We start from the raw sequence: 72,089 nt of genomic DNA on the forward strand, positions 1-72,089 counted from the left end.
TTTAATTTTTCTCCTTGCACACGCCGAATGAAACACGCATAACATTTAGCCCTTTATACATTCAAACTATGTTGGAGGCGTGAGTTCCCTTCGTAATGAGACGCAGCACAGCTGACAAAAATGCCACCTTGGTGCTTTGCGCGGCCTCCTGAGCTTCGTTATTTGTTGCACAGGAGTCTGCGCTGTCGTGTTATCCCTTGGCCTTGCGCTGTTAGCGCTGCCCGTCCTCTGACAACATTTGATGTCGGCCGGTGCGGTTCGCGATGACCATGAATCCCAGCCCCGCAGTGTCTTAACATTGTTAAAACACTGCGGGGCTGGGATTCATGGCCTGGCGCAGTACATATGTTCGCCTCTCGCTTGGGTTCTTACACCTGCTTCAGACTATGCGGCGTCAGCTGATCCCTTATCGCATGCCACGGCCATGAAGCCGCACAGTCCGAAGAAGGCGGAAGGAGATGAGGGATAGGCGAAGAAATGCACCGTTCATGCCCGTCAATCACACCCTCGCAGTCAAAATAAATAAGATGCCGAGGGGCGTTGTGTGGGGCAAGGCGGCGGCAGAGGCGCAGCCAGCCAAACAATGAGGCCAGAAGACGGGCAGCGCTACCAAGGAGCTTGTTGCGTGTCAATACAAAGGAAAATCACACCTGAGGGACGTTTTAATGGTCTCAGAGGACTCATTTTAGACGTGTTCAGTTCCCCATGGGCAAGGAGAATAAGTTTCCGAGCCACCTTGCACACATGCAGCATTACTGCTGTACAAGGTGGCTGTAAAACATAGAAACACCTGGGGGAGGGGGGACAGGTTCCCTTCAATTTCAGTTCTTGTGTCTGCGTGGCTGTCGCAGGACACGTTGCCGGCTACACAGCAGGGGAACAGCTGGCGGTGCTGGACCCCACTGACACATTGGCTGGTGTTTTTCTCTGTGCAGCTAGCACATCTGGGCCCCAACTGGCGGTGTTAGAGCCCAGGGTCAGCAGGAGGAGGAGGAGCAGGAGGAGGAGCAGGGGGAGGGGAGTGTAGGCCGAAGCCTGCACTGGCGGCAGCTTTGGGTCTGTTGTGTCTGCGTGGCGGTCGCAGGACACGTTGCCGGCTACACAGCAGGGGAACAGCTGGCGGTGCTGAACCCCACTAACACAATGGCGAGGTGTTTGGCTCTGTGCAGCCAGCTCTTCCGGACAGCAACTAGCGGTGTTGGAGCCCGGGCTCTGCAGGTGGAGCAGAGTGTAGGCCGAAGCCTAATTGAACCGATTTTAAAAGTAACCTTTAACCCCCCCTCAGGGGTTACAAACTAGAAGAGCCACAGCTTATGCAGCAGTAGTGCTGCACAAGTCAAAGGTTGCTCTTTTCATTTTTCTCCTTGCACACGCTGAAAGGAACACGTATAACATTTAGGCCCTTACACAGTCAAACTGTGTTGGAGGCGAGAGTTCCCTTCGTAATGAGACGCAGCACAGATGTGAAGAATCCCACCTTGGTGCTGGGCGCAGCCTCCTGAGCGTTGTTATTTGCTGTACAGGAGTCTGCGCTGTCGTGTTATCCCTTGGCCTTGCGCTGTTAGCGCTGCCCATCTTCTGATATCATTTCATGTCGACTGGTGCGGTTCGCGATGCCCATGAATCCCAGCCCCGCAGTGTCTTTACAGTGTTTCACACTGCGGGGCTGGGATTCATGGCCTGGCGCAGTACATATGTTCGCCTCTCGCTCGTGTCCTTACACCTGCTACAGACTGTGCGGCGTCAGCTGATCCCTTATCGCATGCCACGGCCATGAAGCCGCACAGTCTGAAGAAGGCGGAAGGAGATGAGTGACAGCCTGGCGAAGATATGCACTGCTCATGCCCGTCAATCACACCCTCGCAGTCAAAATAAATAAGACACCGAGGGGCATTGTGTCGGGCAGGGCGGCCGCAGAGGCGCAGCCAGCCAAACAATGATGTCAGAAGAAGGGCTGTGCTACCAAGGGGGTCGTTGCGTGTCATTACAAAGGAAAGTCACACCTCAGGGACGTTTTAATGGTCTCAGGGGACACACTGTAGACGTGTTCTGTTCCACGGGTGCAAGGAGAATAAGTTTATGAGCCACCTTGCACACATGCAGCATTACTGCTGTACAAGGTGGCTGTGAAACATACAAACGCCTGGGGGAGGGGGGACAAGTTCCCTTCAATTTCAGTTCTTGTGTCTGCGTGGCTGTTGCAGGACACGATGCCGGCTACACAGCAGGGGAACAGCTGGCGGTGCTGAACCCCACTGACACATTGGCTGGTGTTTTTCTCTGTGCAGCTAGCAGTACCGGGCACCAACTGGCGGTGTTAGAGCCCAGGGTCAGCAGGAGGAGAGGGAGCAGAGTGTAGGTCGAAGCCTGCACTGGCGGCAGCTTTGGGTCTGTTGTGCCTGCGTGGCTGTTGCAGGACACGTTGCCGGCTGCACAGCAGGGGAACAGCTGGCGTTGCTGAACCCCACTGACACTTTGGCTGGTGTTTTTCTCTGTGCAGCTAGCAGTACCGGGCACCAACTGGCGGTGTTAGAGCCCAGGCTCTGCGGGGGGAGCAGAGTGTAGGCCGAAGCCTAATTGAACCAATTTTAAAGGTAACCTTTAACCCCCCCTCAGGTGTTACAAACTAGAAGAGCCACGCCTTATGCAGCAGTAGTGCTGCACAAGTCAAAGGTTGCTCTTTTAATTTTTCTCCTTGCACACGCTGTAATGGACACGTATAACATTTAGGCCCTTACACAGTCAAACTGATTTTGAGGCGTGAGTTCCCTTCGTAAAGAGACACAGTACAGCTGGCAAAAATGCCACCTTGGTGCTTGGCGCGGCCTCCTGAGCATCGTTATTTGTTGCACAGGAGTCTGCGCTGTCGTGTTATCCCTTGGCCTTGCGCTGTTAGCGCTGCCCATCCTCTGACATCATGTAATGTCGGCCGTTGCGGTTTGCGATGACCATGAATCCCAGCCCCGCAGTGTCTTAACATTGTTAAAACACTGCGGGGCTGGGATTCATGGCCTGGCGCAGTACATATGTTCGCCTCTCGCTTGGGTTCTTACACCCGCTTCAGACTATGCGGCGTCAGCTGATCCCTTATCGCATGCCACGGCCATGAAGCCGCACAGTCCGAAGAAGGCGGAAGGAGATGAGGGACAGGCGAAGAAATGCACCGTTCATGCCCATCAATCACACCCTCGCAGTCCAAATAAATAAGACACCGAGGGGCGTTGTGTGGGGCAAGGCGGCCGCAGAGGCGCAGGCAGCCAAACAATGATGCCAGAAGACGGGCAGCGCTACCAAGGAGCTTGTTGCGTGTCAATACAAAGGAAAATCACACCTGAGGGACGTTTTAATGGTCACAGAGGACACATTTTTGACGTGTTCAGTTCCACATGTGCGAGGAGAATACGTTTCTGAGCCACCTTGCACACATGCAGCATTACTGTCGTACAAGGTGGCTGTAAAACGTAGAAACACCTGGGGGAGGGGGGACAGGTTTCCTTCAATTTCAGTTCTTGTGTCTGCGTGGCTGTTGCAGGACACGTTGCTGGCTGCACAGCAGGGGAACACCTGGCGGTGCTGAACCCCACTGACACATTGGCTGGTGTTTTTCTCTGTGCAGCTAGCATTACCGGGCCCCAACTGGCGGTGTTAGAGCCCAGGGTGAGCAGGAGGAGAGGGAGCAGAGTGTAGGCCGAAGCCTGCACTGGAGCAAGTTGAAAGGGAACCTTTAACCCCCCCAGGCGTTTGTAGCTGAAAGAGCCATCGTGTACAGCACTAATGCTGGAAAAGGTAAACTTAGCTCTTTTAATTATGGTCCTTGCACATGCTGAACCTAACACTTATGAAAAGTGTCCCCTCCTACCGTGATACCGTCCGGTTGGTGGAACTTTCCTTTGTGATGTGACGCAGCACAGCCGTCATTCTTACCCCCTTGGCGCCGTGCGCCGCCTCCTCAGCGTTGTTTGAATCAGTCCCGGAGCCTGCGCTGTTAGGTTAGCCCTTGGCCATGCACACATTTTGCGCTGCCCGTCTTCTGACATCATTTGGTGTCAGGCTGGCTGAGCCTGTGCGGCCGCGCTGGACGAGATCCCGCCTCGCAGTGTCGTCTAATGTAATCCCAACGCGGGCCTAGGGTTCCGTGGCCATGCGCAGTGCATATCCTCACCTCTCACTCCCCTCCCTACGGCTTCTTCAGACTGTGCGGTGTCACGGCCGTGGCATGCTATTAGGGATCAGCTGACACCGCACAGTCTGAAGAAGCCGTAGGGAGATGAGTGAGAGGTGCAGGTTTAGATATGCACTGCGCATGTCCATGGATCTCAGGCCCCCAGTGGGATTAAATCAGAAGACACTACGAGGCGGGATCTCGTCCAGCGCGGCCGCACAGGCTCAGCCAGCCTGACACCAAATGATGTCAGAAGACGGGCAGCGCAAAATGTGTGCATGGCCAAGGGCTAACCTAACAGCGCAGGCTCCGGGACTGATTCAAACAACGCTGAGGAGGCGGCGCACGGTGCCAAGGGGGTAAGAATGATGGCTGTGCTGCGTCACATCACAAAGGAAAGTTCCACCAACCGGACGGTATCACGGTAGGAGGGGACACTTTTCATAAGTGTTAGGTTCAGCATGTGCAAGGAGCACCACGAAAAGAGGCACTTTTTCCCTTTGCATCATTACTGCTGCACAAGGTGGCTCCTTCAGTAACAAACGCCTGGGGGGGGGGGGGGACAGGTTCCCTTAAATTTAACTTGTTGTGCCTGCGTGGCGGTCGCAGTACACGTTGCCGTATACACAGCAGGGGAACAGCTGGCGGTGCTGAACCCCACTAACACATTGGCGAGGTGTTTGGCTCTGTGCGTACAGCACTACCGGGCAACAACTAGCGGTGTTGGAGCCCAGGGACAGGAGGGGGAGGTGGAGGAGATAGGAGGGATTGCCACACACACAGCAGGGGAACAGCTGACGTTACTGAACCCCAATAACAGAGGAGGGACTGTGCGTACAGCACTACCGGGCAACAACTAGCGGTGTTGGAGCCCAGGGACAGGAGGGGGAGGTGGAGGAGATAGGAGGGATTGCCACACACACAGCAGGGGAACAGCTGACGTTACTGAACCCCAATAACAGAGGAGGGACTGTCGGGACTGTGCGTACAGCACTTCTGGACGGCAACTAGCGGTGTTGGAGCCCAGGGACAGGAGGGGGAGGTGGAGGAGATAGGAGGGATTGCCACACACACAGCAGGGGAACAGCTGACGTTACTGAACCCCAATAACAGAGGAGGGACTGTCGGGACTGTGCGTACAGCACTTCTGGACGGCAACTAGCGGTGTTGGAGCCCAGGGACAGGAGGGGGAGGTGGAGGAGATAGGAGGGATTGCCACACACACAGCAGGGGAACAGCTGACGTTACTGAACCCCAATAACAGAGGAGGGACTGTCGGGACTGTGCATACAGCACTACCGGGCAACAACTAGCGGTGTTGGAGCCCAGGGACAGGAGGGGGAGGTGGAGGAGATAGGAGGGATTGCCACACACACAGCAGGGGAACAGCTGACGTTACTGAACCCCAATAACAGAGGAGGGACTGTCGGGACTGTGCGTACAGCACTTCTGGACGGCAACTAGCGGTGTTGGAGCCCAGGGACAGGAGGGGGAGGTGGAGGAGATAGGAGGGATTGCCACACACACAGCAGGGGAACAGCTGACGTTACTGAACCCCAATAACAGAGGAGGGACTGTCGGGACTGTGCGTACAGCACTACCGGGCAACAACTAGCGGTGTTGGAGCCCAGGGACAGGAGGGGGAGGTGGAGGAGATAGGAGGGATTGCCACACACACAGCAGGGGAACAGCTGACGTTACTGAACCCCAATAACAGAGGAGGGACTGTCGGGACTGTGCGTACAGCACTTCTGGACGGCAACTAGCGGTGTTGGAGCCCAGGGACAGGAGGGGGAGGTGGAGGAGATAGGAGGGATTGCCACACACACAGCAGGGGAACAGCTGACGTTACTGAACCCCAATAACAGAGGAGGGACTGTCGGGACTGTGCGTACAGCACTTCTGGACGGCAACTAGCGGTGTTGGAGCCCAGGGACAGGAGGGGGAGGTGGAGGAGATAGGAGGGATTGCCACACACACAGCAGGGGAACAGCTGACGTTACTGAACCCCAATAACAGAGGAGGGACTGTCGGGACTGTGCGTACAGCACTACCGGGCAACAACTAGCGGTGTTGGAGCCCAGGGACAGGAGGGGGAGGTGGAGGAGATAGGAGGGATTGCCACACACACAGCAGGGGAACAGCTGACGTTACTGAACCCCAATAACAGAGGAGGGACTGTCGGGACTGTGCGTACAGCACTTCTGGACGGCAACTAGCGGTGTTGGAGCCCAGGGACAGGAGGGGGAGGTGGAGGAGATAGGAGGGATTGCCACACACACAGCAGGGGAACAGCTGACGTTACTGAACCCCAATAACAGAGGAGGGACTGTCGGGACTGTGCGTACAGCACTACCGGGCAACAACTAGCGGTGTTGGAGCCCAGGGACAGGAGGGGGAGGTGGAGGAGATAGGAGGGATTGCCATACACACAGCAGGGGAACAGCTGACGTTACTGAACCCCAATAACAGAGGAGGGACTGTCGGGACTGTGCGTACAGCACTTCTGGACGGCAACTAGCGGTGTTGGAGCCCAGGGACAGGAGGGGGAGGTGGAGGAGATAGGAGGGATTGTCACACACACAGCAGGGGAACAGCTGACGTTACTGAACCCCAATAACAGAGGAGGGACTGTCGGGACTGTGCGTACAGCACTACCGGGCAACAACTAGCGGTGTTGGAGCCCAGGGACAGGAGGGGGAGGTGGAGGAGATAGGAGGGATTGCCACACACACAGCAGGGGAACAGCTGACGTTACTGAACCCCAATAACAGAGGAGGGACTGTCGGGACTGTGCGTACAGCACTTCTGGACGGCAACTAGCGGTGTTGGAGCCCAGGGACAGGAGGGGGAGGTGGAGGAGATAGGAGGGATTGCCACACACACAGCAGGGGAACAGCTGACGTTACTGAACCCCAATAACAGAGGAGGGACTGTCGGGACTGTGCATACAGCACTACCGGGCAACAACTAGCGGTGTTGGAGCCCAGGGACAGGAGGGGGAGGTGGAGGAGATAGGAGGGATTGCCACACACACAGCAGGGGAACAGCTGACGTTACTGAACCCCAATAACAGAGGAGGGACTGTCGGGACTGTGCGTACAGCACTTCTGGATGGCAACTAGCGGTGTTGGAGCCCAGGGACAGGAGGGGGAGGTGGAGGAGATAGGAGGGATTGCCACACACACAGCAGGGGAACAGCTGACGTTACTGAACCCCAATAACAGAGGAGGGACTGTCGGGACTGTGCATACAGCACTACCGGGCAACAACTAGCGGTGTTGGAGCCCAGGGACAGGAGGGGGAGGTGGAGGAGATAGGAGGGATTGCCACACACACAGCAGGGGAACAGCTGACGTTACTGAACCCCAATAACAGAGGAGGGACTGTCGGGACTGTGCATACAGCACTACCGGGCAACAACTAGCGGTGTTGGAGCCCAGGGACAGGAGGGGGAGGTGGAGGAGATAGGAGGGATTGCCACACACACAGCAGGGGAACAGCTGACGTTACTGAACCCCAATAACAGAGGAGGGACTGTCGGGACTGTGCGTACAGCACTTCTGGACGGCAACTAGCAGTGTTGGAGCCCAGGGACAGGAGGGGGAGGTGGAGGAGATAGGAGGGATTGCCACACACACAGCAGGGGAACAGCTGACGTTACTGAACCCCAATAACAGAGGAGGGACTGTCGGGACTGTGCGTACAGCACTACCGGGCAACAACTAGCGGTGTTGGAGCCCAGGGACAGGAGGGGGAGGTGGAGGAGATAGGAGGGATTGCCACACACACAGCAGGGGAACAGCTGACGTTACTGAACCCCAATAACAGAGGAGGGACTGTCGGGACTGTGCGTACAGCACTTCTGGACGGCAACTAGCGGTGTTGGAGCCCAGGGACAGGAGGGGGAGGTGGAGGAGATAGGAGGGATTGCCACACACACAGCAGGGGAACAGCTGACGTTACTGAACCCCAATAACAGAGGAGGGACTGTCGGGACTGTGCGTACAGCACTTCTGGACGGCAACTAGCGGTGTTGGAGCCCAGGGACAGGAGGGGGAGGTGGAGGAGATAGGAGGGATTGCCACACACACAGCAGGGGAACAGCTGACATTACTGAACCCCAATAACAGAGGAGGGACTGTCGGGACTGTGCGTACAGCACTACCGGGCAACAACTAGCGGTGTTGGAGCCCAGGGACAGGAGGGGGAGGTGGAGGAGATAGGAGGGATTGCCACACACACAGCAGGGGAACAGCTGACGTTACTGAACCCCAATAACAGAGGAGGGACTGTCGGGACTGTGCGTACAGCACTTCTGGACGGCAACTAGCGGTGTTGGAGCCCAGGGACAGGAGGGGGAGGTGGAGGAGATAGGAGGGATTGCCACACGCACAGCAGGGGAACAGCTGACGTTACTGAACCCCAATAACAGAGGAGGGACTGTCGGGACTGTGCGTACAGCACTACCGGGCAACAACTAGCGGTGTTGGGGCCCAGGGACAGGAGGGGGAGGTGGAGGAGATAGGAGGGATTGTCACACACACAGCAGGGGAACAGCTGACGTTACTGAACCCCAATAACAGAGGAGGGACTGTCGGGACTGTGCGTACAGCACTACCGGGCAACAACTAGCGGTGTTGGAGCCCAGGGACAGGAGGGGGAGGTGGAGGAGATAGGAGGGATTGCCACACACACAGCAGGGGAACAGCTGACGTTACTGAACCCCAATAACAGAGGAGGGACTGTCGGGACTGTGCGTACAGCACTTCTGGACGGCAACTAGCGGTGTTGGAGCCCAGGGACAGGAGGGGGAGGTGGAGGAGATAGGAGGGATTGCCACACACACAGCAGGGGAACAGCTGACGTTACTGAACCCCAATAACAGAGGAGGGACTGTCGGGACTGTGCATACAGCACTACCGGGCAACAACTAGCGGTGTTGGAGCCCAGGGACAGGAGGGGGAGGTGGAGGAGATAGGAGGGATTGCCACACACACAGCAGGGGAACAGCTGACGTTACTGAACCCCAATAACAGAGGAGGGACTGTCGGGACTGTGCGTACAGCACTTCTGGACGGCAACTAGCGGTGTTGGAGCCCAGGGACAGGAGGGGGAGGTGGAGGAGATAGGAGGGATTGCCACACACACAGCAGGGGAACAGCTGACGTTACTGAACCCCAATAACAGAGGAGGGACTGTCGGGACTGTGCGTACAGCACTTCTGGACGGCAACTAGCAGTGTTGGAGCCCAGGGACAGGAGGGGGAGGTGGAGGAGATAGGAGGGATTTCCACACACACAGCAGGGGAACAGCTGACGTTACTGAACCCCAATAACAGAGGAGGGACTGTCGGGACTGTGCGTACAGCACTACCGGGCAACAACTAGCGGTGTTGGAGCCCAGGGACAGGAGGGGGAGGTGGAGGAGATAGGAGGGATTGCCACACACACAGCAGGGGAACAGCTGACGTTACTGAACCCCAATAACAGAGGAGGGACTGTTGGGACTGTGCGTACAGCACTACCAGGCAACAACTAGCTGTGTTGGAGCCCAGGGACAGGAGGAGGAGGAGGAGGTGGAGGAGACAGGAGGGATTGCCACACACACAGCAGGGGAACAGCTGACATTACTGTACCCCCAATAACAGAGGAGCGACTGTTGACTGTGCGTACAGCACTACCAGGCAACAACTAGCGGTGTTGGAGCCCAGGGACAGCAGGAGAAGCAGAGGAACACAATGTAGGCCGAAGCCTGATTGGAGAAAGGGAACCTTTAAACCCCCCCCCCAAGGCGTTTGTAGCTGAAAGAGCCAGCTTGTGCAGCACAAAAGATGCAAAAGGAAAAGGTGGCTCTTTTCATTATGCTCCTTGCAAACACAGAACTTAACACACTTATAAAATGTGTCCACTGATACCGTAAAACCGTCCCGGAGGTGGGACTTTCCTTCGTAATATGACGCAGCACAGCTGTCATTCCTACCCCCTTGGCGCCGTGCCCCGGCTCCTCAGCGTTGTTTAAATCTGTCCCGGAGCCTGCGCTGTTATGTTATCCCTTGGCCAGGCACACTTAGCGCTGCCCATCTTCTGACATCATTTGGTGTCAGGCTGGCTGCGCCTGTGCGGCCGCGCTGGCCGAGAGCCCGCCTCGCAGTGTCGTCTAATGTAATCCCACCGCGGACCTGGGATCCGTGGCCATGCGCAGTGCATATCCTCGTCTCTCACTCCCCTCCCTACGGCTTCTTCAGACTGTGCGGCGTCACGGCCGTGGCATGCTATTAGGGATCAGCTGACGGCGCACAGTCTGAAGAAGGCGTAGTGAGATGAGTGAGAGGCGGAGGTTCAGATATGCACTGCGCATGTCCATGGATCTCAGGCCCCCAGTGGGATGAAATCAGAAGACAATGCGAGGCGGGCTCTCGGCCAGCGCAGCCGCACAGGCGCAGCCAGCCTGACACCAAATGATGTCAGAAGATGGGCAGCGCTAAGTGTGCCTGGCCAAGGGATAACATAACAGCGCAGGCTCCGGGACAGATTTAAACAACGCTGAGGAGTCGGGGCACGGCGCCAAGGGGGTAGGAATGACAGCTGTGCTGCGTCATACTACGAAGGAAAGTCCCACCTCCGGGACGGTTTTACGGTATCAGTGGACACATTTTATAAGTGTGTTAAGTTCTGCGTGTGCAAGGAGCTAAACAAAAATAGCTACCTTTTCCTTGTGCAGCATTACTGCTGCACAAGGTGGCTCTTTCAATAACAAACGCCTTGGGGGGGGGGGGACAGGTTCCCTTACATTTCAGTTGTTGTGTCTGCGTGGCGGTCGCAGGACACATTGCCGGCTGCACAGCTGGGGATCAGCTGACGTTACTGAAACCCAATAACACTGGGTCGTATGTTTTGACTGTGCAGACGGCACTTCTGAGCCTCAACTGGCGGTGTTGGAGCCCAGGAATTTAAGTTCAGGTGGTAGAAAGATGAACACAACAGGAGACCTGGATAACGTAGACAGTCACCTAATTATTTAATCAGGAAGAGGAGTGGCAAATTCCTGCGAGATCCAGGCCTTGTTCATTTTCAGGAAAGTAAGCTGGTCAACGTTATCGGAGGATAGTCGCATGCGACGGTCAGTTAGTACACCACCTGCAGCACTAAAGACGCGTTCCGATAATACACTAGCCGCAGGGCAAGCCAGCACCTCCAATGCATACTGGCTTAGCTCTGGCCATGTATCCAGCTTTGAGACCCAAAATTTGAAAGGTGAAGAGCCGTCTGGGAGTACAGCAAGAGGGCAAGACATGTAGTCTGTCACCATCTGACGGAACCGTTGCCTCCTGCTGACTGGAGCCGTCTGTGATGGTGTTGACTTTTGTGGCGGGCACAGAAAAGTGTGCCACAGTTGGGCCATACTGCTCTTGCCTTGGGCAGAGGCACTGCTTCTGCTCCCTCTTTGTGCAGAGCCTCCACCACTGCCTGGACGCACTGAGCTGCTTTGTAATGCACTAGCAGCACTTCTCTCACTTGGAATGGAGAAGATGATGGAATTCACCAGTGTGTCTTGGTACTCCCGCATTTTTCGCTCCCGGTTCAACGGTGTGATGAGGCTTTCTACGTTGTCCCGGTAGCGAGGATCGAGGAGGGTGAACACCCAATATTCAGACATGTTGAGAATGTGGGCGATGCGGCGGTCATTTCTCAGGCACTGCAGCATGTAATCCACCATGTGCTGCAGACTGCCAACTGCCCAAGAAACGCTGTCCCCTGCTGGAGGCGTGATCTCTGCCTGCTCGTCATCACCCCACCCTCGCTGTACACACTGAGTACTGGACAATTCTGTAACTCCCTCCTCTGGACGGATGTCTTCCTCCTCCATTGACTCCTCCTCATCCTCCTCACAAACTGTCCCCTGCCTACGCGTTTGTGAGGAACCACGTGGCGCTGACTGTCCAGAAGATGATGGAGATGGTGAATCCTCATCCTCCACCTCTTCCACAACATCATCCCTTAGCGCTTGCAGTGATTTTTCAAGCAGGCAGATAAGGGGGACAGTCATGCTGACTAGTGCATCATCTGCACTCGCCATCCACGTGGAATAATCAAAGGGACGCAAAACCTGGCAGACGTCATTCATAGTGGCCCACTCTGTGGTTGTGAAGTCTGTACGGCGCTGAGTGCGACTTCTTTGCGCCTGAAGCAGCTGGTACTCCATTACAGCTTGCTGCTGCTCACACAACCGCTCCAACATATGTAACGTGGAATTCCACCTGGTAGGTAGGTCACATATGATGCGATGTTCCGGCAGGCGGTGTCGGCGCTGCAGAGCCGCAATGCGCGCTTTTGCCGTGGTGGAACGCCGCAAGTGAGCACACTCTAGGCGGACCTTGTGCAGCAGTGCATCAAGATCCGGATAGTCCCTCAAAAAACTCTGCACGACCAAATTGAGCACATGTGCCAGACAAGGGATGTGAGTGAGGTTGCCGAGGCCCAGAGCTGCCACCAGATTTCGGCCATTATCACACACTACCATGCCTGGCTGGAGATTCGCTGGCACAAACCACACATCGCTCTCCTGCTTGATGACATTCCAGAGCTCCTGCGCTGTGTGGCTTCGATTCCCCAAAGAAATTAATTTCAAGACGGCCTGTTGACGTTTGGCCACGGCTGTGCTCATGTCGGTCGTAACAGGTAAACGTTCATCACGGGTCCATGTGGAGGTGGACTGTGACGGCTCCTGCAGCGATGATTCTGAGGAACTGGTGTAAGAGGAGGAGTCAATGCGTACAGAATGGATTCCTGCAATCCTTGGAGTGGGCAGGACACGTCCTGCGCCACTCGCACGGTCTGTACCCGGCTCAACGACATTAACCCAATGGGCAGTGAGGGAAAGGTATCGCCCCTGTCCATGTTGACTGGTCCACGCATCGGTGGTGAGGTGGACCTTGCTACTGACGGCGTTCAGTAGCGCGTGTTTTATGTGTCCCTCCACATGCTTGTGCAGGGCAGGGACGGCTTGCCTGCTGAAATAAAAGCGGCTGGGCACATTGTACTGTGGGACTGCCAATGACATCAAGTCACGGAAGCTGTCAGTCTCCACCAGCCTGAATGACAGCATTTCCAGTGACAGAAGTTTGGCAATGCCTGCAGTCAGAGCCTGTGCTCGCGGGTGGTTTGCCGAGAAAGGCCGCCTTTTCTCCCATGCCTGTACTACCGATGGCTGTACACTGGGCTGGGAGTGTGTGGATGACTGGGAAAGTGGTGCTGCGGGTGGAATTACAGCGGGTCTCTGGACAACAGGGCCAGAGGTTCTTCCACGGCGATCCTGGGAGGAAGCCGAACCAGCTGCGTGTGAGCTGGAGGAAGAGGCAACACGAGCTGAAGAGGTGGTAGCTGCCGCTGTTGGTTGGCCTAGCTCTTCAGTGTGTTTTTCTAACAACGCCGCGTGCCTGTTGCGCACATGTTTCCACATGTTGGAGGTATTGAGGCTGCTGACATTTCGACCTCTTTTGACTTTCTGATGACACACCTTGCATTTGACATAGCAAATGTCATCTGCAACTGTGTCAAAAAAGGCCCAGGCACTGCAAGTCTTGGGAGCGCCCTTTTTGGCTTTTGGAAGAGACATGCTCCTAACGGGTGCCAAAGCGGAGGCTGCAGGATCCGCAGTCTTCCCCCTCCCTCTCCCTCTTTGGGCCGTACGGGGAATCTCTTCCTCAGAGCTGCTCCCACCACCTTCCTGTCCCTCACGCCAAGATGGGTCAAGGACCTCATCATCTACACTACCCTCTGCCCCCAAATTCTCCTCCTGGGTAGTCTCAGTAGCAGAGCAGGCACCAGTAAGTGGCACCTGAGTGTCATCATCAGCGGATGCGGCCTGCGATGTGGTGACCGGAGGCACTGGCCCACCCGCCTCTTCAGACTCAGAGAGAAAAAGCTGTTGGGCATCACTGCACCCTGCCTCTTCTTCCATTTCTCCAATGCTGCTTGGCTGGCCCCCTGTTTCCGAGCCAAGAGATTCAGAGAACAGAAGTAGAGACGGCTCCTGTCCTGGGCTCTCTGTCTGCCTGGGCAATTTGGCAGGTGGTGAAGAGACAGATGGCTGCTCTCCAGTGCTCTGTGTCTGAGAGGATGTGGCACTAATTGAAGTTGATGCATTAGCTGCCATCCATCCGACAACGGCTTTAATTTGGTCTTCACGCAGCAGCGGTGTACGGCGCTCTGCGACAAAGCTACGCATGAATGACTGTTCCCTGGTGAAAGTGGGTGCTGATGAGTCACCGGTGCCCGCAGCAGGCACAGAATCCCCACGTCCCCTCCCTGCTCCGTGCCCACGCCCACGTGCCTTACTCACTGCCTTCTTCATCTTGGTTGACTGATAAAGATAAGCAGAAAAGTACTAACAGCTTTGTGTGCTTATTCCTGAACAACTCCTAACAGGTATAAGAAACACTAATTTTCTAAAGTGTGGACTATACTTTAATATGAGCTAATGTGGCCTACACAAATGTAAAGTGGTGTCACTGGTGTGTTTGGTGAACTTTATTATTTTTTTTATTTTTTGGGGGCTGAACTGACAACAGAGAGAGCTGCAGTCACACGGAGACCGTGCAGACAGCCGTAAACGGCGCTGCAAGGCCCAAAAACCCTCCTCTACGTTATCCTATGTAGTGTTTTTCCACAAATTAGCTGGAGACGGGTGGAAAGACACTAATAGGATTTTTTTGAAAAAATTAGCAGCAGACTACACTACTTAAAAGAAAAGGAAAATTGATTTTACGGTATGACGCAGTGAAGAACCCTGGGCTGGAGACAACCAGGCTATGGCTGCTCACAGACTACAGGGCGAGCTGCAGTCACACGGAGACCGTGCAGACAGCCGTAAACGGCGCTGCAAGGCCCAAAAACCCTCCTCTACGTTATCCTATGTAGTGTTTTTCCACAAATTAGCTGGAGACGGGTGGAAAGACACTAATAGACACTAATCTCACAAGATCTCCTTCTCTACTCCCCTCTTATCTCCTCTTCCCACAATCGCATACAAGATTTCTCTCGCGTATCACCCCTACTCTGGAACCCTCTACCACAACACATCAGACTCTCGCCCACCATCGAAACCTTCAAAAAGAATCTGAAGACCCACCTCTTCCGACAAGCCTACAACCTGCAGTAACCACCGATCGACCAAACCGCTGCATGACCAGCTCTACCCTCACCTACTGTATTCTCACCCATCCCTTGTAGATTGTGAGCCTTCGCGGGCAGGGTCCTCTCTCCTACTGTACCAGTTATGACTTGTATTGTTCAAGATTATTGTACTTGTTATTATGTATACCCCTCCTCACTTGTAAAGCGCCATGGAATAAATGGCGCTATAACAATAAATAATAATAATAATAATAATAATAGGATTTTATTGATAAAATTAGCAGCAGACTACACTACTTAAAAGAAAAGGAAAATTGATTTTACGGTATGACGCAGTGAAGAACCCTGGGCTGGAGACAACCAGGCTATGGCTGCTCACAGACTACAGGGCGAGCTGCAGTCACACGGAGACCGTGCAGACAGCCGTAAACGGCGCTGCAAGGCCCAAAAACCCTCCTCTACGTTATTCTATGTAGTGTTTTTCCACAAATTAGCTGGAGACGGGTGGAAAGACACTAATAGGATTTTATTGATAAAATTAGCAGCAGACTACACTACTTAAAAGAAAAGGAAAATTGATTTTACGGTATGACGCAGTGAAGAACCCTGGGCTGGAGACAACCAGGCTATGGCTGCTCACAGACTACAGGGCGAGCTGCAGTCACACGGAGACCGTGCAGACAGCCGTAAACGGCGCTGCAAGGCCCAAAAACCCTCCTCTACGTTATCCTATGTAGTGTTTTTCCACAAATTAGCTGGAGACGGGTGGAAAGACACTAATAGGATTTTATTGATAAAATTAGCAGCAGACTACACTACTTAAAAGAAAAGGAAAATTGATTTTACGGTATGACGCAGTGAAGAACCCTGGGCTGGAGACAACCAGGCTATGGCTGCTCACAGACTACAGGGCGAGCTGCAGTCACACGGAGACCTTGCAGACAGCCGTAAACGGCGCTGCAAGGCCCAAAAACCCTCCTCTACGTTATCCTATGTAGTGTTTTTCCACAAATTAGCTGGAGACGGGTGGAAAGACACTAATAGGATTTTTTTGAAAAAATTAGCAGCAGACTACACTACTTAAAAGAAAAGGAAAATTGATTTTACGGTATGACGCAGTGAAGAACCCTGAGCTGGAGACAACCAGGCTATGGCTGCTCACAGACTACAGGGCGAGCTGCAGTCACACGGAGACCGTGCAGACAGCCGTAAACGGCGCTGCAAGGCCCAAAAACCCTCCTCTACGTTATCCTATGTAGTGTTTTTCCACAAATTAGCTGGAGACGGGTGGAAAGACACTAATAGGATTTTATTGATAAAATTAGCAGCAGACTACACTACTTGAAAAAAAAAAAAAAAAAAAGAACAGTATGAGGCAATGAACCACCCTCCCTGAACTGAATACAACCAGCTATGGATGGCCTATGTGGCTGCACTCAGACTAGAGAGTGGGCTGCACTCACACACGCACACACAGACCTTGCAGATCGCTGTGAAAACAGCGCTGCAAGGCAAAAGCAAGGTGAATAGTAGGTGAACGCAGCGGTTGCTAAATTAGCCTTGGAAAAGCACAAAGAAGCAAATCGCTATCTCTAAACTGGCCCTCAGTCAGCAAACAGCGTCCTGTCACTAACTGAATTCACAGCAGAGTGATCGCAAAATGGCGCCAGCGACTTTTAAACTACATCATGACATCATTTCAGCAGCCAATCACAGCCTTGCCAGTAGTTTCATGCCCTCCATGCTGAACAGGATGTGCCCACACTTGGAATCAGTCTCATTGGCTGATTTCGTGCAGTTTGAATCTGGGAACTTCCGATTCCGGTATCCGATACGCGGCAAGTATCGGAATCCCGGTATCGGAATTCCGATACCGCAAGTATCGGCCGATACCCGATACTTGCGGTATCGGAATGCTCAACACTAATCAGAAGTAGATGCTGAGGTTTCCCCAGAAAAGTCACAATTGCAGAGCAAATAGCAAGAATTACACACCATTTTTGCATGTGTCAGGCAAATTGCTTTATGACATTTGAGACATTCATAATTTGAAAGCCTTCTGGTTCCGCTTTCCGTTTGGCAGGTGGTGCATCTTCTTTTGTGAGGTGGTGCAGATGGTGACTTTTCACCATCATCTTCTGGGCGGAACCTTTTGAGCTGAACTTGAAGGCGAGAGGGGATACCGATTGTTTTCACGCTTCTCCTGCGTAGCTCTCCAAGTACTAGTTCATGGGCCAATTTTTTCAGATACAATCGTCTACGGAGTGGTTCAAGCTTGTTTTCAAGATAAATCACTTGTGAATTTATACCACCCAAATTCAACATAGCAAAAAATATGACCATTGGCCAGCGTTTGATGTTTCTGCTGACGTTGAAAGTGGAGCACATCTGATCTGCTGTATCCACACCCCCTTTGGTGGCATTGTAAAATGTAATTATCTCCGGGGTTTTTTCTGCCCCAGTCCCAGGATCGATGGCAGTTGAAGCGCCCCCACACCGCCGCAGGGCCTAGGGGTACCCGCAGCCGGGCCTCTAGGTCTCAGTCCTGGGGTTGTCACGGTGGCTAGACCCGGTCCGTGGCCCTGTCTGTCAGTGGGGGACGTCCGGTGAAATAAGTGGTGTTGTAACGGTGCAGTTGTGGGGTGCAGGTCGCGATAAATAACAAGGACACCAGGTTGCAGTCTCTTTACCTCTTTACTGAAGATCTCTGAGTCCTCAATCCAGAATACGGCTCACCAGGCTGCGCAAGTCCGGCCGGTCCAATGGCACTTCCAGAGTTCTCTTCACAGGAGGAAATCTGTGCCTTCCCCCTAGCGCTATGTGTTGTAGTCCTTCCCTGCTGTGCTTACAGAAAGTACCCCACAACTGTTGTGTCTGTTTCTGATGTTCCCTCACAACTCGACTAGATGATGTTCTGCTAATCCTCCGTCCCTCCCTGAGGTTCGGGTAGGAACGGCACCCGTTTGACGGGTAGGCCTGGAGTTCTTCCGGGACCCTAGAGACGCCCCTCTCCCACAATTGCCTCCCAAGACTTCATAGGTGATTTGAGTTAGACAGCCCGCCTGAGACTGACTGTCCTGCCGCTGTTTGGAGTATTGCTTGAAGCTGAATGTTATTCTACTCCCTCGGCGTTCCGGCCACCGGTAGTGCGCCTCAGTAGGATGTTGCTTCGGTCTTACAGCACGACTCCTACTGGTATTTCTCCTTTGCGTGATCCCGTTTCTCACTCAGCACAATCTATCTCTCTTCTAATCCTTTCTTGGGCACCGCCGCTACCCGGAGCAGGCACGGTCCCGTTACGTTCGTTCTCGTTGCCAAGCCTCTGTCAGGATCCCACCCCTGACAGAGACCCTACTGTGTCTTCCCCTACAACACCCTCTGCCACAAGGTGTTGCCTGGTTCCAACCCAGTCAGCTTTCTGATCTAACTTCCTGCCTGACCCCCAGTTTACCCACTATGGTGGGGAGTGGCCTAATGAATAGCACCCTTAGCTCCCCCCGGAGGCCCGGCTGTGAAATGTATTGGTGTCTGTGATACCTGATCAGATGAACTCCTTCAGTGCCATCGGACGCACCATAGCTCCCCATAGTGGCGGAGCCACAGTACTGCAACAACCAGGACTCTGGGGTGCTGCACTCCCCCCTGGTTAAACACAGTACTCCGGGACTGGGAAGAAAACAACAATACAAGTTTAGCAAAAAGACATACAATTTTTGTTGAGTGCAAATAACAATACGTATACTTGAACAAGCTTCCCTTTATGGGAGGTGAGGACACTTGAACGTTACAAAACATGGTTAAACATTAAACATTATAAATTACAGGCTATAAATAACTCCTGTTACCCAACCGGGTATTCTACTAAGTGCAAAAATTGCTGAACAGTACTTTAACATTGCCTTTAAGGACATACACTCTGTATCCACCAAAGGCCTTCCTATAATCACATTATAAGGTAAGTTAACTTTTCATTCTCCTTCTTTGAATCTGCAGGACCGCCTGTCCTATCGGCACCAGACCTACTGCCTCTCCTTTCTGTTACAGGACCGCCCCGTTCAGCCAGAGCCTACTGCCTTTTCAACTTCTATACACAGTATAGATCATAACATTACTTTCAGTTTTAGAAGCACTGAGCCATCTACGTATAGCTCCTAGGAGGACTCACTACTAGGGTTGAGCGACTTTCATTTTTTTAAGATCGAGTAGGGTTTTGGGAAACCCGATTTTGTCCAGAGTCGAGTCGAGTGCAGTCGGCCGATTATCGCTAAAAGTCGGGGATCGACCGAAACACGAAACCCAATGCAAGTCAATGGGGAAGCATAGTCGGCAGTGAGTGGAGGCCAGGAAAACACCTACAGTGCCCATTTTAATGCCAAAAACATCCATTCTTGTTTCTGAAGCTTGCCAATCTTAATTAACTGTATAATAATAGTTGGGCATAGGGAATTGGGGGAAAGTTGTGGGGGGAGTAGGGCTGGCTCAAGTTTTTCGTGGGCCCAGAAAATGCGGACTACGTCACGGCGGTGTTGCAGGGAAAGGTAAGTATTTAAACGTTGCAAGTGCTGTGATCCTGAGCAAGCAGGGGGGGGCCCACTCGTTCGCATTGGCACTGGCACAGGGCCCCTCAAAGTACGGCGGTGTGTTTGCATGGCGGGGGCGCCTCCCACCAGCAGCGACACTTTTGCGTACTCTGAGGGGCCCTGTGCCAGTGACGTCGCCAACGAGTATGCCCCCCCACCTGATGAAGGAACCTGCACTTTCATCTGCACCTTCCTCTTTGTCCCTGTGTAAGGTGGTATAACATGCGGGAAGGGGAACCTTACTTTCAGCAGGGTCAGATTCTGGCTGTGTAGAGTACAAGGGGAATGTAGTGGTCTAGGTCAATGTACCAGCAGACTCATCTAGCAGTGGCTGGGCAATGGGCAGGATGAGGAGGAAACAGATATAGGGCCAAAGAATAAAGTAGGCTAAATGCAGTTCAAAATTGGTAACAGGACTAAACAGGCGGCATTGCTTTGTTCAGTGGAGTAGCAAACCCAAGAGCAGCAGACACTGTTTCAAGGGCCTAACCACACTAGTAGGCCAAATGCAGTTTAATATCTGATAGTATAGGGCGAAAGCCAGAATGTGGAAGCTCAGCTTTGTTCAGTTGAGGACAACACCAGGGAGGGGCAGACACCTTTAGTAGGCCGGAAAAGCCTATTGCATTTTTTAAAATGGTAATTTGGAGCAGAAGGTTGAAGCTCAGCTTTATTTAGTTGAGGACAACACCAGGCAGGGGCACACAGACAGACACCTTTAGTAGGCCGGAAAAGCCTATTGCATTTTTTAAAATGGTAATTTGGAGCAGAAGGTTGAAGCTCAGCTTTATTTAGTTGAGGACAACACCAGGCAGGGGCACACAGACAGACACCTTTAGTAGGCCGGAAAAGCCTATTGCATTTTTTAAAATGGTAATTTGGAGCAGAAGGTTGAAGCTCAGCTTTATTTAGTTGAGGGCAACACCAGGGAGGGGCAGAAGCCGTTAGTAGGCCCTAACCACCATTTTGTTTTTTAAAAACCACTTAATGAGAGCCGGAAGGTTGAAGCTCAGCTTTATTCAGTTGAGGACAACACCAGGCAGGGGCACACAGACAGACACCTTTAGTAGGCCGGAAAAGCCTATTGCATTTTTTAAAATGGTAATTTGGAGCAGAAGGTTGAAGCTCAGCTTTATTTAGTTGAGGGCAACACCAGGCAGGGGCACACAGACAGACACCTTTAGTAGGCCGGAAAAGCCTATTGCATTTTTTAAAATGGTAATTTGGAGCAGAAGGTTGAAGCTCAGCTTTATTTAGTTGAGGACAACACCAGGCAGGGGCACACAGACAGACACCTTTAGTAGGCCGGAAAAGCCTATTGCATTTTTTAAAATGGTAATTTGGAGCAGAAGGTTGAAGCTCAGCTTTATTTAGTTGAGGGCAACACCAGGGAGGGGCAGAAGCCGTTAGTAGGCCCTAACCACCATTTTGTTTTTTAAAAACCACTTAATGAGAGCCGGAAGGTTGAAGCTCAGCTTTATTCAGTTGAGGACAACACCAGGCAGGGGCACACAGACAGACACCTTTAGTAGGCCGGAAAAGCCTATTGCATTTTTTAAAATGGTAATTTGGAGCAGAAGGTTGAAGCTCAGCTTTATTTAGTTGAGGGCAACACCAGGGAGGGGCAGAAGCCGTTAGTAGGCCCTAACCACCATTTTGTTTTTTAAAAACCACTTAATGAGAGCCGGAAGGTTGAAGCTCAGCTTTATTCAGTTGAGGACAACACCAGGCAGGGGCACACAGACAGACACCTTTAGTAGGCCGGAAAAGCCTATTGCATTTTTTAAAATGGTAATTTGGAGCAGAAGGTTGAAGCTCAGCTTTATTTAGTTGAGGACAACACCAGGCAGGGGCACACAGACAGACACCTTTAGTAGGCCGGAAAAGCCTATTGCATTTTTTAAAATGGTAATTTGGAGCAGAAGGTTGAAGCTCAGCTTTATTTAGTTGAGGGCAACACCAGGGAGGGGCAGAAGCCGTTAGTAGGCCCTAACCAAAGTTGAAGGCCAAATGCAGTTTAATTTCTGATACTATAGGCCGAAAGCCAGAAGGTGGAAGCTCCGATTTAGACAGTGGAGGACAATTTGAATTAGGGACTGCAGACAGACTTAGTAGGCTGTCCCCTGTGGACCATGCATCCAACACATTAACCCATTGCGCCGTAATGGACACGTAATCTTCCGTGGCCATGCCTACAGGTCCATGCGTCTGTTGTCAGGTGCACCTTTGTACTCACAGATTGCCAGAGTGCATGGACAATGCGGTCTTCTACATGCTGGTGGAGGGTTGGGATGGCTTTTCTCGCAAAAGAAGTGTCGACTGGTTAGCTTGTAGCGTGGTACAGCGTAGTCCATCATGGCCTTATTAATAGTAAATAAAATATATAACTAGGCTCTATGAACTTTTAAATAGGTTCCAGGGGTACACGGGCAGCATTGGTGTGGTCAGTGGAGGAGTATTGCAAGTAGGGGCCGCAGACAGGCTATCAAAGGCCTAAAATAACAAACAGTAGGCAGTCATGGCAGTTTTACATCGGTTACATGGATACACAGGCAGGCAATCCAGGCAGCATTGTGGTCAGTGGAGGAGTATTGCAAGTAGGGGCCGCAGACAGGCTATCAAAGGCCTAAAATAACAAACAGTAGGCAGTCATGGCAGTTTTACATCGGTTACATGGATACACAGGCAGGCACTCCAGGCAGCATTGTGGTCAGTGGAGGAGTATTGCAAGTAGGGGCCGCAGACAGGCTATCAAAGGCCTAAAATAACAAACAATAGGCTCATTGCAGTTTTACAGCGGTTACATGGATAGACGGGCAGGCAGCTTGGTGGTGAGTGGAGGAGTATTTAAAGTAGGGACCGCAGACAGGCTTTCAGAGGCCTAACATAAGAAAATGGGCTGGCTGTAGGCACTTTATAATTGGTTCCAGGGGTACACGGGCAGCAGTGGTCTGGCCAGTGGAGGACTAGTGGAAGGAGGGACCGCAGACAGGCTTCAAAGGCCTAACATAAAAAAATGGGCTGGCTGTAGGCACTTTATAATTGGTTCCAGGGGTACACGGGCAGCAGTGGTCTGGCCAGTGGAGGACTAGTGGAAGGAGGGACCGCAGACAGGCTTCAAAGGCCTAACATAAAAAAATGGGCTGGCTGTAGGCACTTTATAATTGGTTCCAGGGGTACACGGGCAGCAGTGGTCTGGCCAGTGGAGGACTAGTGGAAGGAGGGACCGCAGACAGGCTTCAAAGGCCTAACATAAAAAAATGGGCTGGCTCTAGGCACTTTATAATTGGTTCCAGGGGTACACGGGCAGCAGTGGTCTGGTCAGTGGAGGACTAGTGGAAGGAGGGACCGCAGACAGGCTTCAAAGGCCTAACATAAAAAAATGGGCTGGCTGTAGGCACTTTATAATTGGTTCCAGGGGTACACGGGCAGCAGTGGTCTGGCCAGTGGAGGACTAGTGGAAGGAGGGACCGCAGACAGGCTTCAAAGGCCTAACATAAAAAAATGGGCTGGCTGTAGGCACTTTATAATTGGTTCCAGGGGTACACGGGCAGCAGTGGTCTGGCCAGTGGAGGACTAGTGGAAGGAGGGACCGCAGACAGGCTTCAAAGGCCTAACATAAAAAAATGGGCTGGCTGTAGGCACTTTATAATTGGTTCCAGGGGTACACGGGCAGCAGTGGTCTGGTCAGTGGAGGACTAGTGGAAGGAGGGACCGCAGACAGGCTTCAAAGGCCTAACATAAAAAAATGGGCTGGCTGTAGGCACTTTATAATTGGTTCCAGGGGTACACGGGCAGCAGTGGTCTGGTCAGTGGAGGACTAGTGGAAGGAGGGACCGCAGACAGGCTTCAAAGGCCTAACATAAAAAAATGGGCTGGCTGTAGGCACTTTATAATTGGTTCCAGGGGTACACGGGCAGCAGTGGTCTGGTCAGTGGAGGACTAGTGGAAGGAGGGACCGCAGACAGGCTTCAAAGGCCTAACATAAAAAAATGGGCTGGCTGTAGGCACTTTATAATTGGTTCCAGGGGTACACGGGCAGCAGTGGTCTGGCCAGTGGAGGACTAGTGGAAGGAGGGACCGCAGACAGGCTTCAAAGGCCTAACATAAAAAAATGGGCTGGCTGTAGGCACTTTATAATTGGTTCCAGGGGTACACGGGCAGCAGTGGTCTGGCCAGTGGAGGACTAGTGGAAGGAGGGACCGCAGACAGGCTTCAAAGGCCTAACATAAAAAAATGGGCTGGCTGTAGGCACTTTATAATTGGTTCCAGGGGTACACGGGCAGCAGTGGTCTGGCCAGTGGAGGACTAGTGGAAGGAGGGACCGCAGACAGGCTTCAAAGGCCTAACATAAAAAAATGGGCTGGCTGTAGGCACTTTATAATTGGTTCCAGGGGTACACGGGCAGCAGTGGTCTGGCCAGTGGAGGACTAGTGGAAGGAGGGACCGCAGACAGGCTTCAAAGGCCTAACATAAAAAAATGGGCTGGCTGTAGGCACTTTATAATTGGTTCCAGGGGTACACGGGCAGCAGTGGTCTGGTCAGTGGAGGACTAGTGGAAGGAGGGACCGCAGACAGGCTTCAAAGGCCTAACATAAAAAAATGGGCTGGCTGTAGGCACTTTATAATTGGTTCCAGGGGTACACGGGCAGCAGTGGTCTGGTCAGTGGAGGACTAGTGGAAGGAGGGACCGCAGACAGGCTTCAAAGGCCTAACATAAAAAAATGGGCTGGCTGTAGGCACTTTATAATTGGTTCCAGGGGTACACGGGCAGCAGTGGTCTGGTCAGTGGAGGACTAGTGGAAGGAGGGACCGCAGACAGGCTTCAAAGGCCTAAAATAACAAACAATAGGCTCATGGCAGTTTTACAGCGGTTACATGGATACACGGGCAGCTTGGTGGTGAGTGGAGGAGTAGTGCAAGGAGTGTCTGTCCCAGTACTCCCAAAATATAAATAGATGTTAATGTCTCGCAAAACAACCAAAACAAAAAAAAAGGTGGCATACTTAGGTACAGGGGTGGGCTCATCTGCTGAGTTTCTGACATAGTAATTTGGCAGTAACTATTTAATGGTGCCAATATAGGACACAGACACAGACTACTTTAAGTTGCATCATAGATGTCTACAAATGTGTATTGTCAGTGCCAGACATTGAATGATGTCAGCGAATAGACTAAAGATTGGTGGAGCTGTGCGACATAATTTTGCATGTGGTAGAGCACATTTTGAGCTGGGGTAGGGGGGAACTCTCTAGAGGCCGGCGGGACCGCCCCAGGGCCCCTCATGTTACAACGGTGTGTCTGACGTTGGGTGCGCACCACCACCGCCAGAGACACTACATTGTACTATGAGGGACCCAGTAGCAATGCCGTCAACCAAAAGCGAGCACACCCACCTCTTCAGACAAACAGCAGTCTCACGGGTGCTTGCGCCAAGTCGCGATACCACGGCCCCGTGTGGGGAGTTTGGCCATTTAGGGAGGTGTAAACATGTCGTATGCTGTACAATCAGCTGCAGCAAATTAGACATTAGAAAAGTAATTCACAGGCAAGAGCCTTTCATAGGAAAGCTAGGTGTCGGCCGGGCAAGGTGGGGCAAAAGATTTCGAAATCCAGTTGTGGTTCATTTTAATGAATGTTAGATCGTCAACATTTTGGGTAGCCAGACGAGTCCTTTTTTCGGTTAATATTGAACCTGCAGCACTGAATACTCTTTCTGATAGGACACTTGCTGCCGGGCAAGCAAGCTCCTGCAATGCATATTCTGCCAATTCTGGCCAGGTGTCTAATTTGGAGGCCCAGTAATCAAATGGGAATGACGGTTGAGGGAGAACATCGATAAGGGATGAAAAATAGTTAGTAACCATACTGGACAAATGTTGTCTCCTGTCACTTTCAATTGATGCAGCAGTACCTGTCCTGTCTGCGGTCATAGCAAAATCACTCCACAACCTGGTCAGAAAACCCCTCTGTCCAACGCCACTTCTGATGTGTGCACCCCTAACACTCCTAGTCTGCTGCCCCCTGGAGCTCGTGTGAGAACGATCACGTGCGCTGTGTGCTGGGAATGCCTGAAGCAAACGGTCAACAAGAGTTGATTGTTTGGTTGCTAATATTAGTTCCAAGTTCTCATGTGGCATAATATTTTGCAATTTGCCTTTATAGCGTGGATCAAGGAGGCAGGCCAACCAGTAATCGTCATCGTTCATCATTTTCGTAATGCGTGTGTCCCTTTTTAGGATACGTAAGGCATAATCCGCCATGTGGGCCAAAGTTCCAGTTGTCAAATCTCCGGTTGTGATTGGTTGAGGGGCAGTTGCAGGCAAATCTACGTCACTTGTGTCCCTCAAAAAACCAGAACCCGGCCGTGACACGCAACCAATTTCCTGTGCCCCCGGGAAAGGTTCGGCATTAAAAATATACTCATCCCCATCATCCTCCTCGTCCTCCACCTCCTCTTCGCCCGCTACCTCGTCCTGTACACTGCCCTGACCAGACAATGGCTGACTGTCATCAAGGCTTTCCTCTTCCTCTGGTGCAGACGCCTGCTCCTTTATGTGCGTCAAACTTTGCATCAGCAGACGCATTAGGGGGATGCTCATGCTTATTACGGCGTTGTCTGCACTAACCAGCCGTGTGCATTCCTCAAAACACTGAAGGACTTGACACATGTCTTGTATCTTCGACCACTGCACACCTGACAACTCCATGTCTGCCATCCTACTGCCTGCCCGTGTATCCTCCCACAAATAAATAACAGCACGCCTCTGTTCGCACAGTCTCTGAAGCATGTGCAGTGTTGAGTTCCACCTTGTTGCAACGTCTATGATTAGGCGATGCTGGGGAAGGTTCAAAGACCGCTGATAGGTCTGCATACGGCTGGCGTGTACAGGCGAACGTCGGATATGTGAGCAAAGTGCACGCACTTTGAGGAGCAGGTCGGAGAACCCAGGATAAGTTTTCAATAAGCACTGCACCACCAGGTTTAAGGTGTGAGCCAGGCAAGGAATGTGTTTCAGTTGGGAAAGGGAGATGGCAGCCATGAAATTCCTTCCGTTATCACTCACTACTTTGCCTGCCTCAAGATCTACTGTGCCCAGCCACGACTGCGTTTCTTGTTGCAAGAACTCGGACAGAACTTCCGCGGTGTGTCTGTTGTCGCCCAAGCACTTCATAGCCAATACAGCCTGCTGACGCTTGGCAGTAGCTGGCCCATAATGGGACAACTGGTGTGCAACAGTGTCATCTGCCGATGGAGTGGTTGGCAGACTGCGTTCTGTGGAAGAGCTGTAGCTTCTGCAGGAGGACGAGGAGGAGGAGGAGGAGGGGGTGCGAACGCCTACAGCCAACTGTTTCCTAGACCGTGGGCTAGGCACAACTGTCCCTAAATTGATGTCGCCTGTGGACCCTGCATCCACCACATTCACCCAGTGTGCCGTGATGGACACATAACGTCCCTGGCCATGCCTACTGGTCCATGCATCTGTAGTCAGGTGCACCTTTGTACTCACAGATTGCCTGAGTGCATGGACGATGCGCTGTTTAACATGCTGGTGCAGGGCTGGGATGGCTTTTCTGGAAAAAAAGTGTCGACTGGGTAGCTCGTATCGTGGTTCAGCGTACTCCAACAGGGCTTTGAAAGCTTCGCTTTCAACTAACCGGTAGGGCATCATCTCTAACGAGATTAGTCTAGCTATGTGGGCGTTAAAACCCTGTGTACGCGGATGCGAGGATAAGTACTTCCTTTTTCTAACCAGAGTCTCATGTAGGGTGAGCTGGACTGGAGAGCTGGAGATCGTGGAACTTTCGGGTGTGCCGGTGTACATGGCAGACTGAGAGACGGTTGGAGACGGTATTGTTTCCGCCGGTGCCCTAGATGCAATATTTCCTCCTACAAAACTGGTGGTTCCCTGACCCTGACTGCTTTTGGCTGGCAAAGAAACCTGCACAGATACTGCCGGTGGTGCAGAAAATGGTGGCCTTACAGTGACGGAAGGGATGTTGCGTTGCTGACTAGCTTCATTGGCCGAGGGTGCTACAACCTTGAGGGACGTTTGGTAGTTAGTCCAGGCTTGAAAATGCATGGTGGTTAAGTGTCTATGCATGCAACTAGTATTTAGACTTTTCAGATTCTGACCTCTGCTTAAGCTAGTTGAACATTTTTGACAAATGACTTTGCGCTGATCTGTTGGATGTTGTTTAAAAAAATGCCAGACTGCACTCTTCCTAGACTCGGATCCCTTTTCAGGGATTGCAGACTGAGCTTTAACCGGATGGCAACGCTGTGCTCCAACAGGTTTTGGCTTTGACACGCGTTTTGGGCCAGATACGGGCCCGGCAGATGGAACCTGTTGCGATGTTGATGCCTGCTGCGGCCCCTCCTCCACCTCCGCTTCTGAACTACTGCCGCCTGCACCCTGTTCCCCCAATGGCTGCCAATCGGGGTCAATAACTGGGTCATCTATTACCTCCTCTTCGAGCTCGTGTGCAACTTCGTCTGTGTCACTGTGTCGGTCGGTGGTATAGCGTTCGTGGCGGGGCAACATAGTCTCATCAGGGTCTGATTGTGGATCTGTACCCTGAGAGGGCAATGTGGTGGTCTGAGTCAAAGGAGCAGCATAGTACTCTGGCTGTGGCTGTGCATCAGTGCACTCCATGTCAGAATATACTTGTAATGGGCATGGCCTGTTAAATGTTTCACTTTCTAAGCCAGGGACGGTATGTGTAAAGAGCTCCATGGAGTGACCCGTTGTGTCGCCTGCTGCATCCTTCTCTCTTGTTGTAGTTTTTGCTGAGGAGGACAAGGAAGCGACTTGTCCCTGACCGTGAACATCCACAAGCGACACGCTGCTTTTACATTTACCAGTTTCGTAAGAGGAGGCAAAAGAGCTAGAGGCTGAGTCTGCAATGTAAGCCAAAACTTGCTGTTGCTGCTCCGCCTTTAAAAGCGGTTTTCCTACTCCCAGAAAAGAGAGCGTTCGAGGCCTTGTGTAGACTGACGACGAAACTGGCTCCACAGCTCCAGACTTAGGTGGAATATTTTTATCCCCACGACCACCTGATGCTCCACTACCACTACCATCATTACCAGCTGACAATGAACGCCCACGACGACCTCTTGCACCAGACTTCCTCATTGTTTTAAAATCTTAACCAAAGTAACTTTATTTGTTGCTGTCAAACAACTTACACGGTGAGCTATAACTTCAGTATGATTTCAATATCCCTTAACAGGTTGGTGAGACCACAAGGAAAATCAGGCACAATGTTACACACTCTGTTTTCTGTGGCACAAAATCACAGAGATGACACACACGCAGGACTGTCACTCAAGCACTAATGTCAATATTAATCTCCCACCTAATTTATTTATTTTTTTTTCTCAGGGAGACTTTAGAAACCAAATAATATTAAAAAAAAAAAAAAAAAAAGGCTTTCTATGGCCCACAATTAGAGAGAGAGAGGTGGCACACCCAGGAGTCAAGACTGGCACACAAGCTGAAAGGGCAATATTACTCTCCCACTGTTTTTTTATGTATTTTTTGTTTTTTAAGGGAGACTTTAGAAACCCAATAATATTTAAAAAAATAAATAAATAGGCTTTCTATGGCCCACTGAATGAGAGGGAGAGAGGTGGCACACCCAGGAGTCAAGACTGGCACACAAGCTGAAAGGGCAATATTACTCTCCCACTGTTTTTTTATGTATTTTTTGTTTTTTAAGGGAGACTTTAGAAACCCAATAATATTTTAAAAAAAAAATAAATAGGCTTTCTATGGCCCACTAAATGAGAGGGAGAGAGGTGGCACACCCAGGAGTCAAGACTGGCACACAAGCTGAAAGGGCAATATTACTCTCCCACTGTTTTTTTATGTATTTTTTGTTTTTTAAGGGAGACTTTAGAAACCCAATAATATTTAAAAAAAAAAAATAAATAGGCTTTCTATGGCCCACTGAATGAGAGGGAGAGAGGTGGCACACCCAGGAGTCAAGACTGGCACACAAGCTGAAAGGGCAATATTACTCTCCCACTGTTTTTTTATGTTTTTTTTTTTTTTTTCAGGGAGACTTTAGAAACCAAATAATATTAAAAAAACCAAAAAAAAAAATAGCCTTTCTATGGCCCACTGAATGAGAGAGAGAGGTGGCACACCCAGGAGTCAAGACTGGCACACAAGCTGAAAGGGCAATATTACTCTCCCACTGTTTTTTTATGTATTTTTTGTTTTTTAAGGGAGACTTTAGAAACCCAATAATATTTTTAAAAAAAAATAAATAGGCTTTCTATGGCCCACTGAATGAGAGGGAGAGAGGTGGCACACCCAGGAGTCAAGACTGGCACACAAGCTGAAAGGGCAATATTACTCTCCCACTGTTTTTTTATGTATTTTTTGTTTTTTAAGGGAGACTTTAGAAACCCAATAATATTTAAAAAAAAAAATAAATAGGCTTTCTATGGCCCACTGAATGAGAGGGAGAGAGGTGGCACACCCAGGAGTCAAGACTGGCACACAAGCTGAAAGGGCAATATTACTCTCCCACTGTTTTTTTATGTATTTTTTGTTTTTTAAGGGAGACTTTAGAAACCCAATAATATTTTTTAAAAAAAATAAATAGGCTTTCTATGGCCCACTGAATGAGAGGGAGAGAGGTGGCACACCCAGGAGTCAAGACTGGCACACAAGCTGAAAGGGCAATATTACTCTCCCACTGTTTTTTTATGTTTTTTTTTTTTTTTCAGGGAGACTTTAGAAACCAAATAATATTAAAAAAACCACAAAAAAAAATAGCCTTTCTATGGCCCACTGAATGAGAGAGAGAGGTGGCACACCCAGGAGTCAAGACTGGCACACAAGCTGAAAGGGCAATATTACTCTCCCACTGTTTTTTTATGTATTTTTTGTTTTTTAAGGGAGACTTTAGAAACCCAATAATATTTTAAAAAAAAAATAAATAGGCTTTCTATGGCCCACTGAATGAGAGGGAGAGAGGTGGCACACCCAGGAGTCAAGACTGGCACACAAGCTGAAAGGGCAATATTACTCTCCCACTGTTTTTTTATGTATTTTTTGTTTTTTAAGGGAGACTTTAGAAACCCAATAATATTTTTTAAAAAAAATAAATAGGCTTTCTATGGCCCACTGAATGAGAGGGAGAGAGGTGGCACACCCAGGAGTCAAGACTGGCACACAAGCTGAAAGGGCAATATTACTCTCCCACTGTTTTTTTATGTATTTTTTGTTTTTTAAGGGAGACTTTAGAAACCCAATAATATTTAAAAAAATAAATAAATAGGCTTTCTATGGCCCACTGAATGAGAGGGAGAGAGGTGGCACACCCAGGAGTCAAGACTGGCACACAAGCTGAAAGGGCAATATTACTCTCCCACTGTTTTTTTATGTTTTTTTTTTTTTTTTCAGGGAGACTTTAGAAACCAAATAATATTAAAAAAACCAAAAAAAAAATAGCCTTTCTATGGCCCACTGAATGAGAGAGAGAGGTGGCACACCCAGGAGTCAAGACTGGCACACAAGCTGAAAGGGCAATATTACTCTCCCACTGTTTTTTTATGTATTTTTTGTTTTTTAAGGGAGACTTTAGAAACCCAATAATATTTTAAAAAAAAAATAAATAGGCTTTCTATGGCCCACTGAATGAGAGGGAGAGAGGTGGCACACCCAGGAGTCAAGACTGGCACACAAGCTGAAAGGGCAATATTACTCTCCCACTGTTTTTTTATGTATTTTTTGTTTTTTAAGGGAGACTTTAGAAACCCAATAATATTTAAAAAAAAAAAATAAATAGGCTTTCTATGGCCCACTGAATGAGAGGGAGAGAGGTGGCACACCCAGGAGTCAAGACTGGCACACAAGCTGAAAGGGCAATATTACTCTCCCACTGTTTTTTTATGTATTTTTTGTTTTTTAAGGGAGACTTTAGAAACCCAATAATATTTAAAAAAATAAATAAATAGGCTTTCTATGGCCCACTGAATGAGAGGGAGAGAGGTGGCACACCCAGGAGTCAAGACTGGCACACAAGCTGAAAGGGCAATATTACTCTCCCACTGTTTTTTTATGTATTTTTTGTTTTTTAAGGGAGACTTTAGAAACCCAATAATATTTAAAAAAAAAAATAAATAGGCTTTCTATGGCCCACTGAATGAGAGGGAGAGAGGTGGCACACCCAGGAGTCAAGACTGGCACACAAGCTGAAAGGGCAATATTACTCTCCCACTGTTTTTTTATGTTTTTTTTTTTTTTTTTCAGGGAGACTTTAGAAACCAAATAATATTAAAAAAACCAAAAAAAAAAATAGCCTTTCTATGGCCCACTGAATGAGAGAGAGAGGTGGCACACCCAGGAGTCAAGACTGGCACACAAGCTGAAAGGGCAATATTACTCTCCCACTGTTTTTTTAGGTTTTTTTTTTTTTTTCAGGGAGACTTTAGAAACCAAATAATATTAAAAAAAAAAATAAAATAAATAGGCTTGCTATAGCCCACTGAATGAGAGATAGCACACACAGCAGTGACACACAAGCCCTGACTGAGGCCAATATTTTTCTCCCACTGATTGATGTAGTGTTTTTGTGTTGAGGTAGAATTTAGAACACAAATCACGGAAAAAATAAATAGGCTTTCTATGGCCCACTCAGTGAGAGATGGCACACACAGGGATGGCACTGTAGCAGAAATGCCAATCTTAATCTCCCACAAAAAAAACAAAAAAAAAACAGGGACTGTCCTACAATTACTATCTCCCTGCAGTAATCTAAGCCAGGTATGGCAGGCAGCAATAGGAGTGGACTGATGCACAAATTAAATAAAAAGTGTGGACAAACAAAAAAGATAGCTGTGCAGAAAGGAAGGAACAAGAGGATATGTGCTTTGAAAAAAGCAGTTGGTTTGCACAGTGGCGTACACACAGCAATACAGCTATCACGGAGCCTTCTAGGGCAGCCCAATGAGCTACAGCGCTGAGGGGAAAAAAAAAAAAAAATAGCTTCCACAGTCCCTGCACACCGAAGGTGGTGTTGGACAGTGCAAATCGCTGCAGCACAAGCGGTTTGGTGGTTAGTGGACCCTGCCTAACGCTCTCCCTGCTTCTGACGAAGCGGCAGCAACCTGTCCCTAAGCTCAGATCAGCAGCAGTAAGATGGCGGTCGGCGGGAACGCCCCTTTATAGCCCCTGTGACGCCGCAGACAGCAAGCCAATCACTGCAATGCCCTTCTCTAAGATGGTGGGGACCAGGATCTATGTCATCACGCTGCCCACACTCTGCGTTCACCTTCATTGGCTGAGAAATGGCGCTTTTCGCGTCATTGAAACGCGACTTTGGCGCGAAAGTCGCGTACCGCATGGCCGACAAGCACAGGGGTCGGATCGGGTTTCATGAGACGCCGACTTAGCCAAAAGTCGGCGACTTTTGAAAATGATCGACCCGTTTCGCTCAACCCTACTCACTACCTAACCCCTACGGGTTCACTTTCTGTCCTCTGTAACACATTATTAACTCTTTCTTTACAATAACTGACTTACTATGGAGGACTCAGGGTTTACCTTCTATCCCCAGTTTCTTATCAACATTATCACCTATCCCCTTATAACATCAATCCTCATTACTACTTTCTTTCTGGAAACATCATCTGCATTTCTTTACATTTAACCAATCAAATACATATAACTCTTACATGTAAGAATTATCATCACTTTCGCTCATCAAGACATTATTGCTATCCATCAATCTTAAAGCAGTACGGTTCTTCAAATATACACGTGGATGTCCCCTTTAAGCAGGGACCAAGTCTTTAGGAGGTAGCATTGGTTCTCTAGCTACCAGTCCATACTCAGCAAAGGCTCCGGTGTGGTATCTTCGCAAAGAGTCTCTTTCTAAGTAAAACCAGTAGGAAGCGCCTTTAATAAGGTGCAAACTATTTACAAGGAAAAGTTTGTATCATGCACGGTCCATGATTACGGCAGTTCTTAAGACTTGTGCAAAAACTTTAGAAAAAATAAACAAAACAACAAGGATCCCGGGTCAACAAAGGGATCCATAAGGAATTAACCCTGGACGGGTTTAGCAGCAACAGTAAACAAACAGTTAAACAGAGAACTATTCACATTTTCTTAAAGCAGTCATGCTTACTCAGTTTCAGAATCCCCCACGAGGCACCACCTGGCGGGTGAACCCCTGCAGTCCAGGTTCCAGGTCCACTCCCGCTGCCAGGTACACCCCATGGGTTCGGGTCTGTTGCACAACCAGGTCGTGTACGGTAATAAAGGTCTGTGTCCCCACTTCTCTCTGTGCTGGCACAGCAGGAACACCGGTCACTAGAGGAAACGCCCCTTTGGTCACTACAGCGGTGGTGGTGGTGGCAAGACTGCAGGTCATGGTCTCCACTAGCGTACAGGTGGGGGTGACCAGGGTGGTCACAGGTCGGTCACACGGTGGCACTTTGGCTACAGGGGACAGCTTCTCCCTGCGCACGTTCAAAGCAAACCACCCCTTCTCCCCGAAATGCCTGGTGTAGATGACGCTGTCCCCCGGGTAGAGGTCTCGATCAGGGTGACCCTCTCTGAGGTGCGACTCCACATCCCGGCGGTTGACAAAAACCTCCGCATACAGCCCCGGCTCTTTAATGAAGCCCCAGCCTCATCGGAGCTTAAAGGTGGTGACGATGCCCTGCCTGCGCGGGGCCTGGGGAGCGGTGGGGTCCTTGCGGGCCCGGTCTTTCACTGCCAGGTCCTTCTGATGGCAAGCCTCCAGCCGGGCCTGGTACGCCTCGTCCTTCTCCCTCCACCGTTGCTGTAGCTGGGCCTGATATTCTCCCCAGCTTAGGGCCTGCACCCTCTCTCCCTCCTGGGTCTCCACCCCAGGGAACCCCATAAGATCGGACCCGGGGTTCACCCAGCGGCACACCGTGCGCTCCGCGTGGATCTCACACAGCAGGGGAGTAGGGGTGATTGGGGCTCGCATACGGTGTTCCAGGTGTGGCTTCCTCCCACGGCAGCAGGCGCTGGAGTCGATGGGTTCCCGGGGGAGGGGGTGCTGCTACGGGACCCACCAGCAAACCCTCGGCCAGCGGGACGGGGTCGACGGACTCACCAGCCAGTGGAGGTTCTTCTTCCGCAACGGGTTCCTCCGGCGGGGTCAGCAAGGGTCTCAGCGGCTGCTCCGGTAACGGCGCAGGACCCGGCGCCCGAGGACCTTCTTCCGGCGCTGCCTGGTGCGGAGCCTGGACCTCCACATTCAGTTGGAGAAGTTGGTTGAATAAGTCCTCCATCTCTGCCCTCAGGAATCTGGTCCACGGAAGACGGGCTGCTGCGCTCATCCGGGTAGTCGGGGGAGATTTCCACTTCAACCCCACTGTCGGGTTCAGAGCTGCTGGCCATGGCGTCCTCCACGTGGGTCGCTTCCGGGTCTCTTTTCCGCTCTCTCCTTCGTGGGCGGTGTCGTTTTCTCGATCTCCGCCCTCCATTGAGGATTAGGAGGCGGATCTCTGCCGCTGACGGACACGTCCTCACCGTGCAGAAATATTTAGACTGGGCGGCCATTGTTTTTCGTGCTCTCCAACTTGTCTACGCCTACTCCACGCCCCTCTTCTTCTCCTGCGCCTCTCATCAGCGCTGCAATGGCGGCGGTTTTGGCGGTTAACAGCACAGCACAGTCCACTCAATAAAGTACAGTCCAAGCACAACAAATCACAGTTCCAAGGCACACATGACCTGATTCTTCAGGCTTAAGTAGATCCTGTTCGTGACGCCAAGTTGAAGCGCCCCCACACCGCCGCAGGGCCTAGGGGTACCCGGAGCCGGGCCTCTAGGTCTCAGTCCTGGGGTTGTCACGGTGGCTAGACCCGGTCCGTGGCCCTGTCTGTCAGTGGGGGACGTCCGGTGAAATAAGTGGTGTTGTAACGGTGCAGTTGTGGGGTGCAGGTCGCGATAAATAACAAGGACACCAGGTTGCAGTCTCTTTACCTCTTTACTGAAGATCTCTGAGTCCTCAATCCAGAATACGGCTCACCAGGCTGCGCAAGTCCGGCCGGTCCAATGGCACTTCCAGAGTTCTCTTCAAAGGAGGAAATCTGTGCCTTCCCCCTAGCGCTATGTGTTGTAGTCCTTCCCTGCTGTGCTTACGGAAAGTACCCCACAACTGTTGTGTCTGTTTCTGATGTTCCCTCACAACTCGACTAGATGATGTTCTGCTAATTCTCCGTCCCTCCCTGAGGTTCGGGTAGGAACGGCACCCGTTTGACGGGTAGGCCTGGAATTCTTCCGGGACCCTAGAGACGCCCCTCTCCCACAATTGCCTCCCAAGACTTCATAGGTGATTTGAGTTAGACAGCCCACCTGAGACTGACTGTCCTGCCGCTGTTTGGAGTATTGCTTGAAGCTGAATGTTATTCTACTCCCTCGGCGTTCCGGCCACCGGTAGTGCGCCTCAGTAGGATGTTGCTTCGGTCTTACAGCACGACTCCTACTGGTATTTCTCCTTTGCGTGATCCCGTTTCTCACTCAGCACAATCTATCTCTCTTCTAATCCTTTCTTGGGCACCGCCGCTACCCGGAGCAGGCACGGTCCCGTTACGTTCGTTCTCGTTGCCAAGCCTCTGTCAGGATCCCACCCCTGACAGAGACCCTACTGTGTCTTCCCCTACAACACCCTCTGCCACAAGGTGTTGCCTGGTTCCAACCCAGTCAGCTTTCTGATCTAACTTCCTGCCTGACCCCCAGTTTACCCACTATGGTGGGGGTGGCCTAATGAATAGCACCCTTAGCTCCCCCCGGAGGCCCGGCTGTGAAATGTATTGGTGTCTGTGATACCTGATCAGATGAACTCCTTCAGTGCCATCGGACGCACCATAGCTCCCCATAGTGGCGGAGCCACAGTACTGCAACGACCAGGACTCTGGGGCGCTGCAGCAGCATCATCATGAAGTGTTGATAGAAGAAGTACGATTTTTTTGGCATGTGGTACATAGGAAACTAAAGCCTTTCCATTATGGAATGCAAACATACTGCTGTACTGTTGTCTCTCTTTCACACTTACAAACTGTGGCGGCAATTCCCTTTTGTTTTTTCTTACAGTTCCCACATATGACAGCTTCTGAATTTTCAGATAATCAATCAGATCACAACTTGTAAACCAATTGTCAGCTGTAATATTGCGACCCGATCCAAATAAGGGTTCAGCCAGTCTTTTTACAACATCAATGGGTTTGTTGCTCACACAGTAAGGACCTTCTGGTTGTTTTCCTGCATAAACTTCCAGGTTGTAAGTGTAGGTCTTACTGGCATCAACAAGGGCATACATTTTTATTCCATATTTGTTTGGCTTTGATGGAATATATTGACGAAAGGCACATCTACCACGAAAACCAGGGAGCATTTTGTCAATAGTGAGATTCTCTCCAGGGTAATAACTTTGTTTACAGTTTACAACAAATCTTTGAAATATATCACGAATTGGAGCAAGTCGGTCATGTGTTTTGCGTTCGGTTCGGGTAGTTCTGTCGTCAAACCGAAGGCAACGAATTAGAATCTTGAATCTGTTTATGGTCATAACAAGGCTAAATTTTTCAACTCCATCCCCATCTTTACCCCAAAGTTCCTCCAAACTTTGTCTATTTGCCCTATAAGCTCCTGCAAGGTACAGTAATCCAAAAAAAGCACGCAGTTCTATTTCATCTGTGGGCTTGATGGTTCTGTTGCAGATGTACTTGTCCTTTATAATGTCTATATATTGGTTGGTATATGTGACAATAGAGTCCAGAATGTCATCTGTAAATATACTGTTCCAGCATTCAACTGCAGTTTTTGCATTACGTGCAGTTCCTATTACTGCAGGAAGGTGAGTAACAATGTTTAAAGGTTCCCTACGTTTTTTCTGGAATGGCTTCTTGTTCCATTTAGTATTTTTATCTTTTCCAATATAATATGATCCAACTTCTTCATCCTCACCACTGTCACCATCTTGCTCTGTTTCAGAATCCAGGACACATTCTTCCACCTCATCATGAGAATCAATCTCACTTTCCTCTCCTAAATCCTCATTCAGTGTGAGGTCTCTATCATCTAACAGCATGTTTGTTACTTCCTCAACATCAAGTTGTTTGGATAAATTGTACATTTTCCTCTCCATTTCAGCAGATAATCTGAAGCAAGAGAAGGAATATGTTAGGGAACTACTGTATATGCCTGAGCAGCACACTTTCTTTTATAAAATCTCCCTTATTTCTATGAAATATCCTCACATTTTGTGCTATACATTCATAAAACAAGCTAAATAAACTATTGTGATGAATAAAAACATAAAATAACAACCTTACTGAATGTGACGTATTCACATACAATGAGCCTGAGAGATCTGTGCAGCTATATCCTCTCCCCTGAAGCTCTGAAATCCAACTGTGATATCAGGTTTCACAGACCTTCAAGAGACAGGAGACTACCTGGAGGGAGGGGCTTTCCTCACAATCTGGTGAGGAAGGAGAAATGAAAGTAAAAGAGAAGCGCCTGTCAGATCAGTTGTATGTGACGGAGGGTTAAGTTTTGTTTTTTCAACAGTGGCCAGAGTCAAAACACGTTGGCGTGTGATGAAGGACCGCTTCAACAAGGACCTGCGACAAGAGAGCCGTGTTCCCAGTGGTTCAGGAGCAAGGATCAGAAAATACAAATACCATCGCGTTCTGGCATTTTTAAGACCAGTCCTTGCCCAGAGAACGTAAGTATTTCTCCCGTGCATTAGGTTGTATTGTATTGCCATAATCTGTATATTTCTATTCCACAGGATTTTGCGTCTGGTTACTTTTTGGTATTAATTTTCTTTTTCCTTTTTTCACAGCACATGGAGCAACACTGTTGGCCCAGGTTCTGAAGCGGTCCTTCATCAGACAGCCATGGACCCGTCCCAGCCATCCAGCAGTGCTGCAGCAAATGGGCCTGCCACACTAACTGGAGACCAGGAAGCTGGTCCATCAGGTGTTCCCCTTTCCCAGTCCTCTGCCACTGCCCCTTTTTTTGGGGGCTCCTCCCGACAGCGACAGAGGGCATGGGACAGGTCCCTCATGCCCGAGTTTTTGCGCTTGAGCTTGGTTTTTCACGAAGGACTCAAGGCTTTGGGTGACCGAATGGATATTTCACTTAGCCACATGAATACACGTATCCAGGAGGTCACCAAAAGCCTTGACCAAATAAAAGCCGACCTCCAGAGGCCAGCACATCATTTTTTTAACCAAATTGAGCAGGGCATGTCGGAACACCTTACTCCTGATCTCCAGCTGAGTGTCATGCAGGCCTGCAATGCTGCTTACGTGCAGGCTATGCAGCAGAGTCGGTATTTTCGGCAGACAGTGGCGGCATATCCAACTGTGCCTTCACTGTCACAATTAACCTCAATGCCGACCTCTGCTGCATACCACTACACGGCCACCTCTATTCCTAGCACTGCCGGACACCAGTACAGCACCACCACGATGCCCAGTGCTGTTGGACAGCCCACCGCCACCACCATGACAACCGCTGCTCCTGCTTGGACCTCCTCCACTGAAACGACGATGCAGCAGGACCCAGGCATGGCCTTCCGTACCGCCACCACCATGATGCAGCAGGACCCTGGCATGGCCTTCCGTACCGCCACCACCATGATGCAGCAGGACCCTGGCATGGCCTTCCGCTCTACAAGCGCTATGGACTCTGGCATGGCTGCACGCTCTACAAGCACTATGGACTCTGGCATGGCCTTCCGCTCTACGAGCATTATGGACTCTGGCATGGCTGCACGCTCTACGAGCACTATGGACTCTGGCATGGCTTCACTGTTATGATCCGGTGACCTTGGAGCTGCATGAGACTTTCTCTGGAGAAGGTGGAACCTGTACTGACCGCAAACCCTAAACTGACACCGCAACTAGAAGTAGCTGTTGGGTGTACCTAACACGTCCTAGACACCTCGACACAGCCGGAGGACTAAATACCCCTGTAGATGGAAATGGGAATTCTATCTTGCCTCAGAGCAGAACCCCAAAGGATAGGCAGCCCCCCACAAATATTGACTGTGAATATAAGAGGAAAGACACACGCAGGCAGAAAACAGGATTTAGCAAAAGAGGCACTTCTAGCTAAATAGAAAAGGATAGGACAGAATTCTAAGCGGTCAGTATTAAAACCCTAAAAATATCCACAGCAGATAATACAAAGATTCTACATCTAACTAAAGACATAGAATGTATATCTGCATCTCCAGAGAATCCAGCATGACTGAAAAATCCAAACAAAGTCTAAGCTGGACAAAAACACAATGAATTGCACTGAATTGTAAAGCACACTGCATGTGTGCTGCAGAGACAAAAAAACAGACACTTATCTTAGCGGAATTGACAGCAGGGCATGAGGAGCCAGACAGATATGCAATCCCTCCAAGAACAATGGACAACTGGCAAGGACTAATGGATCCAGCACACTAAATACCTAGTAGAGCTGCAATCAGCAGAAACACCTGCCCTGGATTACAACCCAGAGACAACTGCACTACCACCAACAACCACCGGAGGGAGCCCAAGAGCAGAATTCACAACACTTCACGCTCTACAAGCACTATGGACTCTGGCATGGCTGCACGCTCTACGAGCACTATGGACTCTGGCATGGCTGCACGCTCTACGGGCACTATGGACTCTGGCATGGCTGCATGCTCTACGAGCACTATGGACTCTGGCATGGCTGCACGCTCTACGAGCACTATGGACTCTGGCATGGCTGCACGCTCTACGAGCACTATGGTCTCTGACACAGTGCAGCCGGACCCTGACAGGTCACCCACCACGACCATGCCACGACATATGAGCCCACCGAGGCTTACCAGAACCCGGCAATTACAGAAAAAAAAAAAAAACAGCGGACTCTTAGTATTCCTCCCCCTTCACCTCCCAGTGTGTCTGTAATGTCAGGTTTGTCTCACCCTTCCAGTGCGTCTCAAGCCTCTCATGTGTCAAGCCCTATCCCCGAACTACCAGACCCCAATAGTTTCATTGCCCCTTCTCCTGCCACCTCTGCGTCGTCCACGGTTAGCCAGGCCTCAGTGCTTCACACCCCCCGTTTACATCACTCTACCCCAAGCCGGCGCAGTTAAACAAATATTTTGGTTGTTAAAAAATAAATACAAGTTTTTTTGCCCCACTTATGTTTGGTTTATTGTGTCTTTCGCCGCCGGCAACACACAATGTGCGCCAAATAACAAACTTTGCCACACACTTTATTTTTTGGCCACATCATAGCTCCAGTAGTTAGCAAGTACAAGACTTTGTGTGTCTTTAGTATTGAGCTATGAGGTGGACCAAAAAATGTATACTTGTATTTTCTCCTTAATCTCTTCATTCTGCTTAGTCTGTGACTAGTGTTGCAGACTGAAGAGAATATGGTGGCAATACCATGCAAAACTATACTCTACGGGTCAGGTGTCCAAAAGCTCATTAGTTGGGACGCCTGACCTGGTGAGTAGAGAAGTGCATCGTATAGCCTCCTTTTTCTCTTCTGTGTACATAATCTATTTCACACAAACTCAAGGGACGATGGCGGTCATACACGGCATATCTATGCTCACCTGCACATGTGTCAGAAATAGTGAATTCATGAGGCTGTTATATGTGCATCATGAATTCATTATTTCTGACACCTGACTTGATGAGTATAGATCTTTTTTGTATGACAGCCATTGTGTCTTCAGTCTGTGTCCAATGGATACTGCATAGCAGAACAGAATCAGGACGCAATGACGTCAACAACTTTACCACTAAAACCACATGGCTGCCGTCACACTAGCAGTATGTAGTCACTACTTTATATTGGTATTTGTAAGCCAAAACAAGGAGTGGAACTATTAGAGGAAAAGTATAATATTAGCATATCTAGCACTTCAGCCTTCATCACCCACTCCTGGTTTTGGATTACAAATACTGATAATAAATACAGACCAAATACTGCTAGTGTGAGGACAACCTCGGTTTATATAGGAAATACATATGAGACACGGTCAAGACAGCAAAAAAAAGTTTATTAACGAGAAACATTAGTAACATGTAAGAAAATAACTGGTACAGATAAAATAACAGGACATTTACACAACATTGTCCTGCCATGACACACGTCCAATATCCGAATCAAAAAAGGCAGCAAATTGGTCCAGCATGTGGCCAACTTCAGCTGTTGACCGCAGCAGGTGATGCTGGTAATCGGGCAGTGGGTGTGCAACTGGTTAATCCAGTTCAATGTTGGGCCGCTCCTTAGCCATAATGTAATTGTGCAGAACCACACAGGCTTTGACCACCTTGTCAACTATCTCCATTTTTAGATTAATGGCTGATGCAAGAATGCACCATTTTGAGACTAGAATCCCAAAGGTACACTCTACAGTTCTTCGTGCCCTGGTCAGTCTGTAGTTAAAGATCCTTTTAGTGTGGTTTAAGTCACGACTGGAATATGGCTTCAGTAGGTTTTCGCACATCTGAAAGGCCTCATCCCCAACCATAACAAATGGCATCGGTGGACCTTGAGTGTTGGGGAGAGGTTGTGGCCGTGGAAAATTAAAATTTTTGCCATACACACGGTGGCCCATATCCGAGTTCTTGAAAGTCTGGGAATCGTTGCCACGGCCAAAAGCTCCAATGTCCACGGCGATGAAGCGACAGTCCGCATCGGCTATTGCCATGAGCACAAAAGAAAAATATTTTTTATAGTTGAAGTACTCCGATCCGGCTCTGGCTGGTTTGATAGTGCGGATGTGCTTTCCATCCACCGCTCCTAAACAGTGGGGGAAATCACACACACTCCAGAATTTTTCCGCAATTCCAATCCACATGTCCAAGGTGGGTAGGGGTATAAACTCATCCCAGAGTACATTCCACAAAGCCCGGCAGGTTTCCGCAACTATTCCGGACAGGGTGGATATTCCAAGCCGGTATTGGAAGTGGAGGGATGATAAACTCTCTCCGGTTGCCAGAAATCTGGAAGAAAAGAATTAAAGAAAAATTACAATCAGTTCTATTTAAGGTGTGGTTATGTTAAAGACAGAAATGAAATTACCAAACAAAAAAAAAACATGTTTAGTACACCCAAAATTAGCATTGGCATTGGTTTACATTTCTTACGTACCTTAATGTAACCAGCAGAAGTTCCTCTGGTGGAATCGCTCTACGGAGCTGGGTGTCCTGTCTCCGTATGGTTCCTTGGACACAAGCAAGCAAATCCCGGAACGAGTCTTGCGACATTCTTGTATATTCCGGAAATTTGTCCGGGTTGGCATTAAGCTCGCCATACAGTGTGTGATAGGCTCCACGGCTCTCACGCAGTTCGATAATGGGGTGTCTCCAAAAACGCCTACGTTGTCTCCTTCTCCATCTTTCGCGATTTCTGTCTTGCTCCCAAGCAAATGCACAGGCAAGAAACAGCTTGATGCTTAAATCCAGGTTGAAATAAAAGCTCTCCATGGAAGATCCATCATGACACAGGATACAGTAGCACACTGTTAAGATTTCAGCAGTCCTAGGGTCTATATATAGAGATCCCATAATACACGCCCTCTGTAGTCCCAATGGCGTTGTCTGGTTATCTTGATTTTTCTCCTGTAAAATTTGTCATCATGCGCACCAAAAATGCAAACGCAGAAAAAAACGCATGGAAAAGCATGCAAACCCGGCGTTTTTTAAACCGCATGCGTCTAAAAAACCCGGCGTTTGTACGCGTTTATATGCGTTTTTTCCAGCACTTGCGGATGCGGATTAAACGCTGCAGATTCTAACGCAAATGTGAAACTAGCCTAAGGCTGATGGTAAAAGTGGTGACAAGGTAGAAATTGGAGTCAAATGTATCAATAATGATAAAGTGCAGGACAGGGAAAAAGGAATCAAAATATTAAATAACTATTATTGCAAAAAAACTATTTAAAAGACAAAAAAGTAAATAATGGTAATTATCCAATCCCAGAGGACACAATCGACACGTGCTGGTGGATGAACCAAAGGCAGAAAAAACCGCTGTAAGAATGCAAGTGAAAAAGATAAAACGTAATCAATTCAAAATAACAAATGCGCAATGGAAATAGTAGTAAAGTATAAGAATATAATAGTATCCACTCTGGCCGCCAAGATGAAAACTGCTCACCCACCAAATACACCCGATGAGCGTTTCACGAATGCTTCATCAGGGGTCTTCCTGTTCATAAATGTATTAAAAAGAAAACCTGAACATTTGCCAACTGAACATCTTTAAGTTCAGATCTCCACTTGGTCCCATGTATACTGCGCCTTTCACTGTGTAACGGGAACACGTTACATTTTATCTTAGGCCATGTTCACATGTAACATAAATGCTGCATTTTTTTTCTGCACAAAATACGCAATAGCACCTATCACTGTTCTATATAACCTAATGATTTTTAATGGGGGGGGAGGGAGTATTTGAAAGAAACTGTTGAAGAATTATGTTTTTTTTCATTATTTTGTCCCACGTGGAATTTTTCTCCCATTTTTCAGTACTTTATTTGGTTGATTGAATGGTGCCATTAAAAACTACAACTCGTCCCAAAACGACTCTGTGGACATTTTCGATTGAAAAATAAAAATGTTCTGGATCTTGGGGGAAAAAAACAGAAGCGCAAAAATGAAAAATAATAATAATAATAATAATACATTTTATTTATATAGCGCCAACATATTCCGCGCAGCGCTTTACAAAAATCACCCGGCACTAAACGTACAGAAGCCACAGTTTTCTTGCGCTCTCGTTCACATTCCTAGAAGTGTTACTTATGATGACGTGTAAATCGCTGCATTTCCGCTGCGCCCGCATCGACCTCCCTGTAATCTGTCCTCTCACTGGAGTTCAGTCATTAATCAGCATTTTGCTGATGGGGTTAATAATCGCGCATTGTAAGCGATTTGCGCTGACGCCACCTTAGCCGCGCAATCAGCGGAATTTCGTATTTAATAAACTTTAGCTCCTGTAATTATCCTGCAGCATTGTGAGCGCAGCTCCGGAGACTGTGGACCGTCAGTGAAATGTACTTTTAATTATCTGAATTAAGCCTCTTAATGTTATTAGAGCAGGATTAGTCGCCGGCGCGGCACACAACATGTGATGTTTACTCCTGCTGCACTAAATGCTGCTCCACTGCTAATGCCATTAACAATTCAATATTCTCCAAATTCTAAATTTAATTCAACTTTGACCCCAATCCTTCCCGTCACCGAGGACAAGGCGCTGTCGTGTGCCCAGACTTGTCCCAGTGATAATAGGAGTCAAACTGCAAAATCTCAGCACCCAGGAATGGCCTGCTTTCATGTTTCTATTTCAATATTTGCATTACTCACAGTCAATTTACATATAGATGCAGAGAATACTCCACTCAACTCCAGAGCTGCATGCACAATTTACATATACGGTAGATGCAGAGAATAGTCTACTCACCTCCAGAGCTGAATGCACAATTTACATATAGATGCAGAGAATACTCTACTCACCTCCAGAGCTGCATGCCACATTTACGTATAGATGCAGAGAATACTCCACTCAACCTCCAGAGCTGCATGCACAAATTACATATATACCAGAGGCATAGCTCAGGATTCAACTTCTGAGGGTGAAACATCGGAGTGGTCCCTAATCAGGTAACCCTGATTATAATTTCGGTGGCGGCCCATAATTACAGGTATATGAGCACCGCAGCAGATGATGTCACCGCCATATGGTGACATATAGCGGTAGAACATATAGAGATCACCGTACAGTTATACTGTATATAGTGACTTACAGAGGATGTTCTTTCTGGTTGAAACGTCCACTTTTGCCGTCTTTTCCATCTGGCCCAGACCGACATTGCGACTTCTCCGGCCAGGACTTACTTGCAGAGATTACAAAAAAGACATTTGACGTCTCACATTTCCAGCCCCATCACCATCTATCCCTAACCTGCACAAGCTCCTCATCCTGCTGATACCCCAATACTGAGCCGCTGCTGCCGTATGTGTCCCTATTACTGCACCTGCTGTGTGGTACAAAAACAGCATGTCTCTTAGTGCCTCACATAATACTGCCACCACCATGCCCCCCACATAATGTCACCGCTGTGCCCCCCACATAGTAATGCCATCGCTGTGCCCCCCACATAGTGCCACTACTGTGCCCCTCACATAATGCCACTACTGTGCCCCCATGTAGTAATGCCACCACTGTGCCCCCCTCATAGTAATGCCACCATTGTACCCCCTCATAGAAATGCCACCACTGTTCCCCTCACATAGTAATGCCACTACTGTTCCCCTCACATAGTAATGCCACCACTGTGCCCCCCAATAGTAATGCCATCTCTGTGCCCCCACATAATGCCACTACTGTGCCCCTCACATAATGCCACCACTTTGCCTCCCAAATAATACCATTACACCCCCACATAATGTCACTACTGTGCTCCCACATAATGCCAATACCGTGCCCCCTACATAATACCCCCACATAATAATGACCACCACTGTGTCCCCCACATAATACCACCACTGTGCCCCCCAATAATGCCATCACTGTGCCTTCCACATAATGCCAACCACTGTGCCCAGCAAATGCCCACCCCTGTGCCCCTTGCGTAATAATGATCACCACTGTCCTGGTACATAATAATGCCACAACTGTGTCCCTACATGATAATGCCCACCACTGTGCCCCTTATATGATAATGTCACTACTGTGCCTCTTACATAATAATGACACCAATTTGCCCCTACATAATAATGACCACACCTGTGTCCCTTACATCATAATGAGCACCACTGTGTCCCTTACATAATAATGACCACCACTGTGCCACTTACATTATGCGACCACTGTGCCGCCCATATTATAATGCCACCACTGTGCCCCCTACATAATACCACCACTGTGCCCCCCAATACCACCACTGTGCCCCTACATAATAATGCCACCACTGTGTTAGCTCACATCCTAATGGCCACCACTGTGCCCCTCACATTATAATGACCACCACTGTGCTCCCCACATAATGTCACCTCTGTTCCTCCCACCAAATAATGCCCACCACTGTGCCCACTACATAATAATGCCCACCCTTGTGCCCCTTACGTAATAATGGCCACCACTGTCCTGGTACATAATAATGCCACTACTGTGTTTCTACATAATAATGCCACCACTGTGCCCCCCACATAATGCCACCTATGTGCCCATTACATAATGCCACCACTGTGGCCCCATACAATAATGCCACACCTGTGTACCTTACGTATTAAGGCCACCACTGTGCCCCTTACGTAATAATGACCACCACTGTGCCCCTTACGTAATAATGACCACCACTGTGCCCCTTACAGAATAATGACCACCACTGTGCCCCTTAAGTAACAATGCCACCATTGTTCCCCTTACGTAATAATGACCACCACTGCGCCCCTTACAAAGTAAAATGCCTCCTTTGTGCAATTTACATGGTAAATTTGGACCCTTTTCTAGGCCATTTGCACAGGGCATTAGTATTTTCTATATTAATGTCCTGTGCAAATGCCCTATAAAAGTGTATCTATTTTGCCCCTAGAAAGTAATAATGCTCTCTGTGTGCACATTTGACTATCACAATACTCTGAGTGCCCCTATAGCAATAATGCTTCTTAAGTGCCTACTGAACATTTAAAGGGAACCTGTCACCCCAAAAATCGTATATGAGATAAGGCCACTGGTGTCAGGGGCTTATCTACAGCATTCTGTAATGCTGATAGATAAGCCCCCTATGTAACCTGAAAGGTAAGAAAAGCAAGTTAGATTATACTCACCCAGGGGCGGTCTCGCTGTGGTCCGGGTCCGATGGGTGTTGCGGTCCGGTCCGGCACCTCCTAGCTTCATGCGATGACGTCCTCTTCTTGTCTTCCTGCCACGGCTCCGGCGCAGACGTACTTTGTCTGCCCTGTTGTGGGCAGAGCAAAGTACTGCAGTGCGCAGGCACTGGGCCTCTCTGACCTGCATTCAAATTGAAAAAAGATAATCTGTATTTTTATATAGCGCTAACATATTCTGCAGCGCTTTACAGTTTGCACACATTATCAGCGCTGTCCCCAATGGGGCTCACAATCTAAATTCCCTATCAGTCTTTGGAATGTGGGAGGAAATCCACGCAAACACGGGGAAAACTCTTTGCAGATGTTGTCCAAGGTGGGATTTGAACCCAGGACTCCAGCGCTGCAGTGCTATCCACTGAGCCACCATGCTGCCTGTCTGATGCCCCTGCAGTTCCCATATACACAGTATGATGCCCCTACAGTTCCCATATACACAGTATGATGCCCCTATAGTTCCTCTATACACAGTATGATGCCCCTATATTTCCTCTATACACAGTATGATGTCCCTGTAGTTCCCATATACACAGTATGATGCCCCTATAGTTCCTCTATACACAGTATGATGCCCCTATAGTTCCTCTATACACAGTATGATGCCCCTATAGTTCCTCTATACACAGTATGATGTCCCTGTAGTTCCTCTATACACAGTATGATGTCCCTGTAGTTCCCATATACACAGTATGATGCCCCTATAGATCCTCTATACACAGTATGATGTCCCTGTAGTTCCCATATACACAGTATGATGCCCCTATAGTTCCTCTATACACAGTATGATGTCCCTGTAGTTCCCATATACACAGTATGATGCCCCTACAGTTCCCATATACACAGTATGATGCCCCTATAGTTCCTCTATACACAGTATGATGTCCCTGTAGTTCCCATATACACAGTATGATGCCCCTATAGATCCTCTATACACAGTACTATGGCCCTACAGTTCCCATATACACAGTATGATGCCCCTATGGTTCCTCTATACACAGTATGATGTCCCTGTAGTTCCTCTATACACAGTATGATGTCCCTGTAGTTCCCATATACACAGTATGATGCCCCTATAGATCCTCTATACACAGTATGATGTCCCTGTAGTTCCCATATACACAGTATGATGCCCCTATAGTTCCTCTATACACAGTATGATGTCCCTGTAGTTCCCATATACACAGTATGATGCCCCTACAGTTCCCATATACACAGTATGATGCCCCTATAGTTCCTCTATACACAGTATGATGTCCCTGTAGTTCCCATATACACAGTATGATGCCCCTATAGATCCTCTATACACAGTACTATGGCCCTACAGTTCCCATATACACAGTATGATGCCCCTATAGTTCCTCTATACACAGCATGATGCCCCTATAGTTCCTCTATACACAGTATGATGTCCCTGTAGTTCCCATATACACAGTATGATGCCTCTATAGATCCTCTATACACAGTATTATGGCCCTACAGTTCCCATATACACAGTATGATGCCCCTACAGTTCCTCTACACACAGTATGATGGTCCACAGCTCCTCTATACACAGTATAATAACTCTTGCATTAGCTCCCAAGCTGTATAATTGCCCCCAAACTTTGAGGGTCCACCATAGTGATCCCTACAATGTATGAGGGCCCCACTTACTTTACGATGCCCCCACATTAGTTCCCATGCGCTTTAATGACCTCAACACTTTATGAAAACCCCACACTGTATCAGGATCCCCCACACTTTGATGCCCCCACACAGTCACACCACAAGGTTAAACTAAAATAAAAAAAAACCTTCCCTAATCCAGGCCCCGGACGAGTAAAGCTGGGACAGAGGACCAATGCTTTGATGTCATCGCACCGGTACACACCGATACAGTTGAAAGTAGTGGTAGCTCTGGGTGGGCCACTCCAAGCGCGGGGCCTGTGTCTTCTAGAAGCTACACTACTGATATAGACTCTGATAATACTCCACTCACCTCCAGAGCTGCATGCACAATTTAGTGTTGGCCTTTATTTTCTGCTGCTTTGCAGGCTGTAGAGATCACACAGCGGAAACCAATATCTACAACAACCAAACAGATTACAATTTTTTTTTTTTGGAAGTAGATTGGATAGCTGGAGCTGCAATGTGATTGGTCGCTTGCTGTAGGAAGCTTTTCTAATTTTCCTTTGCACTAAATCTATTTTTCCAACTCCCAGAATGCAATGCACTACTGACTATGGAAAACTTCAGCAGAATTCTGAATGCAGCTCTGGAGGTGATTGGAGCGTTCCCTGCACTATTAACACTGTTGCTATTCTTATGATTATAAGCCCCTGGAATAAAGTGAGGGTAAAATCTGGGACATGATGATGAGAGTGGAGATGCAGCGCCATGTATTGCGCCGAGGATGGTAAAGCCGCGTCCATTAGCCAATTGTTCCGTGACGACCTCCAGATGATATTCGGCTATTCGGACACCTGTTGTCTCCATGAGATCCCATTAAAGTGTCTGATGAGTGTGTAATCCTGCCCTCCATCATCAGCGCCTGACGCCTTTTCACATGTTTCTTCGTTTTAAGTCGTAAATAAAGGATAACATTTTTTGATACCTGACGCCATAACTCGGGGGTCTGAAGTTTGCGCCCACAGCTGGTGTGGCACATGTGGGGTTTATTCTCGTAGGATGTAAGTGTGCATTATGGATTCATGTTTCTTCATTCTCTCTGTGTCATGGCCCCCATAATGGTCGGCACCCAACTTTTCCACACACAGATACAACTAAGGTGACTTGAAAGCCGAGGGGTAGAGGTAGAGTCCTGCAGGTTGTATGACCCCTGGGGCTTCCGTGGTGCACATCCAGAAGGAACATGACTCTATAAATTCGCTAGGCGACCTGCGTCCGCTCGGTACTCCTCCATGTTTTACCTTCTGTGAAGTCGTCTCATTATCTTCTTTCTAAGAACAAAGTCAGAAGTTTCCAGGAGGACGAGCAGGTCCGGCGAAAGTCGGCGAACGCAGCGTAACCTTTTCATCATTGTCCGCACAGATCTGTGTCACCCGGGAACAGCTCAGCTCTGTGGACAGAACGATGTTCTGTGAAGGTCAAAGCCGCTCGGTTTCTGATTGTGGAGGGTTTGTACGCAGCCGGTTCTGTCGGTGCAGTACTGTACACGGACTGTGAGATATCCGGTGCCGGGCCTGCTGTCGCCTGTCGCTATCATGATTGCAGCCTGGACTCCAGATTCAGACTCAGTTCATTGGCAGCAATTTAATGTGCAGTTCCCCAGAAAGTTGGTTGTTCTGCTCGGACGTCTCTCCAGACCAACAAAGACTAATGAAGAAAAGTGAGAGAAAGGGTCACAAAATAAGATTATACTGGAAGGAACAAGGCGAAGAGGAAGACCAGCGAATCATTAGCTTGATACAGAAATTATATACTTCTAGATAGTTGGAATTAGTATCAAATGCACAAATAAATCAAAAAAACTAATACCTAGACGATAATTTTATTTAATCAAAAAATATACACAATAGGACTTATAAAAGCATATGCAACACCCAACAGCTTTCAAAAGTAGTGGGTCAATAAAAACCTGGCCCGATAATTAAGAGAAGACGGGTGGGGACATATATGTATATCTCTCTATCTGTCCCTAAATTTATCGCTGCCTGTCAGCGGAGGTTGGCACCCTCTTGAACGCAATATGGCGCCCCCGCTCAACGGCGGCGGCTCACCCTGTAAACCCTACGGGTCCCTAAACACTCATGGGAATCCTAAAATCATAATGATATAGTCCTGAATTACCCACAGTACAGGGCCCAAGAGATAACAAGAAACCAAATCGGTGCCAAGTGATATTTTCACCAAAGTGTAACACAAACCTAATATGGTCTGGCCGTATCCTTTATCTAACTGTCCTGCTCTAATGGCTATTACACTCTCAAGGGTCCCTTACCTGACGACCCTACCTGCCAGCGGAGGTTGGCACCCTCTTGAACGCAAAATGACGCCCCCGCTCCTCGGCGGCTCTCCCTGAAAGCCCTACTGAATCCATTGCCGTACTGGGATACTAAAGGGATAGGTGCCTTGGGGGCTACACTAGTGATCCATGCCCCCGGACAGCTCTTAACAGTCAGACCATAGAGAAAAACCCAAGATAGCGGACTTAACACAAAACACCTAGGGCACCTGCTGCTACTTGCTGTAACCTACTACAGCTCCTCAAACGAGTACATAGGGGTTTGATAACCGAAATCCCCCATACATATATACAATATAGATCATTTTTATTACCGTGTATTCTCCCCAATATATATACATAAGATCTAAATTATATTAGTAATCACAGCATGTTCTTAATGCGTCCAGATATTACCAAAAACACATACCTAGGCACAGGTTGTGAACCCACAAACGGTGAAAAACAAAAGTAAAGTTTAAAAAAACACTGATAAACTTTTCTGTGTTCATATCTCGCCTCAACACGTTTCCCCCTCATGATATGGTTCCTCAGGAGGCATATGGGAAAAGATTCTGTGTGTATGCAACCAGGCGCAGCATACATCTCTGATGTGATTCATACACACAGAATCTTTTCCCATATGCCTCCTGAGGAACGATATCATGGGGGGGAAACGCGTTGAGGCGAGATATGAACACAGAAAAGTTTATCAGTGTTTTTTTAAACTTTACTTTTGTTTTTCACCGTTTGTGGGTTCACAACCTGTGCCTAGGTATGTGTTTTTGGTAATATCTGGACGCATTAAGAACATGCTGTGATTACTAATATAATTTAGATCTTATGTATATATATTGGGGAGAATACACGGTAATAAAAATGATCTATATTGTATATATGTATGGGGGATTTCGGTTATCAAACCCCTATGTACTCGTTTGAGGAGCTGTAGTAGGTTACAGCAAGTAGCAGCAGGTGCCCTAGGTGTTTTGTGTTAAGTCCGCTATCTTGGGTTTTTCTCTATGGTCTGACTGTTAAGAGCTGTCCGGGGGCATGGATCACTAGTGTAGCCCCCAAGGCACCTATCCCTTTAGTATCCCAGTACGGCAAGGGATTCAGTAGGGCTTTCAGGGAGAGCCGCCGAGGAGCGGGGGCGCCATTTTGCGTTCAAGACGGTGCCAACCTCCGCTGACAGGCAGCGATAAATTTAGGGACAGATAGAGAGATATACATATATGTCCCCACCCGTCTTCTCTTAATTATCGGGCCAGGTTTTTATTGACCCACTATTTTTGAAAGCTGTTGGGTGTTGCATATGCTTTTATAAGTCCTATTGTGTATATTTTTTGATTAAATAAAATTATCGTCTAGGTATTAGTTTTTTTTATTTATTTTAGCTTGATACAATAAAGATAATGGTGGAGAAGATCCTGGTGACCTATGTAGGCTACACAAGACCGATCTTCCTACAGAGCGTTCATCCAACAAGATGCCATGGCTCAGGATTTAGCCAAAGGCTGTTAAAGAAGTTGCCACTCTCCTGCCACCGCGGCTCCCCGCCTGCTCCTCCAGTCTTTGGATCTTCTGCCACAGACTAGACCTCACATGGACACATCATTAACGTCCATACCAGGTCAGGGGAGGATCTGCAGGGCGATGAGTATAATCTTTTATTATTTTTTAACCCCCATTCTGATTCTAAAAAGGGTCCAACAAAATGTTGGCCAGAATCTGACATTTTGGGGAAACTTGTACTGATTTTGATTAGTTATAAATGGTTTCACCCCTCTTTATTCAGGGCTCATTTTATTTGCAGTGTAACAAAAGATCAGGACCGGAGGAGGCTTGTGCTGATGTTTGGCTCGCAGAGGACCGTCTGTGCTGACACATTGTAACAAACTATCAGGATTTCTTGCTGTGTTAGGCTGCCGTCACACTAGCAGTATGTGGTCAGTATTTTACATCAGTATGTGTAATCCAAAACCAGGAGTGGAACAATTAGAGGAAAAGTATAATAGAAACATATGCACCACTTCTGCATTTATCACCCACTCCTGGTTTTGGCTTACAGATACTGATGTAAAATACTGACCAAATACTGCTAGTGTGACGGCAGCCTTATGCTCACAGAGCATTGTCTGAACTGGGCACAATTGTAACAAACCCTCAGCTGTGTGAGCAGGACTCGGTTGGGATGGGTTTCAGTATCTGAACACATGCAGTGATGTTTCCATTCACATGTGGACACAATGTAACAACTTGTGTTTGTAAATATGACACATATGAATGTGTCTCCAGAGCGGCCGGTGCCCCCTGATTTCGGGCTACTGATGAGTGAGTGGTGCAGCTGCCAACCAAATGCCACAAGGCAAACCCCCATCATCCTCCCACAGCTGACGCGCAGTATAACCCCAATTGTTCTGGAGACCCCTGACTGTCGCAGGATTTCATTTTCTTCCAAATCAAATCCTGAATTTAAAACATCAAAGCGTCAGGGCGACCTGGGAACATTCCTTCCTCGTGTTCGGTTACTTGGTGAGGACGTGCCCGGTCCGAGGGGCAACATTAACCCTTCCAGGCCGAGGCCTCTCTGAGGCGAGAGCAGGTGGTTGTTCTGTCGGCCAGTGTGGGCATTACGGGGTTAAGGGCTTCATATTGGATTTGATACTTCAACGTTCATTTGCATTCCAATTACCCAGCATTCCCAGCGGTGCGGAGAGACTTGTGTGCGGTTTAATTACAGCGTTGGGCGGCCGTGGGAGATCCGCTCCTGTCATTGCGGAAAGCATTCACCTAGTGCCAGCGAGTCGTGATCTAATCCCAAAGAGTTTCCTAATGTTTGCAAGTAAACTCTTAATGGGGGGAGGCGAGAGGGGCCCCGAGGGTCTCTAACCCCCCTGGGTGGGAATATTTGCCCAATGTGAATGGAAAGTTGTGTTACGTAGTTAACTCTTCTCGTGCCAGGCACCTTAGTTCATGACCTCGGCAGTGCAGGTAAGGGAGTGGATCTGTGGAGTCTTGGGTTAGACATGTTGCTCTTGGATTTTGGGTGGAGGTCCCATTGCTGTCAGGTTGTCATATTTTACAGTAAAAGTTAATGTAATGTCAGCTCATGTCTCTGCCTCCATGTCTGACCCGTGACAGCTCTGTAAGAGGCAGAGGAAACATGTAAGTTCTCCAATAAGACTTTGCAGACAAAAACAAACCTTTCCTTTGTGGAGGAGACATCTTTCATCTTTCTGCTGACATCGATCTGACAGGAATTATCTCCAGTCATTTGCGCAGGACGCGGAGTCTACCTGCACGGATTACCCCATAGACCGCGCCGGGAGGTGGGAGAGATGTCATGGTGCCATTGTCAGCCGCTGGATCCAGGAACTGAAGGGTTAAGTCATCCCTGCTCCTTGCCATATAGTTACATGTTTCTGGAGAAGTTGGGTGACAACTAGTATGGCCGCCCAGAGCGCGTGTCACCCCACTTACCACCCCCTGCTGCAATACCATAGCCCATAAGACTGAGTTCACACATCACCATTTTTACGTCAGTATTTCACCAGGATTGTTTCCAACACACAGACAGGTGTCCGTCTTTCAATCCTAGTTTTTCTCTGAAAGTTCCAGTCCCGGTTTTGGCATCCAAACACTATTACAACATACTGATGTGTGAATGAGGCCTGACGCAGGGGGCACTTACTTTATCCTCCATCAGATGGCCGCCCAATGTAAAGACGACACTTCCCACAATGCAAAGCTCTGTGCAGACACTGGACAAGCAGGGAATGCTGGGAGATTTGCTGGCACAGAGGAAAAAACCTCCGCGTGTGAACAAGCCGTCATAGTGACGGAGACTTCTGCCGTCTTGTGCTCTCGCTGCTTATTGCTTCCTTGCGGATGTGATACTTCAAGCCATTGCTTCTTTCCCCATTTATATGAATGGATGCAAAGATGCTGAAAGAACTGACGTGCTGCAGATATGAAAAAGGAAAAGGAAAAATGTAGCAAAAATGCCTAAAAAATGGGCAGATTTTGCACAGTAGTTTTCCTGCCAATACTGGTGTTTGGTGCAGAAAAATCTGCTGCAGATACTCGAGTGCACGTGGCCATAAGCTCTGCGGGTGGAAGGGATCGTGACATTTTTGTGTTAATATTATTCTTTGGTACAGATGAGTTAAAGGGCTTTTCCTACTTGGGTTGTGTCCTCCCTGGGTCCCGCACTGGCTCCCTGGTAGTGCTCCTGTCTCTGAGCAGCGGCGTGGAGCTGGCACTGGACCCAGGGAGGGTGAATACACAATGTGGGTTTTATTTGAGTTTTTTTTTCTACAGTAATTGTGATCCACTTTCCTAAAATTGGACTATCCCTTTAAGTGAAGGAAAAATAAAGTTCCCGTCATCCTGGGCTGTGATGTCTGTGTGTATCCGCTGATCTCTCCGTGTCGCAGCCATCACTCAACCTGATGAAATATCGCATGTTCTCGCCGCTTCCCGGACGTATCAGTCATTACAGTCATTGATTTGCCGCCTTGGCTGATAAGTTGCTGGGAGCTGATGGAGAAAGTTCGATCCCCGGATGATCAGATTTGTCCTGAGCGACATCATTCTGGGGTTGCTGGGAGAACTGTCACCAGCGACGTCGGTCTCTGCACCCATTCCTCAGTGGCAGTCACATCTCTGCTCTTCATGGGCCCACCAGTAACACTGACTCTGGGGGCCACTGCTCCGCTACACCCTTACGCTGCCTCTATATAATAATAATAATCTAGTTACTTTGTTACACTGAAGCTGCCACTGTCTGTACATAGAGAATCAAGTGTCTGCTCATATAAAGTGTTAGCGGCCCACCGGAGGATTCACCTGCTCTCCGATGGGCCAGTCCAAGCCGGTCACTGTTTGTGAAGAAAGAAGCACAATTCTGCTTTAGTATTTTTGCGCTCAGTGACTGTTTCTTGTAGAAGGACCCGCTCTGGCACCCTCATACAACTACTCACACCAAGCTAACCAAGAAGCTCTGAGGAAGATGAGAGTAGTCAGCGGACCACACTCCAGCCCCAGGTTCCTCACCAGGCAGCGTTCTCGGGAAATGATTGTTACATTATTGCAGCCTTAGATGTTTATTGAGTCAATTCTTTGTATCCATTTCATAAAGCTGTTTCATTGCCTCTTTAGGAAATGTCGCTGCCATGAAAAGCAGTCAGCGTCCGTCAGGTGCGGGATAGGGTTACCATAGAGGCAGCTCAGCCAGAAAATCCTTCAGCTCAAACAATCATTCTTTCCCATTCAGCCCCAGGCAGCCCCGCTTATCTCCATTCCTCATCTGCAGGTGACATCATGGATTTGTCCACTTTCTTCTACCTTTCAGGGGAGATTATGATCTCATTATCCAAATATTTGCAAATGCTTAAAAGGGTGTAATGTTCTGCAGGAGCCCAGAATGAAGACCTTCTCCTCAGCCGCTTATCTGCCTCTCATCTTACACTTACTAATAGATTTCCTCTTCCAATTCACCTTATGTAAAGTCAGGATTGTGTCTCACAGGCAGGAAACCCGAAAGATGGCGGCTGTCAAATGGAAGGGATCATTCTTCGGGTGTATTATAGGAGGGCAGTATTGGGGGCTTATTACATGTGCAGAGTATGAGGGGCTTATTACATGTGCTGAGTATTGAGGGCTTTATTACATGTGCACTGTGCAGAGTATGGGGGCTTATTACATGTGCAGAATATGGGGGGCTTTATTACATGTGCAGAGTACGGTGGAGGGGCTTTATTACATGTGCAGAGTATGGGGGCTTATTACATGTGCAGAGTATGAGGGGCTTTATTACATGTGTACAATGTGGGGAGCTTTATTACATGTGCAGAGTTTGGGGGCTTTATTACATGTGCAGAGTATAGGGAGCTTTATTACATGTGCAGAGTATGGGGGGCTTATTACATGTGCAGAGTATGGGAGGCTTTATTACATGTGCAGAGTATGGGGGGCTTTATTACATGTGCAGAGTATGGGGGGCTTTATTACATGTGTACAATGTGGGGAGCTTTATTACATGTGCAGAGTATGGGGGCTTTATTATATGCGCAGAGTATGAGGGGCTTTATTACATGTGCAGAGTATGAGGGGCTTTATTACATGTGCAGAGTATGGGGGCTTATTACATGTGCAGAGTATGGGGGGCTTTATTACATATGCAGAGTAGTTACATAGTTACATAGGTTGAAAAAAGACCTAGGTCCATCAAGCTCAACCTTTCTCCACCAATTGTACATTTTGTCACTAAATTAACTATAACCCACAATGTTCTGTGTATTGAAGAAATCATCCGGCCCTTGTATGAAAGCTGTTATAGTTTCAGCCATTACTATCTCTTGTGGTCAGCATTCCACAGTCTGACTGCTCTAACTGTAAAGAACCCTTTCCTATATAGCTGCCGGAATCACCTTTCTTCCACACGTAATGAGTGCCCCCTGGTCCTTATTATGGTCCTTGGAAAAATTAAGCCATGCGCCAGTCCTTTGTACTGACAACGCATATATTTATACATATAAATGAGATCTCCTCTGAGGCGTCTTTTTTCTCAGCTAAACAAGCCCAACTTTTTCAACCTTTCATCATATGAGAGGCCTCCATCCCATGTAATATAGGAGAGGCCTCCATCCCATGTAATATAGAAGAGGCCTCCATCCCGTATAATACAGGAGAGGCCTCCATCCTGTGTAATATAGAAGAGGCCTCCATCCCGTATAATACAGGAGAGGTCTCCATCCCATGTTATATAGGAGAGGTCTCCATCCCGTGTAATGTAGGAGAGGCCTCCATCCCATGTAATATAGGAGAGGCCTCCATCCCATGTTACATAGGAGAGGTCTCCATCCCGTGTAGGAATCTAGTTGCCCGACTTTGAACTGACTCTAATTTCTGAATATCTTTTTTTACATGTTGGGCCCAAAACTGGTTCCCATATTCTAGATGTGGCCTCACCAGTGATTTATAAAGGGGTAACAGTACGTTGGGATTGCGGGATTTTATCTCATTCTATATATCCTAAAATCTTGTTTGCTTTTGCGGCTGCTTCCTAACATTGAGTGCTGCCAAGTCCTTCTCTTGTAATGTTGTCCAAAGTATACTCCCATTTAATGTATATGCAGCAATATGATTATTCAGTCCTAGGTGCATTACTTTACATTTATCTACATTAAACCTCATCTGACATGTGTTTGCCCATTCATACATCTTATTCAGTTCATTTTGCAATGTTGTGATGTCAAGCTCAGATTTTAATATCCTACAGAGTTTGGTGTCGTCGGCAAAGACTAACACTTTACTCTCAATCCCATCCACAAGGTCAATAATAAAGAAGTTGAAAATTGGTCCTAGCACAGATCCCTGCGGTCCCCACTGTTCCCAGCACAGATCCCCGTGGTCCCCACTGCTGACTATATCCTATTTAGAGAACATACCATTTGTGACGACTCTTTGTTTCCTGTCATTTACCAAATTCCTTACCCATCTCCATATACAGTACAGACCAAAAGTTTGGACACACCTTCTCATTTAAAGATTTTTCTGTATTTTCATGACTATGAAAATTGTAAATTCACACTGAAGGCATCAAAACTATGAATTAACACATGTGGAATTATATACTTAACAAAAAAGTGTGAAACAACTGAAATTATGTCTTATATTCTAGGCTCTTCAAAGTAGCCACCTTTTGCTTTGATGACTGCTTTGCACACTCTTGGCATTCTCTTGATGAGCATCAAGAGGTAGTCACCGGGAATGGTTTTCACTTCACAGGTGTGCCCTGTCAGGTTTAATAAGTGGGATTTCTTGCCTTATAAATGGGGTTGGGATCATCAGTTGTGTTGAGCAGAAGTCTGGTGGATACACAGCTGATAGTCCTACTGAATAGACTGTTAGAATTTGTATTATGGCAAGAAAAAAGCAGCTAAGTAAAGAAAAACGAGTGGCCATCATTACTTTAAGAAATGAAGGTCAGTCAGTCCAAAAAATTGGTCAAACTTTGAAAGTGTCCCCAATTGCAGTGGCAAAAACCATCAAGCACTACAAAGAAACTGGCTCACATGAGGACCGCCCCAGGAAAGGAAGACCAAGAGTCACCTCTGCTTCTGAGGATAAGTTTATCAGAGTCACCAGCCTCAGAAATCTCAGGTTAACAGCAGCTCAGATTAGAGACCAGGTCAATGCCACACAGAGTTCTAGCAGCAGACACATCTCTACAACAACTGTTAAGAGGAGACTTTGTGCAGCAGGCCTTCATGGTAAAATAGCTGCTAGGAAACCACTGCTAAGGACAGGCAACAAGCAGAAGAGACTTGTTTGGGCTAAAGAACACAAGGAATGGACATTAGACCAGTGGAAATCTGTGCTTTGGTCTGATGAGTCCAAATTTGAGATCTTTGGTTCCAACCACCGTGTCTTTGTGCAACGCAGAAAAGGTGAACGGATGGGCTCTACATGCCTTGTTCCCACCATGAAGCATGGAGGAGGAGGTGTGATGGTGTAGGGGTGCTTTGCTGGTGACACTGTTGGGGATTTTGTTATGATCCTAGTGGCTGAGGATCACAAAACGGACTAGCTAAGTTTATGAACATAGACACGAGCTCTAGGGAGGTGGTAACTGGACTGACCGCAAAACCTGATCCTAACCAAACACACTAAAGGTAGCCGGTGAACGTGCCTAAATTCCTAGACGTCTCGACGCAGCCTGAGAAACTAGCTACCCCTAGAGAGAAAGAAAGTAAGACCTCACTTGCCTCAGAGAAATGACCCCAAAGATATAGGAAGCCCCCAACAAATACTAACGGTGAGGTAAGGGGAAAATACAAACGTAGAAATGAAAACAGATACAGCAAATGAGGCCCGCTAATACTAGATAGCAGAAGACAGATAGGAAACTGTGCGGTCAGTAGAAAACCCTATACAAAATATCCACGCTGAGAATTCATGAACCCCCACACCAACTAACGGTGTGAGGGGAGAAACTCAGCCCCCTAGAGCTACCAGCAAGCGAGGAAATCACATATTAGCAAGCTGGACAAGGACAGATAATAAACCAAGAAACATATTGAACACTGATGATCAAAAAATGAACAAACAGAAACTTAGCTTCTCTTGAAGAGACTGATAACAAAGGACTGCAGGAGAGCTCCAAAATAGCACTGAAGACATTGACAGCAGGCAACAACTGAGAGTCCAGGTGAACTAAATAGGAAACCAGCTAACAGATAACGAGACAGCTGATCAAGCCTCAGACCTGCAGAATGACACAAAGAGCCACCAGAGGGAGCCCAAAGACAGCACTCACACAGTACCAGTTGTGACCACAAGAGGGAGCCCAAAAACAGAGTTCACAACAGTACCCCCCCCTTGAGGAGGGGTCACCGAACCCTCATCAAAACCCCCAGGGCGATCAGGATGAGCCACATGGAAGGCATGAACCAAATCGGCCGCATGAACATCAGAGGCGACAACCCAGGAATTATCCTCCTGACCATAGCCCTTCCACTTAACCAAATACTAAAGCCTCCGTCTAGAAATACGAGAATCCAAGATCTTCTCCACCACGTACTCCAATTCGCCCTCAACCAGCACCGGGGCAGGGGGTTCAACAGAAGGAACCACAGGCACCACATACCTCCGCAACAAAGACCTATGGAACACGTTATGAATAGCAAACGACGCTGGGAGGTCCAAACGAAATGACACCGGGTTAAGGATTTCCAAAATCTTATAAGGACTGATGAAGCGAGGCTTGAATTTAGGAGAGGAAACCTTCATAGGAACATACCGAGAAGACAGCCATACCAAATCCCCAACAAGAAGTCGGGGACCCACACCGCGACGGCGGCTGGCAAAGCGCTGAGCCTTCTCCTGTGACAACTTCATATTGTCCACCACATGGTTCCAAATCTGCTGCAACCTATCCACCACAGAATCCACCCCAGGACAGTCAGAAGACTCAACCTGACCCGAGGAAAAACGAGGATGAAAACCAGAATTGCAGAAAAAATGCGAAACCAAAGTAGCAGAACTAGCCCGATTATTAAGGGCAAACTCGGCCAATGGCAAAAAAGTCACCCAATCATCCTGATCAGCAGAAACAAAACATCTTAAATAAGTTTCCAAGGTCTGATTAGTTCGCTCGGTTTGGCCATTCGTCTGAGGATGGAAGGCCGACGAAAAAGACAAATCAATGCCCATCTTAGCACAAAAGATCCGCCAAAATCTGGACACAAACTGGGATCCTCTGTCAGACACAATATTTTCAGGGATGCCGTGCAAGCGAACCACATTCTGAAAAAATAGAGGAACCAAATCGGAGGAGGAAGGCAACTTAGGCAAGGGCACCAAATGGACCATTTTGGAAAAACGATCACACACCACCCAGATGACAGACATTCTCTGAGAGACTGGAAGATCCGAAATAAAATCCATGGAAATGTGCGTCCAAGGCCTCTCCGGGACAGGCAAAGGCAAAAGCAAACCGCTGGCACGAGAACAGCAAGGCTTAGCCCGAGCACAAATCCCACAGGACTGCACAAAGGAACGCACATCCCGCGACAAGGAAGGCCACCAGAAGGACCTAGCCACCAAATCTCTGGTACCAAAAATCCCAGGATGGCCTGCCAACACCGAAGAATGAACCTCGGAAATAACTCTGCTGGTCCATCTATCTGGGACAAACAGTCTCTCTGGTGGGCAACGGTCAGGTCTATCCACCTGAAATTTCTGCAGCACTCGTCGCAAATCTGGGGAAATGGCAGACAAAATCACTCCCTCTCTGAGGATACCAGCCGGCTCTGAAACTCCCGGAGAGTCAGGCACAAAACTCCTAGAAAGAGCATCAGCCTTCACGTTCTTCGAACCAGGCAGGTACGAGACCACGAAATCGAAACGGGAGAAAAACAACGACCAACGAGCCTGTCTAGGATTCAGCCGCTTGGCAGACTCGAGATAAATCAGATTTTTGTGATCAGTTAAGACCACTACACGATGCTTAGCTCCCTCGAGCCAATGTCGCCACTCCTCAAATGCCCACTTCATAGCCAACAACTTCCGATTACCAACATCATAATTCCGCTCGGCAGGCGAAAACTTTCTTGAAAAGAAAGCACAAGGCTTCATCACAGAGCAATCAGAGCTTCTCTGCGACAAAACAGCCCCTGCTCCAATCTCAGAAGCATCAACCTCGACCTGAAAAGGAAGAGAGACATCATGCTGACACAAAACTGGAGCCGGAGAAAACCGGCGCTTCAGCTCCCGAAAGGCTTCCACGACCGCAGGAGACCAATTAGTCACATCAGAACCCTTCTTGGTCAAATCCGTCAAGGGTTTAACCACGCCAGAAAAATTAGCAATGAAGCGACGGTAAAAATTAGCAAAACCCAAGAACTTCTGAAGACTCTTAACAGATGTAGGCTGAGTCCAGTCATGAATAGCCTGGACCTTGACTGGGTCCATCTCAATAGTAGAAGGAGAAAAAATAAAACCCAAAAAGGAAACCTTCTGTACTCCGAAGAGACATTTTGAGCCCTTCACAAATAAGGCATTAGCACGCAGGACCTGAAATACCATCCTGACCTGCTTCACATGGGACTCCCAGTCCTCAGAAAAGACCAAAATGTCATCCAGATACACAATCATAAATTTATCCAGATATTCTCGGAAGATGTCATGCATGAAGGACTGGAACACAGAAGGAGCATTAGAGAGTCCAAAAGGCATCACCAAGTACTCAAAATGGCCTTCGGGCGTATTAAATGCTGTTTTCCATTCATCCCCCTGCTTAATGCGCACAAGGTTATACGCACCACGAAGATCTATCTTGGTGAACCAACTGGACCCCTTAATCCGAGCAAACAGATCAGACAACAATGGCAAAGGATACTGAAATTTGACAGTGATTTTATTTAGAAGACAATAATCTATACAAGGTCTCAGAGAACCATCCTTCTTGGCCACAAAAAAGAATCCTGCACCAAGAGGGGAGGAGGACGGGCGAATATGTCCCTTCTCTAAAGACTCCTTTATATAGCTCCGCATTGCGGCATGTTCTGGTACAGACAAATTAAAAAGTCGTCCCTTAGGGAACTTACTACCAGGAATCAAATTTATAGCACAATCACAATCCCTGTGAGGAGGCAGGGCACCGGATCTGGGCTCATCAAATACATCCTGGTAGTCCGACAAAAACTCAGGGACCTCAGAAGGAGTGGAAGAAGCAATTGATACCAAAGGAGCATCGCCATGAATCCCCTGACAACCCCAACTTGACACAGACATAGCTTTCCAATCCAGAACTGGATTATGGGCCTGCAGCCATGTCAGACCCAACACGACAACATCATGCAAATTATGCAGCACAAGAAAGCGAATCACCTCCTGATGCACAGGAGTCATGCACATGGTCACTTGAGTCCAATATTGAGGCTTATTCTCAGCCAATGGTGTAGCATCAATTCCCCTCAGTGGAATAGGGAATTCCAAAGGCTCCAGGACAAAACCACAGCGCCTGGCAAACGACAAATCCATCAGATTCAGGGCAGCACCTGAATCCACAAAAGCCATAACCGAGTAGGATGACAAAGAACAAATTAAAGTAACAGACAAAATGAATTTAGGCTGTATAGTACCAATGGTGACAGGTTTAGCGATTTTTTTAACGCGCTTAGAGCATGCTGAGATAACATGAGTTGAATCACCACAGTAAAAGCACAACCCATTTTGACGTCTATGATTTTGCTGCTCAATTCTGGTCAGAACTCGGTCACATTGCATAGACTCAGGTCTCTGTTCAGAAAACACCGCCAGATGGTGCGCAGATTTGCGCTCCCGCAAACGCCGATCAATCAGAATGGCCAAAGCCATTGAGTCATTCAGTCTTGCAGGCGTGGGGAACCCCACCATAACATTCTTAATGGCTTCAGAAAGACCTTCTCTGAAATTTGCAGCCAGGGCACACTCATTCCATTGAGTAAGCACCGACCATTTCCGAAATTTTTGACAATACACCTCAGCTTCATCCTGGCCCTGAGAAAGAGCCAGCAAGGCATTTTCTGCCTGGTTCTCAAGATTAGGTTCCTCATAAAGCAGTCCAAGCGCCAGAAAAAACGCATCCACATTCAGCAATGCAGGATCTCCTGGCACCAGAGAGAAGGCCCAATCTTGAGGGTCGCCACGTAACAAGGAGATAACAATTTTAACTTGCTGAGCGGAATCACCAGAGGAACGAGGTCTCAAAGATAGAAATAATTTACAATTATTCTTAAAATTCAGAAACCTAGATCTATCTCCAGAAAACAACTCAGGAATAGGTATTTTATGCTCTGACATAGGGCTATGAACAACAAAATCCTGAATGCTTTGCACCCTTGGAGCAAGATGATCCACACTAGAAGTCAGACTCTGAATATCCATGTCTGCAGTTGAACACAAAACCACCCAGAGATTAAGGGGATGAGAGAAGCTGGACAGACTGCAGCAAAGATAGAGAGGAAAAAAAAAATATTGTACTCAGGGCTTCTCTTATCCCACATCTGCGATGCATTAAACACTTTTGGGCCTGCTGTACTGTTATGATCCTAGTGGCTGAGGATCACAAAACGGACTAGCTAAGTTTATGAACATAGACACGAGCTCTAGGGAGGTGGTAACTGGACTGACCGCAAAACCTGATCCTAACCAAACACACTAAAGGTAGCCGGTGAACGTGCCTAAATTCCTAGACGTCTCGACGCAGCCTGAGAAACTAGCTACCCCTAGAGAGAAAGAAAGTAAGACCTCACTTGCCTCAGAGAAATGACCCCAAAGATATAGGAAGCCCCCAACAAATACTAACGGTGAGGTAAGGGGAAAATACAAACGTAGAAATGAAAACAGATACAGCAAATGAGGCCCGCTAATACTAGATAGCAGAAGACAGATAGGAAACTGTGCGGTCAGTAGAAAACCCTATACAAAATATCCACGCTGAGAATTCAAGAACCCCCACACCAACTAACGGTGTGAGGGGAGAAACTCAGCCCCCTAGAGCTACCAGCAAGCGAGGAAATCACATATTAGCAAGCTGGACAAGGACAGATAATAAACCAAGAAACATATTGAACACTGATGATCAAAAAATGAACAAACAGAAACTTAGCTTCTCTTGAAGAGACTGATAACAAAGGACTGCAGGAGAGCTCCAAAATAGCACTGAAGACATTGACAGCAGGCAACAACTGAGAGTCCAGGTGAACTAAATAGGAAACCAGCTAACAGATAACGAGACAGCTGATCAAGCCTCAGACCTGCAGAATGACACAAAGAGCCACCAGAGGGAGCCCAAAGACAGCACTCACACAGTACCAGTTGTGACCACAAGAGGGAGCCCAAAAACAGAGTTCACAACAGGATTTATTCAAAATTGAAGGCATACTGAACCAGCATGGCTACCACAGCATTTTGCAGCGGCATGCTATTCCCTCCAGTTTGCGTTTAGTTGGACCATCTTTTATTTTTCAACAGGACAATGACCCCAAACACACCTCCAGGCTGTGTAAGGGCTATTTGACCAAGAAAGAGAGTGATGGGGTGCTACGCCAGATGACCTGGCCTCCACACTCACCAGACCTGAACCCAATCGAGATGGTTTTGGGTGAGCTGGACCGCAGAGTGAAGGCAAAAGGGCCAACAAGTGCTAAGCATCTCTGGGAACTCCTTCAAGATTGTTGGAAGACCATTTCTGGTGACTACCTCTTGAAGCTCATCAAGAGAATGCCAAGAGTGTGCAAAGCAGTCATCAAAGCAAAAGGTGGCTACTTTGAAGAACCTAGAATATAAGACATAATTTCAGTTGTTTCACACTTTTTTGTTAAGTATATAATTCCACATGTGTTAATTCATAGTTTTGATGCCTTCAGTGTGAATTTACAATTTTCATAGTCATGAAAATACAGAAAAATCTTTAAATGAGAAGGTGTGTCCAAACTTTTGGTCTGTAGTGTACAGTGTGTCTGTAAAGTCATGGTGCACTTTTGACCAGTCACTGGAAAGCAACAAAAAATGATAGAAATGTGAAATCTGCTCCAAATAAAAGAAAAACTATAAAAGTGCACCATTACTTTACGGACACACTGTAGTTCCCCCAGTCTCTGCTTACGGAGCTTCAGTATAAGGCTGCTATGTGGAACAATATGAAATGCCTTTCCAAAGTCCAGATATATCACATCGGCCACATTACCTACATCCAGATTTGCACTTACCTCCTCATAGAAACCCAACATGTTGTCAGACATGACTTATCCTTCATGAATATGTGCTGGTTGTCAGTTATATTACTCTGTAATGTATTTCTGCACATTACTGATGTCAGGCTTACCGGACGATAGTTGCCTGGATCCAACTTCTTACCTTTCTTACACAGATCACAGACCACATCAGCCTCCTCCAATCCTGTGGCACCGACCCTGCTACACTTCTATTTATTCCTGCTACAAGAGAGTCTAAGAATATGAGATACAGCAGTCGGTCAATTACTGAGCTCAATTCCCTCAGTATCCGTGGATGAATGCCATCTGGGCCAGGGGATTTGTCATTGCTTAATTAGCTCAGATGCAGGCCTACTTCTTCTTCTTGTGTTCAACTAATTATATCAGGTGGTGAACTTTGATTTTTGTCTTGTCGAATTATCCCTGGAAAAGTTAATTGGTGAGCATGGATGAAAAGTGCCTGTTTAATATCTCAGGACTTTCTTGGTCCTCTATAATTATCTTGTTATTATAGTCCTTTAAGTGGCCAATACCATCTGTTTTTTTTTTATTGGCATTGATGAATTTACATATTTTGGGAGTGTGTGGGGGGGTAATTTTAATGTCACTAGCAATTTGTTTCTCTGTGGATAACTTTGCTAGCTTGATTTCTTTTTTTTTTTGCATTTCTTACTTAGTCCTGAAATGCTATTTCTGTATTCTCGGCCTTCAGGATTTTAAATATCCTTTGTTTTAGTCTGATTAAACTTTGTTATGTCTTATTTATCCATAATGATTTCTGTTTATTCCTGGACATTTTATTACCAGTTTTCTGCAGGATTCTAGTAGTATATCCTTACACATGCCCCATTTATGGTCGGTATCCCCCGTTACCATGAGATTGTCCCTGTGTACACGATTAAGCTCTTCCCTTAATTTGTTGAAATCCGCTTTCCTAAAGTTCCAGGCTTTTGCATTTTCCCTTTTGAATGTTTGAAAATGCAGCATTTCTTCCTTTACCTGTTCAGCTATATTAGGAGGCTTGTAGCAAACTCCAATTAGCAGCATCCATTATTGCCGTCCACCTGTACATTTACCCATACTGACGCCACATTGTCGCAGCGCCCTGAATGTCGTCATTGAGCACTGATCTTAAGTTAGATTTAATAAAAAATATGCACCCCTCCACCTTTTCTGTCTTTCCAGAAACCACCGGAGACTAGATGGAGGTGGACATGACTTGGGGATGGGTGGACCGAGAACTCCTGCAGCTTTTGTTTGTATTGCGGTGTAGATTTTAAACAAGAGTGTTGTTGCTTTAAGAGGAAGTTTAGATGTTTGTGCCTGGTGTATTACTGTGAGGAGGGTGGGGCTTATATAGGGGAGGCAACTCTGGCTCTCCCTCTCTCTCTCACAGGATGGACAGGAGGAAACATTACCCGCCCTCCCGCCCTGTTTATAATCTTTGTCCTTAAACTTTTTAATTATTGCTTGTATAATGATAAATGTTTTATTGTATTTTTGAATTTGTCATTGTATATCTTGTACCATGTTCAATTGTATATTGGCTATAAAGAGTTATTATTTGTGGTAACCTTCTAAGCCCAAGGGAAGGGCAATCCTTCAGCCATGGTTCCCTGGAGGTTTCCTCCACAGGGGGTTTTTCCTCTCCTGAGCGCTGTAGGATGACTCTTTGTGAGTCGGGGGTTTGCCAAGTTTAGTCCCATTAATGCTTTTGCAGGGACTTCTAGTTTTTAAGTTTACAAAAATGATTTAATTATTTATAAAAAAAAAAAAAAAAAAAAAAAAAAAAAAGGTGTCAAATGAGACTTGGAATATTTAACCCGTCACAGCTTTGTGGTTTAGGAGTCAGGTGGAAGTTGCAGACAAGTTAAGGTGGACTCATTTTAACTAATAGAGGATGTAAAACCTCATGGTGGTGAGCAGGCTCGGCTTTGGTGGCCAGCCTCAAGGACGTTGTAATGGTAACATCAATCAGGGGCGGGCACAGTGGTTAAGCACAGGAGTGAGGATAATAGGGTCATTGGTGCCCTGAAAGTTTACTGGCTCTGCTTGAATGGCAAGCCAGTGCGTGCCGCCCCTTTATGGCTGTCTGTCCTGGTGCTGTATGTCAGACAGATGGGGATATCGCAGTACTTGTGAATCCCAATGTACTAGCACTCCACCTGACTCCTACTGTGATTATTTGATCCTGTGATTTGAATAAAAGCTGTGGCCATTTTGACAACCAAAATAATGTGTTTTGTGTATTTATTTTAGTACCTAGGTTTACAGTAGTTATGGTGGTTTTAAGAAGGAGTGGGGTCCATCCCATATCCAAAAGTCATGTCCTTTCTAAATGTAGTGTAACCCTCTATGTTTGTCATCCAGTCATATCCAGGTCTCCGTAATGCCCACCACATCATATTCTGTGCCGGACAGAAGAGTCTCCCGTTCATTCATTTTGTTTGCTAGACTTCTTGCATTTGCCAGTAGACATTTAATAATATTAGAACATTTTTCTACTCCTCACCTTCTTATTTTCCTTGCATGTTCCAGCCCCCCTAAATCCTCAATGACCTGAACTGTCTCACTCTCACTTGGTGTATACGTTACTTACAGTCCTTCAAGCAATGAGCACAGATGGAGGCTTTATTACATGTGCAGAGTATGGGGGGCTCTATTAATGTGCAGAGTATGGGGGGCTTTATTAAATGTGTAGAATATGGGGGGCTTTATTACATGTACAGGGTATGGGGGCTTTATTATATGTGCAGAGTATATAGGGGGCTTTATTATAGGTGCAGAGTATGGGGAAGTTGTATTACATGTTTACATCATATAGTATATGCCATCAGTGACTGATCAATCAGATGGACCTCTGCGGATCAGTAACTTGAATTGGCCACATCCTACCTGTTGAACACTTGGGTACAGCATCTTGGCTGCTCCTGGTGCTGCAGCTCGTCTGTGCAGGTGACTGTTCCTGGTGCTGCAGCTCTTCTGTACAGGTGTCTGTTCCTGGTGCTGTAGCCCATCTGTACAGGTGACTGTTCCTGGTGCTGCAGCTCTTCTGTACAGGTGTCTGTTCCTGGTGCTGCAGCCCATCTGTACAGGTGACTGTTCCTGGTGCTGCAGCTCTTCTGTACAGGTGACTGTTCCTGGTGCTGCAGCCCATCTGTGCAGGTGACTGTTCCTGGTGCTGCAGCTCTTCTGTACAGGTGTCTGTTCCTGGTGCTACAGCCCATCTGTACAGGTGACTGTTCCTGGTGCTGCAGCTCATCTGTGCAGGTGACTGTTCCTGGTGCTGCAGCTCTTCTGTACAGGTGTCTGTTCCTGGTGCTGCAGCCCATCTGTACAGGTGACTGTTCCTGGTGCTGCAGCTCTTCTGTACAGGTGACTGTTCCTGGTGCTGCAGCCTATCTGTGCAGGTGACTGTTCCTGGTGCTGCAGCTCTTCTGTACAGGTGTCTGTTCCTGGTGCTACAGCCCATCTGTACATGTGACTGTTCCTGGTGCTGCAGCTCATCTGTGCAGGTGACTGTTCCTGGTGCTGCAGCTCTTCTGTACAGGTGTCTGTTCCTGGTGCTGCAGCCCATCTGTACAGGTGACTGTTCCTGGTGCTGCAGCTCTTCTGTACAGGTGACTGTTCCTGGTGCTGCAGCCTATCTGTACAGGTGACTTTTCCTGGTGCTGTAGCTCATCTGTAGAGAAGACTTTTTTTGGTGCTGTAGCTCATCTGTAGAGGTGACGGTTTCTGGTGCTCCAGGTCATCTTTAGATGGGATCTATGGATGGGTCTGTGGATAGATGATGGATGGATTGATCTATGAAGCTCTAGATGGATCTGTGTATGGATCTATAGATGATCTGTGGATATATGATTGATGGATCTCTGAATGGATCTGTGACTGGTTGCATTGATGGATGGGTTGATCTATTGATGTTATTTGTGTAGAAATAGTTGTAGGACTCAGAAACCGGACTCGATAGAGAATCACAGATCCATGCGTGTGAAAACGCAATGAACCTTTGTTCCACAGAGAGCATTTTCTGTGCCTGGAAACAATGTATCCCGGCTGGTGCGCACATCTTACACATGAAGCAGTCGTCTTCCATATGATCCGGTAACTTCATCTAAGGTAAACAGTTCAGTCGTGGCTCTGGAATGAGAGGGGTCAGCCGGAGCCCCCAACTCTGAGCCCCCATTATACCTAATGACTCCAGGAGATTCCATGTGCGTGAGTGTGACCGGAGGGATAATTATCCCATAACTGAGTATTAGGGATCTGTGGAACCAGGTGTTACGTTAAACCACCCCAATCTCCGCAGCCTTCCCACTGTAGCCCGGGTATTAGCTGTCGAGCCTGAAATAATAGATCAAATTAGGAGGAATTCCACCCTGAGCTAATGGAGGATTAGAGCCGTCCCTATGTGTGGTGGTCTGTGCCGCGCCTCCATATAGAAGCCATTTGTGGTGGGCAGTGACTGCGCCTCTATATAGAAGCCATGTGTAGAAAGCAGTGCCCGTGCCTCCATATAGAAGCTTTGTGTAGTGGGCAGTGCCCGCACCTCCATATAGAAGCCATGTGTGGTGGGTAGTGCCCACACCTCCATATAGAAGCCATGTGTGGTGGGCATGGGCAGTGCCTGCACCTCCATATAGAAGCCATGTGTGGTGGGCAGTGCCTGCGCCTGCACATAGAAGACATTTGTGGTGTGCAGTGCCCACGCCTCCCTATAGTTATGACCTATTTACCCTCCAGTGAGATCTTCACTGAGGGGAGTCGTCTGCACAGAGAAACCGGTATCATAAATGGCACATGGTATGTGGGGGCCCCATCACTGGGGCCCGGGAGTTTCCGCTTACCTCTCCATCTCTCTGTGACCTTCTAACATAAAATCTGAACAATCTGCGTCCCTTCACCTCCGGTGCTTCGCCGGGCCGTCTGCACTCTTCAGATCCCATCTTGTCTGAGGATGCGGTGACTGCACGGTCTGTACACGATTGGACCCTACCACTTTTTGCTTCCCATAAAGGCTCCGTAACAGCCAAGATAATCAAAGTACTCCATGATAATTGATATTAAAATTGATTCAGTGCTCGTCACAGCGCTAATGTGATTAA

This window comes from Ranitomeya variabilis, chromosome 1 (genome assembly GCF_051348905.1).
Source record: "Ranitomeya variabilis isolate aRanVar5 chromosome 1, aRanVar5.hap1, whole genome shotgun sequence".
NCBI lineage: Eukaryota > Metazoa > Chordata > Amphibia > Anura > Dendrobatidae > Ranitomeya > Ranitomeya variabilis.